A 72,089-nucleotide genomic window follows, 5' to 3' on the forward strand; every position below is an offset into this window, starting at 1 on the left:
TGTTTGTTTGTCTTTTTAAAACGTTGTAAAACCAATAAAAATTTTATAAAAAAAAAACTAAATGCAGGATGCTTTTGTTTTACCTTAGGCGGAAGGCAGACATCAGAATTTCAAAGGACAAGGGTTCCTCCGGTCTGCATCAAACGTTTCAGTTCAGCAAAATGTTCACATGTCTTTCATTTGCTATCAGCACGATAAGCATGCAGGTTTAAAAAATGTCAGCCTAGCAGATCAGCTCACTTCTGGAAGCGCATCCTGTCTCTTAAACAAGCAATATTCCCAGGTCTTCTTCCCTCATTTACAGGCTGCAAATTGCAGATGAATTCAAACATGAGACCGGATTCAATGGTACGTGTAGAAAGAAGGATGAATGCTTTGCTACAGAATGACACGCCAGCTGTTTTTGTGTGGGGAGGGTTGAAGCAGCGGTGAGGTTGGCATTGTGCAAACTTAAGAGGCATGCCAGTCTGGTCTTTCCGCCAGAGTGTATTTGCACTTTGCTGGACTTGCTGTCACTTCACCCTTATCCTCTCCCTCTTGGTAAACTGCAGTACAATGAAAATGGGAGATCAGGTAAGCCCTGCTGCTGTGGGTGGCACTGTGGTCTAAACCACCGAGCCTCTTGGGCTTGCTGATCAGAAGGTTGGCGGTTCGACTCCCCATGACGGGGTGAACTTTCCATTTCTCTGTCCCAGCTCCTGTCTACCTAGCAGATTGAAAGCACACCAGTGCAAGTAGATAAATAGGTACCGCTGCGGCGGGAAGGTAAACAGTGTTTCTGTGCACTCTGGTTTCCTTCACAGTGTCCCATTGTACCAGAAGTGGTTTAGTCATGCTGGCCACATGACCCAGAAAACTGTCTGTGGTAAAAGGCGAAAGATTTATACGATCTGAAGACTCAAGATCTACCTACTCTGGAAGAATGGCGAATGAAGGTGATAGATTATATGGGACTGGCCCGAAATGACTGGCAGAATCCGTGATCAGGGGAAAGAGACGGCGGAAGAAGATTGGAAGAAATTCAAAATTTATCTTAAGAAACATTGTAAAATGAATGAAAGTTAAAATGTCGAGGTTCTAGGGGGAAAAAAGGGGTTGACAGCTGTAAAGATTAAGTAAAAGAAAAGAATAAGGGATAAATCTGATAAAATTAAGCATTAGGATTTGCTGAAATAATTTTGAGAATTGGGATGTAGAAAGGGGAGGTTTGGGGGAGTCGACGAAGTAAGGTTTATGGAAAAAAAGGATATGAAATTATACATGTTTGTTTGTTTCTTTATTTGTTTGTATTGTCTATAAATTTTTTTTGTAAAACCAATAAAAAAATTTAAAAAAAAAACAACAGAAAACTGTCTGTGGACAAAGTGCCAGTTCTCTCGGCCTGAAAGCAAGATGAGCGCCACAACCCCATAGTCACCTTTGACTGGACGTAGCCTTCCAGAGGTCCTTTACCTTTCTTTCTTTTTACCACCTGCTACTGCTGAGATACCTCTCGTTGTTTCCTGTGTTTGATGGTCTCCTAGCCTCTCTTTTGAATTAAAATACTGAAAATTTATTGTTGTAGATAAGTGACCTAAAACAAAAGAATTTTGAAGAAAACCAGTAGCTGGAGATGCAAGCAGTTGCTAATTTGAGACCATCAAATGATGGTGATGCACAGCAAAAATTCAGATCAGCATCATACTGATCTGTATGTGCTTTTGAATGATAAAGATGATGGACAATTAAGCTAACTGCAAGTAGAGTAAAAATAAAAAAAATCCTTCCAGTAGCACCTTAAAGACCAACTAAGTTAGTTCTTGGTATGAGCTTTCGTGTGCATGCACACTTCTTCAGATACACTGAAACAGAAGTTGCCAGATCCTTCTATATAACAGAGAAGGTGGGGAGGGGTATTACTCAGAAGGGTGGTGGGAATGGGAGATTGGCAGATAGCTGAGATGAGCCTGTTGACGACTCTTAACGACTGTAATAGGTCTTACAGGAAAAGGCAAGGGGTGAGAAGGTGAGAAATGGCTTAGTCATGTATAATGAGATAAGAATCCAATGTCTTTGTTGAGACCAGGTCTCTCCATGGTTTTAAGTTTGGTAATGAGTTGCAATTCAGCAGCTTCTCTTTCCAGTCTATTTCTGTAATTCCTTTGTAGTAAAACAGCTACTTTGAGATCTTGTATAGAATGTCCTGGGAGATTGAAGTGTTCTCCTACTGGTTTCTCTGTTTTGTGATTCTTGATGTCAGATTTATGTCCGTTTATTCTTTGGCGTAAGGTTTGGCCTGTTTGTCCAATATAGAGAGCTGAAGGACACTGTTGGCATTTGATGGCATACACAATGTTAGACGATGAGCAATTAAATAGTCCCGAGATGGTATGTGTGATGTTGTTGGGGCCAGTAATGGTGTTGTCCGGGTGTATGTGGCAGCAAAGTTGGCATCTGGGTTTATTGCAGGCTCTGGTGCCAGTGTCCGTGTTAAGTCTGGTTGTAGTATTATTGTGGGTTAGGAGTTGTTTAAGATTGGGTGGCTGTCTGTAGGCAATGAAAGGTTACAAATGCACCATTGTTGAAATATCTGCCCAATTGAAACAAAAGATTCAGCACATTTCTACGGTCAGCTGCATAGTGGACTCTCAAAATTCTCTGGCTAAGGAGAAGTTTTTGAAAATGCCGTTAAATAGGCTGAGAATCCAATGGCAATCAGACAGTCTAAAGCAATACAAATGTGCAATTGAAACAAAAGTGGTTTCAATCCGTCGAGCACTTTTGCTGACACATCAAGCAACCCTTTGCTGCCCTAGTGTTGCTGAACCTTGCCAGATGAATCCCAACGAGGATGGAGCTAAGTGTTTGCAGTCAATTGTGAGTTACACTGGGAGTGTACTAAATTTAGATTACCTTTTCTCAAAACCCACTGGCAAAGCGTGTTCTCCTTCATGGAGAGCACGGGTTGCTGTGGGGGCCGGCAAGACAACCCACTGTTGCTAGACAAATGGTTTGGCCAACCTTTAAGCAGGGGCGGGCTGTTACTGGGGAAATTTAGATATTGCCATTTATTGATTGACAGCCCTATTTGTTAAATACAATGCACACAGCGACAGACTTCCTCTTTTCGCTGCGTGCTTCGGATCACCCGCCCTCCTCTTCCCTAATGTTAGGCTGTTTGCTTGACCTTGCTATGCCTGTCATGGGGTCGTCTGCTTTGGGGCAGGGGCCTGGTAGGAATTTTGTCCATTTGGCTGATTAGTGTGTGCCATTTGGTTTTTGCCTACTGCGTAGCAAATCGTCACAACTTGTAAGGTTTGTGGTTAGGCATTGGTCTGGGAATTGGTTGCTGGAGGGTTATGGATTTGGCTGTGCCTGCCCCTCCAAAATGCTGCTGCTGCAAGGGTTTTCCATTAAAGGAACCCAGGGGTTCCCCATGCTTTTGTCCAAAACCCCCTGGCAAGGAGCTAGGGCCACGCAAGCCCCTGGGAGCATTCTGGGGAGAGGTGAGACATGGTTCCCAGTCCCGTCTCTCTCCCCAGGTGACTTACCCTTTCTGACTTCACGGGGGTTGCGAATGTCAGAGCTGTCCCCGTGCGGGGTCAGTTAGTGCTACCAATGCCTAAGCAACCACTCAGATTGCTGTAATCTGAATAAAGTTGTGGCCAAAATTATGCCAAAAACCTTAAACAAAAATTAAGTGTCAATTGTGTTTTTCTTTGGGGGGTGTCTGGGGGACCTCAACGCGCAAACATCAGCTCGTATAAACTTAGTTAATCAGATGTTTGCATGGTAAATCATAGCCAACAAAGAACTCAACTGGTGGTATGTTCTCTTGCCCATTTCAAGATAATGAGCACAATTCGTGAGCCAAAAAATACAGAGAGTAGAAAACAGAATATGCATCAGGATACTTGGGAGTTGTGTCCAGTTGGCAGAGCAAGTCTGTCCTTTATTCATCTTATTCCAGTGCTGGATTGCATAATCACGATTTAAGCAAACTTGAATGACTGTTCCTGCCCCCTAAAACTGACACATACCTTTTTATAAACTGCAAATGCAAATTCAAGTGATTCATTTTGGGTCAACCTTGTGTGCTTCTCCAAAGTTAGAGAAAGCAGAGTTTGGAAGGAATTACATCATGATTGTAGGATTTTACCGGAAAGACTTTTACAACTTGCTTAGTATGGGAGTTTGGGTGCTGTATATGAAAAACCTTAAAGTTACACATTAAAATTTAAAATCTAATAACAAGATCTGATGATGTTAAGGATTAACTTACATGAAATGATTAAAGGGAAGCTTTTAAAGGGATTCCCATTCATCAAAATGAATGCACCACAAATTTATCCTTTTCTAAAAGAATGAAAGGGTCATTAGGTGTTATTGTAAGTGACAGAAAATGTCCAAAAGATGCAATGTCCTATCTGTGATAATAATGAAAAAATAGGGAATGCAGGAGGGGGAGAAAGGATCTAGAATACTGAAGAGGCAAATATGGTAGTATAAAAACTGTGAGTCTCAAATTTGTTTCCAAGTAGTGGTCACTCATTTTGCATTATAATTAGGACTAGATGAATAGCCATTATGGACATGAAAATGTTTCCAAACTTTCCCCTTTGTATCTGTTGCTTGTTATTTACGATTCTTTTGGTTTCGTTTTCCATTATTCATTATGTTGCTTTCTTAGGTGCTGCGGATGAGTTAGGAACTGAATCCATTTTGACATTCCATTTTTTAATTCATTGCACTCATTTTGGTCCCAGTTTTGATTTGTTTTTTAAAGGTTCCTATAGCTCCCTTCTTCTCCCCACCCCCAGCAAACAAATAGGCAGCAATTAATGATTTGAGGGGGGCGGGGATATAATCACTGGTTGCTGGAATGTAGTCAATGTTATTCTGCACTGAACATGAAGCAACTATCCAAACGTTTCAAAAGAATATAAAAGGAAAATCTGAAATTTAGATATGGGCCTTCACCCAGAATTTGCAGTTTCCCTACAGAGGATCCAGGCTATGGGTCAAAATGCATCACTTGGCTTCCTTGATATTGAGAAATCATGTGTCTGATGTAGAGAATGATTCTCTTCCCCACAAATTACCTTTAATTTATATAAACTTTTCTATAAGCTCTCCAATCCTGAAAGTTTTTCCTGAAAGACGATCCCCTGCTGCAGTGGGAGGGGGGGACAGAACCATTTAGAATGAACAAATATCTTCCAGCATTTTCCTGTTTCTGCCCTCAAAGACTTTAGTCATGACAAGAAAGGACCTGTTCAGTGATGGCTTTGGGATGTTCTCCCTTGCAGAGTGCTTTCATGTATTTCTGCTATCAGGTGGAGACTTTTAAAGCCATGGGTAGGCAAATTAATGGCTTAAAGCTATGGTTTTCCCAGTAGTGATGTATGGAAATGAGAGCTGGACCATAAAGAAAGCTGATCGCCGAAGAATTGATGCTTTTGAATTATGGTGCTGGAGAAGACTCTTGAGAGTCCCATGGACTGCAAGAAGATCAAACCTATCTATTCTTAAGGAAATCAGCCCTGAGTGCTCACTGGAAGGATTCATTCCCGAAGCTGAGGCTCCAATACTTTGGCTGCCTCATGAGAAGAGAAGACTCCTTGGGAAAGACCCTGATGTTGGGAAAGATTGAGGGCACAAGGAGAAGGGGACGACAGAGGACGAGATGATTGGACAGTGTTCTCGAAGCTACTAACATGAGTTTGACCAAACTGCAGGAGGCAGTGGAAGACAGAAGTGCCTGGCGTGCTCTGGTCCATGGGGTCACAAAGAGTCAGACACGACTAAATGACTAAACAACAACAAGGCAAACTAAGGCCCGGGGGCCGGATCCAACCCAATCGCCTTCTAAATCTGGCCTGCGTATGGTCTGGGAATCAGCATGTTTTTACATGAGTAGAATGTGTCCTTTTATTTAAAATTCATCTCTGGGTTATTTGTGGGGCCTGCCTGGTGTTTTTACACAAGTAGAATGTGTGCTTTTATTTAAAGTGTATCTCTGGGTTATTTGTGGAGGATAGGAATTCATTCATTCCCCCCCCCCCAAAAAAAAAAATATATAGGCCAGTCCCCCACAAGGTCTGAGGGACAGTGGACCGGCCAGCTGCTGAAAAAGTTTGCTGACCCCTGTTTTAAGCATCCAATCCCTTGTTATATTCTGGCATGCATGCCATTTTAATGCTGTTAGTCTAGATCCAACTCCCCCCACCCCCCAAAAATCTGTATGTTCTGTTCATTAATTGGATACTTTACTTATATGGCAATAATAACACTAAAATATTATTTAGAGTTGACTGACATCATAGATTGATGGGTGAATGGAGGGACAGATAGGGATAATCAATTTGGCAGGGAGATCAGACCACCATGTATGGGGATGAAAGAGGAAAATCCACAGAGCACTTAAAAATATACAATACTGTGAAAAAGAGTAAAATGTTTATTCTATATAGGCAGCTAAGGTTTGCTGTCAAAATATTGCAATTTATTGCAATTTAAATGCATATCAGCATTTGGAAAAGATGTTGTATAATGCCACTAATGGCAGCTAGTTAATGGAGAGCAGTGGAGTGTAAAATATGTTCATTATTGAAAAGGTTGTCTTTGGCCTTCAAAATCTCAAAATGAGTTACCCAAAGTGGTTGATTGCATTGGGGTAGTGGAAGAATAAGCGTCTGAAAGCATTTCTCACAAAACGCGTCCTTTCGTTTCAGCAGTTGACAGCATATTGGCTTCTAAAATATTTGCGTTCTTTTATGAAGGTGCTTAATTATTTCCACAAAGAAGCAGTGTGTAAACTTTGTGAAATGCCTACAAAATGTTTCTTCGTCATTAACTGCCAACTTATGGTGGATATTTATTTATTTTTTTGCGCTTTTAAATGTAAAGTGATTTGAATAACATCGTTGGATTAAATTGCTGCTCTGTAAATGAAAGCTGAAAGATAGACACCACAGGTAGAACTGAATTGCATACTGTAGTATAGCATTGATTACATTTGGGGGTGGGGTGGGGGAGACAGTCAATGCTGCAATAAATGATCACAACTACAAACTTTCCAACCTGTCATGTACATCAATCTATGACCAAGGTGAGAGACACAATTCCCTTGAGGATAATTTATTGGGGCACATGCTGGAAGTAGGCAGAACTCGAATCAAAAATGGGTGGAGCCATAGCCAAAGGTAAGTGGGGTCATCCCTTCCTTCCTTCCTTCCTTCCTTCCTTCCTTCCTTCCTTCCTTCCATCCTTCCTTCCCTTCATTCTTTCACAACATTCGAACTCATGTAAAGGAAAAAAGGTAAAGGACCCCTGGACAGTTAAGTCTAGTCAAAGGCATAGCTGTCAACAGTTCCCTTTTCTTGCAAGGAATCCTATTCAGAATAAGGGTATTTCTCTTTAAAAAAGGGAAACGTTGACAGCTATGGTCAAAGGCAACTATGGGCTTGCGGCGCTCATCTTGCTTTCAGGCCGAGGGAGCCGGCGTTTGTCCACAGACAGCTTTCTGGGTCATATGGACAGCATGACTAAACCACTTCTGGTGCAACAGAACACCATGTCAGAAACCAGAGCACACAGAAACACCTTTTATCTAACCACCACAGTGGTACCTATTTATCTACCGATAATAATTGGGCTTGCCGATCAGAAGGTTGGTGGTTCGAATCTCCATGACGGGGTGAGCTCCCGTTGCTCTGTCCCAACTCCTGCCAATTTAGCAGTTTGAAAGCACACCAGTGCAAGTAGATAAATAGGTACCACTGCGGCAGGAAGGTAAATGGTGTTTCCGTGCACTCTGGCTTCTGTCACAGTGTCGTGTTGCACCAGTAGCAATTTAATCATGCTAGCCACATGACCCAGAAAGCTGCCTGTGAACAAACACTGGCTCCCTCGGCCTGAAAGAAAGATGAGCACTGCACACCCCATAGTCACATTTGACTGGGCTTAACCGTCCAGGGGTCCTTTACCTTTACTTTTACCTTTTTACCTTGTAGTTTCTCACAGTGTTTAGCCACTATGAAAAGAGGACTTTGGACTCATAAGTCATTGGCATGAGCCAGGATGCTATTCTTAATTTCCTTCATTCCTTTCTTTTTTCTTGCTACTGCACTACTTCACTCCTTATAATCTACATGAATTGAGAGCAAGGACTGCCTGAAACTTTGTTAGTTTGCTTGCTTGCTTGCTTGTTTTCTAACATTTATTTCCTGCTCTTCTTCCATCCTGGATCCCAAGGCTGAGTTCATGGCTCTAGAACCACAAGTTGCCCACCCCTGGTCCAGGAAGCCTCTTCCAAGAAATTTCTGTAAAGAGAATGTTGATGGCCGCAGCATTGTACAAAGATGATCACCCAGCCAACTATTCCCACAACTCAGGAGAACCAAATGGGTTGTTTTCACTAATATTCCACTAACCACATTCTTCAGAACTGCCAACAGCTATGTCTTCAACCATGTATTTGTCACTTTAAAAAAAAAAAAAAGTAACTTCATCTACTCTGCTGTAAAGAATGCTAAGCTTGCTTGCTTAGGTGCTGCAGATGAGTTAGGAACTGAATCCATTTTGACACCCCATTTTTTAATTCATTGGACTTATTTTGGCTCCAGTTTTGATTTGTTTTTTGAAGGTTCCTAGAGCTCCCTTCCTCTCCCCACCCCAACAAACAAATAGGCAACAATTAATGAGTGTAAATAAACAACAACAGCAACAACACATTTAATTACTGCTGCTGGAATGTAGACACTGTTATTCTACATTGAACATGAATCAGCCTTCCAAACATTTCAAAATAATATAAAAGGCAAATCTGAAATTTAGAAATGGGCTTTCACAGAAATTGCAGTTCCCCACAGGGGATCCATGCTATGAGTCAAAATGCATCACTTGCTTATTTTATGTTGAGAAATCATGTGTTTGGTGAAGTGATTGAACTTCATGTACCTTGTTATAAAGAACACTAGATAATTATTTTTGCCCATGTAATTGAATACTTATACTCTTATACAATTAAGGTAGCTTTGATTATTCTTTTTCATAGGATAATTCTTCAAATTTTTCTTTCTTTCTTTCAATAGAACAAAGCATGAAAAGGTCACATTTCTTCCCCTGACCTCTTTGCTCATTGGATAACCCTCTCTGGTACTTTTTGGACTGATTTGACCTTTCTCAGGGAACTTTTAAGCATTATTTTCCCTTTTAACCTGTCGCTACCAGCTTGCAGGATGATATTTCTAAAGTTTGTCCAACTTTCAATTGTCCACTTTTGTGCACAGATTAGTCTTGAACTCAGCCTCAATCTCTTTAAAATTGAACATACTGTCCTCCCCACTCACAGGCTGGCTTCCACATGATAGGAGAATGGAGAGGAGGGGAGAAGAGATTGCAAATATGTCCCCCTATTACCAGGTAAAAGAAAAATAGAGTCTAAATTCTGTCTCATTCCATCAAGTGCTTCAGTATAGCAGGACATTAAAGAAAGAAAGAAAAGCATTTGCGAAAGCCCTGAATAAGCACTTGGACGTTTTTGTCTGTGAGATTCAGCTATGAGTAATAGGAAAGGAATTGAAATATATTTTCTTACTAAAGCAGAGAACCTTGAACTAAAATGTCAGATCCTGAACTGGAACACACTGACATGGCAAGGAAAAATAATATCAGTTTGAATATATTTCTTTCATTTAGTAGGCTTATAATTTAATTATTATTTCTTTTCTTCATTGCATTCCACTTTCAGAAAATTGCTTTGCAGAAGGCAGAATTCAATACTTTTTGTGGTCCATGAAGTTTTAATGGGGAATAATAATAATAATTATTATTATTATTATTGTTGTTGTTGTTGTTGTTGTTATTATTGTTATTATTATTATTATTGTTATTATTATTATTTATTTATACCCCACCTATCTGGCTGGGTTTCCCCAGCCACTCTGGGTGGCTTCCAACAAAAGATTAAGAATACTGTACATTAAAACATCAGTCATTAAAAACTACCCTAAACAGGGCTGCCTTCAGATGTCTTCTAAATGTCAGACAGTTGCTTATTTCCTTGACATCTGATGGGACGGCGTTACACAGGGCAGGCGCCACTACCAAAAAGACCCTCTGCCTGGTTCCCTGTAACTTTGCTTCTCACAGTGAGGGAACAGCCAGAAGGCCCTCTGCACTGGACCTCAGTGTTCAGGTTGAACGATTGGGGTGGAGACACTCCTTCAGGTATAAGATGCAGATGCAAACACTAAGTGGCTGCACACCTTCACTGGAAAAAATGGAGAATGCGTACAAACTGTCAACATGCATAGAGGATTTTGCCTGGTCAACCTCTGTGCTTCCAACAGATTTTGAAAGATATCCCCAAGAAGGAAATGCTAATTAGGCACGAGTGATCATGCTCTTCTGAAGTTTACTATACAGCGGAAAGGAGCAGCCAAGCATACTAGGACTCAATTTCTTGACTTTAAGAAAGCCGACTTCATAAAACTTAGGGAAGTGCTGGGTGAGATCCCATGGACAGTAATACTAAAAGGAAAGGGAGTTCATGATGGCTGGGAGTTTGTTAAGAGGGAGATAGTAAAAGCACAACTTCAGGCAATACCAATGAGACGGAAACATGGAAGGTACCTAAAGAAGCCAGGGTGGCTATCTAAAGAACTTTTAACTGAGTTAAGATTAAAAAAGGATGTGTACAAAAAATTGAAAAGGGGGGAAACCACCAAAGAAGAATTCAAACAAATAGCCAGCACGTGCAGACACAAAGTCAGAAAAGCTAAAGCACAGAATGAACTCAGGCTTGCTAGAGAGGTTAAAAGCAACAAAAAAGGCTTTTATGGGTATGTTCGTAGCAAAAGGAAGAACAAAAAACAGTGGGGTCACTCAGAGGAGAAGATGGTGAAATGCAAACAGGGGACACAGAAAGGGCTGAACTCCTCAATGCCTTCTTTGCTTCAGTCTTCTCCGATAAAGAAAACAATGCCCGACCTGAAGAATTTGGAGCAAATGATTCAGCAGAGGAAACACAGCCCAGAATAACTAAGGAGATAGTACAAGAATACTTGGCTAGTTTAGATGTATTCAAGTCTCCAGGGCCAGATGAACTGCATCCAAGAGTATTAAAAGAACTGGCAGATGTGATCTCAGAACCACTGGCAGTCATCTTTGAGAATTCCTGGAGAACAGGCCAAGTCCCGGCAGACTGGAGGAGGGCTATTTTCAAAAAGGGGAAAAGAGAGGACCCAAATAATTACCACCCAGTCAGTCTGACATCAATAACAGGGAAGATTCTGGAGCAGATCATTAAGCAAACAGTCTGTGAGCACCTAGAAAGGAATGATGTGATCACCAATAGTCAGCATGGATTTCTGAAAAATAAGTCATGTCAGACTAACCTGATCTCGTTTTTTGACAGAATTACAAGCCTGGTAGATGAAGGGAACGCAGTGGATGTAGCCTACCTTGATTTCAGCAAGGCATTTGACAAGGTGTCCCATGATATTCTTGTAAAGAAGCTGGTAAAATGCGGTCTTGACTATGCTACCACTCAGTGGATTTGTAACTGGCTGACTGACTGAACCCAAAGGGTGCTCATCAATGGTTCCTCTTCATCCTGGAAAAGAGTGAGTAGTGGGGTGCCACAGGGTTCTGTCTTGGGCCCGGTCTCATTCAACATCTTTATCAACGACTTGGATGATGGACTCAAGGGCATCCTGATCAAATTTGCAGATGACACCAAACTGGGAGGGGTGGCTAACACCCCAGAGGACAGGATCACAGTTCAAAACAACCTTGACAGATTAGAGAACTGGGCCAAAACTAACAAGATGAATTTTAACAGGGAGAAATGTAAAGTATTGCACTTGGGCAAAAAAAAATGAGAGGCACAAATACAAGATGGGTGACACCTGGCTTGAGAGCAGTACATGTGAAAAGGATCTAGGAGTCTTGGTTGACCACAAACTTGACATGAGCCAACAGTGTGACGCGACAGCTAAAAAAGCCAATGCAATTCTGGGCTGCATCAATAGGAGTATAGCATCCAGATCAAGGGAAGTAATAGTGCCACTGTATTCTGCTCTGGTCAGACCTCATCTGGTGTACTGTGTCTAGTTCTGGGCACCACAGTTCAAGAAGGACACTGACAAACTGGAACGTGTCCAGAGGAGGGCAACCAAAATGGTCAAAGGCCTGGAAACGATGCCTTATGAGGAATGGCTAAGGGAGCTGGGCATGTTTAGCCTGGAGAAGAGGAGGTTAAGGGGTGATATGATAGCCATGTTCAAATATATAAAAGGATGTCATATAGAGGAGGGAGAAAGGTTGTTTTCTGCTGCTCCAGAGAAGCGGACACGGAGCAATGGATCCAAACTACAAGAAAGAAGATTCCACCTAAACATTAGGAAGAACTTCCTGACAGTAAGAGCTGTTTGACAGTGGAATTTGCTGCCAAGGAGTGTGGTGGAGTCTCCTTCTTTGGAGGTCTTTAAGCAGAGGCTTGACAACCATATGTCAGGAGTGCTCTGATGGTGTTTCCTGCTTGGCAGGGGGTTGGACTCGATGGCCCTTGTGGTCTCTTCCAACTCTATGATTCTATAATTCTATAATTCTATAATCATGTAGGGTACATGCTGGCCAGCCTAGGAACGAATCCTCCAGTAATCTGTGCATATTGCCTAGACAGTGTACAAAACCACAAGAAGGCTGATATCCTCTTATATTCACCAGTGGTGATCCATGTTCACAATGCATGTAATCCTTTATCAAAGTTGTCAATGTGTGTGCTATATCATCACCTTCAGTGAATGTGCACAACTGTCAGCATTTATGCACATTCACTAGTCAATTCACATCTATGATTTACGCCAAATATATTTTGGCTTGAGGCTTTGAAAGAGATACACGTAAGGAGATCATAAGGAGGCTGTTATACTGAAGCATTGCTCCTCAGCGTTTCACTGCATACAGATGTTGCTGTATGTCTGGGGAGCCATACTCTGCTTCTCAGAAACTAAGGCACAACAATATGCCGAAAGTGTTTTCTATCAATGGGGAGATAATCATTGTGAATCAGCAGAGCATACAAGCCGAGTCATTGCTGTAACTGTGCCTGTGAACAACTGCAATTGTATTAAGTCATTGGATTGGATCCAGGGTTCCTTTGTATCTTCCTACTGTTGGAATAGTGTTAAGGAAACACTGGCGAGCAGCACCTAGTGACAGAAGGCCTGTTCAGATTTTCAGGGCAGATAAGCTCTGGAAGAACATGTCTGAAATAGCTCTCCAGACAAAGGAGCAATGTGGCCAGAAAGTGTTTTTGATTATGGAATTAGTAGGCAGAAAGTCAACTGCAGTTATTGCTGGATGATAGCTTTTCTTGTTGATTTAGGGGTAGGGAACATTTGGTCCTATTGGTCTTGTTGGAGCCCCAGCCCCTATCAGCCCCAGCCACTGTGGCTAATGGTCAGGGATGATGCAATAACCACAGGTATCCAAACCACTGCTGTATTTAGAAGATAGTCTGTGCTTCTATGCGGAAGAAAGGACAGGATATAAATAAGAATCAGTGTCCCCTTTGCACTATGATTTAGGCGTGGGGAACCTTTGGCCCTCCAGATGTTGCAGAACTACAACTTCCATCATCCCTGTTGGGAGTTGTTTGGCAGCATCTGGAGTGCCAAAGGTTCCTCACAGCACACCTGATTTAGGACAGATGCCATGACAAATATAACAATGAACTTCTGAATATGTTAACTCAGAAGTATGTCCAGTGGATGGCTTGTGCAGATGCCTGATTATCGTCTTCCAAAGCAACTACTCTATTCCAAACTTAAAAATGGAAAGTGCCATGTTGGTGGTCAACAAAAGTGGTTTAAAGACTCTTTCAAGGCAAATCTTTTAAAATGTAGTGTAAACACTGACAACTGGGAAACACTGGCCTGCAAGCGCTCCTATTGGAGAACAGCCTTTACCAAAGATGCCATGGGCTTTGAAGATGCTCAAACTCAGGACATAAGGGAGAAATGTGCTGAGAGGAAGGCACACTTGGCAAACCCTCTCTGTGATCAATTCTCGACCTGGAAACCTATGTCCCCACTGTGGAAGGACGTGTGGATCCAGAATTGGCCTCCACAGTCACTTTCGGACTCACTGTTAAGACCGTGTTCATGGAAGACAATCTTACTCATAAGATGCCCAGTGGAGTTAGAAGTGAAATTTTTGAAGGGTGGATGTTCATCAGTATGTGTACGTATTAGGTAGTTTCTCAATGAAATGCAAACAAAAGCAGACTTCATCCCTAGCTCTTCTCCTGTCATTGTCCTTTTCACTCACAAACCCATGGAAGCAGGAAGCCTCTACCACTCATGAAAGCTACCTAAACAATCTAGAACCTTGCAAAATAAGGGCTCTGTGTCTCCATGAGCAAAGAAAACTCTCAATTTCACACATTTTCCCTTCCCAAGTGACAATGATGGTGACTCAGGGGTCAGAGCTTAGTGCTCTCACCCTTGCTTACACGTCAAATTTATATGTAAACAACCCAATACAGTTTTATTAACTCATGTGGAAGGTGTTTTAACATCTTCAACATCTTGCCCTAATCCCAGTATCTTCTGTGATATTAGCACATTTAACAGGCAGTGGTTTTTTTTACACCCTTTTGAAAGGGATCCTTGCAACCAGTTGGAACATTTCGGAACACATTTTCCATTCACTCACAGTACCTGCAGAAAACTGAACAGATTAATCCATCTTCTTTGGTTGCTTTCGATTTTCTTTCATGTGGCCTTTGCATATGTGTCTATTAAACACACCTTTCTTATGTGCCATCTCTTAACCATATTCATGTCTCTTTCACCATATAGGCTTGCACAGTTGGAACACAAGGGAACATCCGGTCAAAAAGTTAAGCACATTTAAGTCCCGTCAATTTCAAAGGGCAGAGTTAACTATGTGGTCAGCTACCCAACTCTGACTCTTTTTGCTACTTCCTCCCTATTCTTTAGTGTGGAGTGATAGATTGTAAATACCCATTCCAGTTTTAATCATGTTTAATTGTTTAAAATGCAATCTATCTGGGAAATTTAGGAAGGATAGAAGAGATTTTTTATTAAACTGTTAATCAGCATGATTTTATGCATGTTTACTCAGAAGTGCATTCCACTGTGTCGAGTTGTACTTACCATTTAGTCAGTATTCTTTTTTAAAAATTAAAAAGTTAATCAGCACAATTGGATTCCGGTTTACTCCAAAGTTCATTGTGTAAGGATGAGATGGTTGGACAGTGTTCTCGAAGCTACCAGCATGAGTTTGACCAAACTGCAGGAGGCAGTGGAAGACAGGAGTGCCTGGCGTGCTCTGGTCCATGGGGTCACGAAGAGTCGGACACGACTAAACAACTAAACAACAACAACAATAACAACAAGCACAGCATATTCTGATCATATGGCTGATGGCAATCAATCCACTTTTATCTAGGAGTAGGTCCCATTGAATGGGATTATGCTTGGTTTCTTTCAAATCAAAGATAAAACACTTTTGCAGAAATGTGTGTGTGTGCATGTTTGTGTTGGGATGGTGTTTCCCTGTATATTATGGGCTTCATGCAGTCTGCAACATATTGTCCCAAATACATGCAGCCTTTTTTCAAGTGCAAATTATGGGAAGCTGCCAGTGTTTTAACAGCAGCAGGAAAAACCCATGTGCTGAATATTGTGCACGAGAGATATGTGAGGGGTGTGGCTGGACTTTGCCCTAAGTATTTTAGGCTGTATAGCTTGAAGCATTTTTAAAGTTAAAAATTGTTTACAAATATAGAATGTGTGATTTTAATATGTGTAGCTTTTGCTAGATTGGACGTTTTATTTTTAATGATTGGCAGAGAAACAGAACCACGTTAGAGATTTTCATCACTCGCCACCACCATTATCCTCTGTTCTCATTACCATTGCCCTAATTTTAGTCTAATAAGGTAGGGAAGTGTGGCAAGGTTGCTAATTACCAAATGATGGAGCTGCATCAGCAAAGATACATTGGAGCCAACACCATATTACAGAAGGACAAGATAAGTGCAAAATGTTCCCTTCACTAGATTGTGTGTCGGAAATGAAAAGAGCTCATTCTTCCAATCCTGGTGCAAAATAATTGGAACGCGGGACAAATAGCAACCCCTACTCTGATTACAATTTGAAGCAATAAAAAAGCCATTTTACGTTTTGACCTTTCAATGGGGCAAGGTGATTATAAGCATTAGCAGCAGAATGATGACGCTCTGAGACAAACATCTTGAATATAATGGCTTATTCTTAATCCTATTTTTAATAGGGGTGTTAGGGGCTTTTAGGGGACGGATAACACCTCTGACAGGGGACACGCCAGGGCAGTTTGTCCACCTTTGGTCTCCACCCTCTCACCTGTGGCTCCTAGAAGCAAGACTTTGGTGTCTCGGTCAATACTGTTAACATATTTTAAGTTCATACCATGGTTGGTTTCATCGCAGTGCCATTTCCATAAAACACAGTGAAATGAATAGAAAGCAAAAAACGAGCTCCATGCTTTTGCTGGTTCACCAAGGCCAAAACAGATTTTGCCCACACAGTTCTTGAGAACAATAGCTGTGGTCTGTGGGAACGCATGACTCAACATTTTAACTCAGAAATTGTGGATAGATACTGGCTAGAACACATGCAGTGATTATGAGGTAGGGTACTTGTGAGTCACTTCACTACTTGACATCTACAAAGGCCCATTTCAAGAGTCTGAAAGACCCATTTTACTTAAATGCTCACTGTTGTCCCAGACATTTCTCAGCATGTCACCTGTTCACTACCTGTGAACAGGGCAAGGGAATGGCAAAGGAAGATTTAAAATATTTTTTTTTTGGGGGGAACCATCAATACTACTACTAACAAGCAGTAATTAAAAGTGCCGGATTCTCCTCTCCTAGCCCAGGAAGAGGAGTGTAAATATAAATACAGCCCATGTGAGCGAGATGAATAAACACCCAGCAATAAAAGATAATGGGAGAGGATTTACCCCAGCAAATTATTTGTCAAAATTACAAATACCGAAATACAGATGGTCATTTACCTTCGCTAGATTCAACATGCTTCCATCTGCCTTATTGCAGGGCAGATTCGAGGGTGAACCATATACGGAATGAGTCTGCCTCTGCGGCTTGATGGAGGTAGAAACTGTCTCTCATGCCTTGTTACGCTGCCATTTCTATGGGGATATATGCATGGTATTTATTACCCCTGCTATGCAAAAATCTCCAAATGAATATGAACTTCAATGTCTAAAATCCCTGGTAGAGGACAAGGATCCTGAGATCACATTAAGGGTAGCCAGATTATGTGCGATTGCCATAAAACCTAGGGAACAAGCTGTGCTATCATAATGATTAAGGCCTTAAATGATAATTTTACTGTAGGTTATATGTTAGTGACTAAGTTTTAATTTATATATATTTTTAACCGTTGCTATATCTGTATTGTTCCTGTTATAAAGGTAAAGGTAAAGGGACCCCTGACCATTAGGTCCAGTCGTGACCGACTCTGGGGTTGCGATGTTCATCTCGCTTTACTGGCCGAGGGAGCCGGCGTACAGCTTCCGGGTCATGTGCCTAGCATGACTAAGCCGCTTCTGGTGAACCAGAGCAGCGCACGGAAATGCCATTTACCTTCCTGCCAGAGCGGTACCTATTTATCTACTTGCACTTTGATGTGCTTTCGAACTGCTAGGTTGGCAGGAGCAAGGACTGAGCAACGGGAGCTCACCCCGTCATGGGGATTCGAACCGCCGACCATCTGATCAGCAAGTCCTAGGCTCTGTGGTTTAACCCACAGCGCCACCTGCATCCCATATTGTTCCTGTTATACTTAATTGCAAATTCAAATGTATCCCTATCGTGTTTTATGACTTCCTTGATATTGTATATGGGCTGGAACTGGTCTGTGACGGAAATAATAAAATTTATTCATTCAAATGCAGCCCTGAATGTGTCTTCTCAGAAGTAAGCCCATTGACCTCAGTGTGACTTATCCCCCGGTGTATCTCATGAACAGGAGAGGAACTACTAGTCTTGAAAACACCATCAATACTAACAAACAGAAGTTTAAATAGTGGCACAGCAATAAAACTTCTACCACATTTGCAAAGGCAAGCAGGATCCGATATGGTTTCATATTAGATGGAGGACTGTGTGTTGAGATTCCTGCATAAATAACCCTCAAGGTCCTTTCCAACTCTACCGTTCTATGATTCCCCTCTTCTAGCCCCTCTAGGGGTGGGGGATGAATATCATTGCAACCCTATATGTGTCTCCTCAGAAGTAAAAGAGTTTCAAATGCTAATGTACCTGCACCACACATTTAAAGTACATTTATTCATTGCACACAGAATTGTTTTCCTTCTGCTGCAATTTGTCTTTCACCAGAAACTACATTATTCACATTGCTTTCCACTGTGGCAAAATTATGTAATTTACATAATGTATGTTTAATTAATTAATTACATGGGTTACTTTGTCATTAAGTTATTCCACCTCATTCATTTTAATGCAAATGAAACACAAGACACGTGGCCGGGGAACCATAATAACTGTAAACTGTTTATTATTGTTATTATTGTTACTGTTGGTTATTATTTGTTTCTATTGATTTATTGGTTGGTTTGTTGCTCATATAAGATTTTTAAAAATGTTTGATGCTTTCTTGTGTTTTTTTATGTTGTATATATTATTATTTTTTATTTTGCTTAGGTAACTCTAATCCCATTATTCTCAAAAGAAAAGTCTCTGGTTTCTTAATAAAAGTCAACTTTTTAAAAAAAATCAATTCATTATATATCATTTCCCAGTAGACTTTTGCCTCATTATGGAAAAAGGTACCTTCTTTCTCTTTACATTTCCAACATGTACTCAATTCAGATTTGTACATCTTTGCTAGCCTATTAGGTGTTAAGTGCCATCTATATATCATTTTCATATAATTTCCCCTCAAATTATAACAAGCTGTAAACTTTATATCATTATTCCACAATCGCTCCCATGGGGCTATGGCAAATGCAAAGTATTTTTAAAGCCATTTTTAAAAAAAGCATTTTCACAACATTTTTTTATATGTGCATATATTCCGCTACGGTTTGTGGACTGAAAACAACACTTGTATTCATTGGATCGAATTCGTTTTCTGTAAATGGCACTAATATGAAACACCACCAATTTCTACTCTTGTTTCTGCTTTCATCTGAATTCTCCAAAATTCCTACTCCCAAGGAAGTTTGTTCCACTATCATTAGGAAGTTTCTCCGTGTTTAGCTAAAATCAGTTTTCCTGCAGTTTCTACCCACTGGTTCCAATTCTGGAACACCAAAACAACAAGTTGCCTGGATCTCTTGTGTGACAGCCCTTCATATATTTGAAGACCAATGTCATTCCTCCACTTGAATCTTACCTTCTCCAGGCCAAACATACCCACCTCTTTCAACCTTTCTCCATAGAACTTGGTGTCCAGACCTCTCACCATCCTGGTCATCCTCTTCTGGTAAACAAGAGGAGCAAACAAGAGGAGCCCAAGTAAATGAAGCCATCTTCAGTCTTATTCTACTGGTCCAGCTACTGTTATCTGCTTTGGCTGGCAGTGGTTCTTAAGTGAAGATCTGTCTTCTTTCCCAGCCTATGGTACTAGGGATTTATTTTCCCTGGAGATTGAATTTGGGGTGCTACATAGGCAAAGCTTATGCTCCACTACCAAGCTACCCTTGCTGCTAACCACAGAGTAAAAATGTGCAAGTCTTTTTTTTATTATACAAATGGAACATCCATAACATTTGTCAAAAACGTGAGAAAGTATGTTCTCCTTCATGGAGAGCACGTGTTGCGGTGGGGGCCGCCAGGACACTCCAAAGTTGGGGGTGGGCTAATTGATCGTTGGCCACTGATGCGATTGGGCTTCCCTTGTTGTTGGGAAGAAGTTAATGTTGCCATTTGTTGATTGACAGCCAGAAATGCTAAAACTCCTAGCACGAGGCTAGGACTTCCTCTTTTCGCCCATGCATCGGATTGCCCGTTCCTCCCTCCCTAGAATAGGGTTGTTCGCTTTGACCTTGCAATGCCTGTCATGGGATCATCTGCTTTGGAGCGGGGGCCTGGTAGGAATTTTGTCCATCTGGCTGATTGGCTGGGGCCATTTGGTTTTTGCCTACTGCGTAGCAAATCGTCACAACTTGTAAGGTTCGCGGTTAGGCATTGGTTTATGGTTTGGTTGGTTGAGGGGCATGGATTGGCTGTGCCTGCCACTATAATGCTGCTGCTGCAAGGGATTCCGTTAAAGGAATTGGGGGCTAACTATTGCTTGTCCACTCTGACAAGGGGGCTCGGGCCATAGCAATGAGCTCCTGGTTGCATTTGGGGTGAGGGCAGGTTCCCTGCTCCGTCGCTACCCCAAAGTGTATTCCCCTATTCTGACTTTTGCATCGTGTGGAATGTCAGTCTGTCCCCCATGGTGGGAGCAGATAGTCGCTACCAATGCCTAAGCAACCACTCACAAATTTGTATTTTAATAAAGTTGTGGCCAAAATTATGCCAAAAATCTTAAACAAAAATTCCGTGTGATGTGTGAGTTATTGGGGTAGCCCTGGGGACCTCGACACGCAAGTGAAACTTCCCACAAAGTGAATGCTCACTGTTGTGTGGTACAGGAGACTAAAAACAATAGAAATATCATGTTAGGAAGCCTAACATGAAGACTGGAAAATGTTTACTGCATATATGGGTGAAATTTGTGCACATTTTAAAACACTGGTAGCATGATGATAAATTCAACAGTGTAAATACGTTTTGATGGATTTAACAATGAAATACTGAATGGTTTAATTCATGTAAAATTTGCAGGGATGTATGGTATGAGAATTGAACCACAGAAAGAGAAGAAGGAAAGTCATTGATTTAAGGTTGTTTAAATGAATATTTTGAAATGTAAATTAGAAAATAAATAAAAAAGTGTGTGTGTGTGTGTGTGTGTGTGTGTGTGTGTGTGTGTGTGTGTGGAAGCCAAATAAGACTATTTGATTATCCACAAGCCAAATTAGTTTTCTCTTACTCTCTAGATCTTTTGTAGCGGGGAAGAAAGATATTGTATTTTTCACTCTATAAGATGCACCAGACCACAAGACGCACCTAGTTTTTGGAGGAGGAAAGCAAGAAAAAAAACATTCTGAATCTCAGAAGCCAGAACAGCTCTGAGGGATCGCTGCGCAGTGAAAGCAGCAATCCCTCTTGCTGTTCTGGCTTCTGGGATAGCTGCGCAGCCTGCATTTGCTCCATAAGACGCACACACATTTCCCCTTACTTTTTAGGAGGGAAAAAGTGAGTCTTATAGAGCAAAAAATATGGTAAGTAATTTGTTCAAAGGGGGCATGCACAAGTACACCATTTATATATTTAATTCAGATTGAGATTGAATCCTGACAAGACAGAAGTACTGTTTCTGGGGGACAGGAGGCGGGCAGGTGTGCGGATTCCCTGGTCCTGAATGGGGTAACCGTGCCCCTGAAGGACGAGGTGCGCAGCCTGGGAGTCATTTTGGACTCACAGCTGTCCATGGAGGCACAGGTTAAATCCGTGTCCAGGGCAGCTGTGTACCAGCTCCATCTGGTACGTAGGCTGAGACCCTATCTGCCCGCGGACTGCCTCGCCAGAGTGGTGCATGCTCTGGTTATCTCCCGCTTGGACTACTGCAATGCGCTCTACGTGGGGCTACCTTTGAAGGTGACCCAGAAACTACAACTAATCCAGAATGCAGCAGCCAGACTGGTGACTGGGAACAGCCGCCGAGACCATATAACACCGGTCTTGAAAGACCTACATTGGCTCCCAGTACGTTTCCGAGCACAATTCAAAGTGTTGGTGCTGACCTTTAAAGCCCTAAACGGCCTCGGTCCAGTATACCTGAAGGAGCGTCTCCACCTCCATCGTTCTACCCGGACACTGAGGTCCAGCACCGAGGGCCTTCTGGCGGTTCCCTCACTGCGAGAAGCCAAGTTACAGGGAACCAGGCAGAGGGCCTTCTCGGTAGTGGCGCCCTCCCTGTGGAACGCCCTCCCACCAGATGTCAAAGAGAACAACAACTACCAGACTTTTAGAAGACATCTGAAGGCAGCCCTGTTTAGGGAAGCTTTTAATGTTTGATGTATCATAGTATTTTAATATTCTTTTGGAAGCCGCCCAGAGTGGCTGGGGAGGCCCAGCCAGATGGGCGGGGTATAAATAATAAATTATTATTATTATTATTATTATTATTATTATTATTATTATTAACCGCTTTCCATAAAATGTCTCTAAGCCATTTCACGTGCAATTATAACCAATCAAAAGGTAATTAAAAACAGTTTCCTATTGAAAAAATAATGTCATATCCATTAGATGTATGAAAGGAAGGTCTTCAGAGGAAAGAAAATTGAAGCAGCACCTGTCTAACATGTATTGGGAGGGACATAAGTTGATGTGAGGGTTACCTCATTTGCTCCTAAGCCCTTTATACTTCCAGATAGGAGTTAACTATTGAGGAAATATTGCGGCACAGTGTCATGCTTCTTAAACATTTTAATTTGCCCTGTAAGTTGCTCTGCCTTATGCTGTCCACCTTGTTTGTTGATCTCAGGAGATACGCCATCTGCCTTAGCTACTTTGCCTAGAAACATCAAATAAACGTTTCTTCTTTTCTTTTTCTTTTTGGTCGCCTCCTCCAAAGATGGTACTATATTCCTCCTCCAAGAATGGTGCTATATTAAGTTAGAAACTACGTGCTACATAATAGCACTGATTGCATCTCTAACCATGGATGAATGAGTTTTTCGTAATGTAATGAGAATGTTTCAACATTAGTTTTATTTAGATTATCTTGAAAGGATTAGAAAGGTGTTCGACCTTGTAGTTCAGATGCCCTCTGGGTATAATTCTTCACCCATATTGGCTTCTCCTAGCACAGTCATATGTATGCTCAGTCACTCGTATATTATTAATGCATAGGCTTGATATACCACCAGAGTCCTAGAATACTCTAGCATACACTGTGGTGTTCTGGTGAATCCTTTGTTCCTCCAGTGAGAGCCAGTGTAGTATAGTAGTTAAGAGTAGTAGACTCGTAATCTGGTGAACCAGGTTCGCTTCTCCGCTCCTCCACATGCAGCTGCTGGGTGACCTTGGACTAGTCACACTTCTTTGAAGTTTCTCAGTCCCACTCACCTAACAGAGTGTTTGTTGTGGGGGAGGAAGGGAAAGGAGAATGTTAGCCGCTTTGAGACTCCTTCGGGTAGTGATAAAGCGGGATATCAAATCCAAACTCTTCTTCTTCTTCCAGGAGAAAGCCCAAGAGTCTTCTGAGCATAGGATTTTCAGCAAAACCATGACCCTGCAGGTTAGGGCACCGAGGGCTTATTTTGTGGGGTACCATGAAACATGTAATTTTCACTGACAAGGGCTTTGTGGTGAAACGGTGGCATTGCAGGATAGTGTGCTGAGGGCTCATTTTTTGGGGTGCCATGAAATGTGTGGTTTTCACCTCCAAGCATTGCAGAGGGGAGTTGCAAGGAATTGGCACCACTTTAGAGTGCATCAGACAATGGTGGATTTTCGGCGAAATGGTGACCCTGTGGGTTAGGGCGCCGAAGGCTCATTTTGCGGGGTGCCACAAAACATGGGGTTTTCAGTGCCAGACATTGCAGGGGGTCTTTTATTAGAGTTTGGGGCTGTTTTGGTTTCAATCTGACAATGTATTTTCAGTGAAACTGGGACCCTTGACTTAGGGCATCAAGGGCTCATTTTCTGAACCTCTGTGAAACATGGGGTTTTCAATGTCAAATGTTGAAGGGGGCCTTATTCCAGCATTTGGCACCACTTGGGAGTGAATCGGATGACATCGGATGTTTGGCGAAAAGGTTAGAGCAGTGATGGCTAATTTTGTGGGATGCTGGGGAATGTGGGGTTTTCATGGCCAATCATGGCAGGTAGCCCTTGGTGGGCCTTTGGCTCTCCTTTGGAGTAATTCTGATGCCATCAGATTTTTGGCACAACTGTAACCTTGCATGTTAGGGTGCCTAGGGCTCATTTTGTGGATTGCTGTGAAACATAGGGTTTTCAGAGCCAAACATTCCAGGGGGCCTTTTATCAGCATTTGGCGGCACTTGGGAGTGAATCACATGTCGGGTTTTCAGTAAAACAGAAACCCAGCGGGTTAGGGCACCAAGGGCTCATTTTATGCCCTTCCGTGAAATGTGAGGTTTCCACCACCAAATGTTGCAGGGGGCAATTTGCAGGAGTTTCACACCAGTTTTGAGTGAATTGGATGTAGCTAGGTTTTTGGCAAAAATGTGAGCCCTGGGTTAGAGCACCAGGGGCTCATTTTATGGCCTACTGTGAAGCATGGGGCCTGTGTCCTGGCCAGGTCTCTCCTCACACTGCTTCTCTCATGTGCCTCTATCACTTAAAGCAGCTTACAAGAAATAGGTTACAATTTCACAATCAACAACAGTATCGTCAAGTACAATATTGTGCAGCAGACTGCAGAAGCATACAAGACATATAAAACTCCAGATAAGATATCAAATTGGCAAGGGCAAAGCCTGACACACACACACACTCATTTGTGTATGTGTGTATGTATGTATGTATGTATGTATGTATGTATGTATGCCATCCAGGAGAGGATAACAAGAGAGGGGACAACTTGTGTTTTACGATGCAAGGGTATTGAAAGGGTCGTGGGGGATGTGTGTTCAGAACCCTGGGCTCTCACTTGTGGGGTGCCTCAGGGCTCTGTCCTCTCCCCCATACTTTTTAACATCTACATGCAGCCGCTGGGAGAGATCATCAGGGGGTTTGGGTTGGGTGTTCATCAATATGCAGATGATACCCAGCTCTACCTCTCTTTTAAATCAGAACCAGTGAATGCAGTGAAGGTCCTGTGTGAGTGTCTGGAGGCAGTTGGAGGATGGATGTCAGCTAACAGATTGAGGTTGAATCCTGACAAGACAGAAGTACTGTTCTTGGAGGACAGGGGGTGGGCTGGTGTGGAGGACTCCCTAATCCTGAATAGGGTAACTGTGCGCAGCCAGGTGCGCAGCCTGGGAGTCATTTTGGATTCACAGCTGTCCATGGAGGCACAGGTCAATTCTGTGTCCAGGGCAGGTGCTTACCAGCTCCATCTGGTACACAGGCTGAGACCCTACCTGCCTACAGACTGTCTTGCCAGAGTGGTGCATGCTCTAGTTATCTCCCGCTTTGACTACTGCAATGTGCTCTACATCGGGCTACCTTTGAAGGTGACTCAGAAACTGCAATTAATCCACCATGCAGCAGCTAGACTGGTGTCCGGGAGTGGCCACCGAGACCATATAACACCAATCCTGAAAGATCTTAATTGGCTCCCAGTACAATTCCGAGCACAATTCAAAGTGTTGGTGCTGACCTTTAAAGCCCTAAACAGCCTCGGTCCTGCATACCTGAAGTAGCGTCTCCACCTCCATCATCCAGCCCGGACACTGAGATCCAGCGCCGAGGGCCTTCTGGCAGTTCCCTCATTGCGAAAAGTGAGGTTACAGGGAACCAGACAGAGGGCCTTCTCGGTAATGGTGCCTGCCCTGTGGAACGCCCTCCCAGCAGATGTCAAGGCAATAAACAACTATTTTACTTTTAAAAGACAACTGAAGGTGGCCCTGTTTAGGGAAGTTTTTAATGTCTGATGCTGTATCGTTTTTACTATTCGGTTGGAAGATGCCCAGAGTGGTTAGGGAAACCCAGCCAGATGGATATTATTATTATTATTATTATTATTATTATTATTATTATTATTATTATTATTATTAAAAAAATGCCTTTATTTTGGGACACTCCCCCAGAACTTAGACAGTGGGCAATCTGGTATGGGAGAATGTGATCCATTAGATATTCCTGAACCAAATGTGGCAGATGCTGTATGGTCCAAATGACTGTTTATCTAGTATTTAGTCATTTAAAAACTTTGGCCATTTGTCTTATCCTGCTAAGTGGCAAGGTCAATTTTATTATACCCCAGCTACAGTTCTGGTCTTGTGAGAGAGGCCACAAGCTTCTTCCCTTTTTCTCCACTGTCTTGAGCAATTTATGAAAATAGCCATTAATTGTGCAGAACTCATACAACAACTTAAATGAATTCTTCCATTAATTGATTAATTGAATTATGCTATCATTCATTCATTCGTTTGTTTTTGCATTCTTTCTCGTGCATTTGTTCACTGTTCCACAATTGCTCCAAACCCTGCAGTAAACATTTAAGTCTGAAACAATAACCAGAAACTTCCAATTCCTAACTGAAATAAATATGATAACACTGCAATTATGTGAAGCTTATGCTCATGATAGTCCCTCATTTCAGAATGTATTACAAATTCAATGCTATAAAGAGAAAGGTGCATTTTTACACATTATTAAATATTCTTATCTTAAGCTATTATATCAGCACATAAACATGTATTATGAAACATTACAATGCCTTAAAAATGTTCATTACCTCCACTCTTCTCTATCAGCTGGAGGTTAATGCAAGTCAGATTTTTCTGTTCAACTTTAAACCCACTCGAGAATGAAAGGAGAAGTTGATCCTCATTGTTATTTCATCCACAAGACAATTTAGAGACAATTTGTCGTGCAAGACCATAGGCTTTTTATCCCTTTTTTATACTCTTAATCGATCTTGGTGCACAGACAATAATTTGGGAATACAAAAACTGCAATCAAGGTTGAGGAGGCATCGTTTAGATTGTCTGCGAGATGTACGTTATCTCAAGAGAGTAATGATCTCTAATGAGAATCAAAACTCATAAAAGAGATGGCAACAATGCTAATTCATGCCTGGAAAGATGTGCTTTCTTGAATTAGAAATTTGGTTTGGGCGTGCCTTTCCCCCTTCTTGAGAAGAATAGGAAACAAAGAAATGTTGTGGACCATTATGCATATGTTACTTGTTCTTTAATATACTAGTCACAGTCTGTGAACAAGGCTAAATGAATGTTTGCCCACAATCCACAGAATACATTGCCATATGTTATGGGTAGGGAACACTCAGCTTCTCTGTTTGGCTCTAAGGACTCTCCAAGCTCCCTCTAGGCCATGTCCACTAGACATCCCCATGCCCTTTTTTAATGCTTTTTGCCTTGCTTAACTTTTTGTCGTCTGGATGGAGAATGAAGAGGTGTGTGAATGTTTAAAGCAGCTGGTTTTGTGAAAGAGAATTACAGTGGTACCTCGGGTTAAGAACTTAATTCGTTCTGGAGGTCCGTTATTAACCTGAAACTGTTCTTAACCTGAGGCACCACTTTAGATAATGGGGCCTCCCACTGCCGCCGCACAATTTCTGTTCTCATCTTGAAGCAAAGTTCTTAACCTGTGGTACTATTTCTGGGTTAGTGGAGTCTGCAACCTGAAGCATCTGCAACCTGAAGCATCTGTAACCCGAGGTACCACTGTACAGTGGTACCTCTGGTTATGAACCTAATTTTCTCTGGAGGTCCTTTCTTAACCTGAGACCATTCTTAATCTGAGGTGCCACTTTAGCTAATGGGGCCTCCTGCTGCCACTGCCCCACAATTTCTGTGCTCATCCTGGGGCAAAGTTTGCAACCCAAGGTACTACTTCCTTGTTAGCAGAGTCTATAATCCGAAGTGTTTGTAACCCGAGGTGTTTGAAACCTGAGGTACCACTGTACATGAAAATGATGTACCGGTGGTATTCGACTCCTACTAAGTTGGCAAAAATGTATAGGACGAGTACAAATACATACTGGAAGTGTAAAGAAAAAGAAGGTACCTTTTATCATATGTGGTGGACCAGTAAGGAGGCAAAAGCTTTCTGGGAGATGATATACAATGAAATGAAAACAAATGTTTAAAATAACTTTGGTTTAAAAAACCAGAAGCGTTTTTATTAGGAATTACAAGTACTGACATTCCAAAGAACCAGAAAAGACTTTTTATGTATGGAACAACAGCCAATCGAATGCTGTTAGCCCAGAGATGGAAAGAAGAAAAAGTCCCAACAGGAGAAGAATGGCAAACCAAGCTAATGGACTATGCCAAAATGGCAAAGTTGACTGGAAAACTCAAGAACCAAGAGGACAAAAACTTTACAATAGAATGGGAAAATTTTATAACTTATCCAAGAGACCTCTGTAAGCAAATGGAAACAATGGCAGGATTTTGATTTCACTTGTAGTGTAACAATTACCATGGAAAATATGGATTGATATAATAGTTAGAGTGCAGAAGAATATGCAGTTTTTAATATTTAAAATGGGACACCAGGGAAGGGGTGGGAGGAAGTCCTGAGATTTGGAGCAAACTCTGTATATGGTTATGTACTTGATTTTTAAAAAAATAATTTTGTATTGTAAAATCAAATAAAAATGATTTGTTAAAAAAACACAAAACACCTGGCTTTGTGTGCTTGGAATGCACAATGGCAAGAGTAACATCCATCATCTCCAACTCTTGCCTCTAGACCTATCTATACAGTAATTGGCATATTGCCTCTGAAAATTTCCCAAACATGAAATGAGACTCTCAGGCTGCATATTCACAGGCTGAATTTATTTATTAGTTTATCATATTTACTGAGGTGAAGCCTCATGAGTTTTGCTGTTGAAAGCCTTGCCTCTCGGTTTCAATGCAGAATGAGTCAGGAAACAATCAACCTTTTTCTTTAATCACAATACCCAAAATGGTCACCACTTTGCATCCTGCCATGATGATGCTCTGACGGTCAATAGAGAGGAAGACAAACATTAGAATTCCTGTTACAGATAGGTAGCCGTGTTGGTCTGCCATAGTCAAAATAAAAAATTCCTTCCAGTAGCACCTTAAAGACCAACTAAGTTAGTTCTTGGTATGACCTTTCGTGTGCATGCACACTTCTTCAGATATCTGTATCTGTGTATCTGAAGAAATGTGCATGCACACGAAAGCTCATACCAAGAACTAACTTAGTTGGTCTTTAAGGTGCTACTGGAAGGAATTTTTTTATTAGAATTCCTGCATTGCACCAATATTATCTTCCTTTTTCTTTTCTTTTTTACCCATGACCTCTGGGGAAAAGTTTTCCCCACCAGAAAACAAATGCAACGAAGACCATTATTTTCTTAGCGCTTAACTTTTTCTTCAGTTCAGAGTTGAGGTCTCTTTTCAGGGGAAATTGTATTTCTGTTTGCTTTCCCTCTTCTCACTTGCTCATTCCAGGAGCCATCGGTTAGTTGAAAAATGTGATGTCAGATCTCACTCTAGATTTGGATTCTTTTCATTCACAGTTGGAGGTGGCTGAACGAAAGCATCGTTATGAGAGAATTCAATCACGGCTCAACGCAATTTCACAGATCCTTATTGTTCCATTTAGGAAGAAATGGCTCAGAGTTAATGTAAACGGTTGTGGGAATTTGAGCAACAACCAAAAAGCCCCTACCCATTATCCATATTGTTGATATTCGACACACATAGGTTACCACAATAAATCTTGCGCTAATCAGGGCATCTTTATGCAACAGAGAGCCAAAGATAAAGTATGGGAAATTATAATAAGAGGAGACTCGACATGATCAGACTTGTAGAAAGATAACTACCTGGGAAAAGCTGAATTTACTTTTCTGTGTTCACAATGAGGCAAAACAAAGCACGGAGGGAATTTCAGGGAGACATTAGATTTGATTAAAAAGTTTAAACACAGCCAATGTCATGCATCTCTCAGGATAAGCACAAAATGAATTCACTGAGTGCCCCCAAAAGTTGTATGTTACCAACACAATTGAAAGTCAAGTGGCATAGACCAAACAGAACATGGCTTTAGCCAATATGAATGCTTTGGCCCATTTCACGTGAAATACAAATCAGCATTTGCCTCAGATATTGATTTAAATTAGAGTTACTCAGGGGTCTCCTGTCTATAATTTTGTATGCCAAACTGTTTGAGCTGGAAATAAACAAACAGTAGAGGGGCCATCGAAAGCCAGATGTTGAGTGTTTGTCAGCTCTGGTACAATTTACCTTCGGCCTTTTATTTTACATTTTTAGTAAACACCTCTCAGAGGGGTGGCACGTACAGTAGGACCTTAACTCAAGGACCTTGATTCCTATTATGGCTGAAACCCAAATCTTCTGGTGCATCTGTAAGCTTGTGTTTTAAATGGAATTAGTGTTGAATGGTTTCTTTAAATGTAAAGCTTCATCATTGTTCCACTCCATGTGTATGTCTTTAAGGGGCCAGAGCAAGGGCCAGAGCAAGATAACGAGACCCAGCTTTACAGCTGTGAAACATAGCAGGTGCTGCTGAGTTGTATTTGATTAAGGTGTGTCAGCATCTGGGTGTAGTATATAAGGAGCAGCACCTAGCTCTCCCATTACCCTGGGGGATGGGTTGGGTCTGGTTTGTTGATGTATTTAGTGTAAATGGAGTTTTAGTTTTTCTTATTAAAACCTTCATTAAGTTATTTTTGAGTCCCTTTTTAATGCATGGTCTCCCCAGCAAGCTCTCTGCAGCGCTACCATACTGCAAAAAGCCAACATCATTGGTTATGGGCCCAGCTGCTGGGTGGATGACTGCATATTTTTGGACTCTGAGAAAGGTTTGAAAACTCCTTCTCCTGTTAGCATAGTTTCTGTGGGTCTGGAAGAGTTCCAGAATGGTTGACCGGGTTCCTGAAGCTGAGAAGGCTCTGGTCTTTCCACAGCTAACAGATGAGAACTATAGTTTATGGTCTTTTCGGGTGGAGGCGCTTTTGACCTCTAGAGAAGTATGGACCTATGTAACTGATGACCCTCCTGACCCTGTAACTAATGCTTGGTCGAAAGGAGATGCAAAAGCCAGGGCGATAATTAATTTGGCAGTCAGCGACCAGCAAGTAGTCTATATAAGAAATAAGAAAACTGCCAAAGAAATGTGGGACAGTCTTGCAGCAGTGCATGTTAGAAAAGAGTCAGCGTCTGCATTGACGTTTTTCAAGCAGTTGTACCAGACGAAGTTGCAGCCTGGTGGTGATTTGGCAGCACACTCGAGACGTCTGGAGGCAATACACTGCGAATTAATTCGAAGGGACATAGAGATACCTGACATTCCGTATGTTTTTATCATCCTTTGTTCCCTTAATGAGGACCTTGATGGTATAGCTAGCCAGATATCTGCTGTTCCACCAGCACAATTAACTGTGGAAGGGGTAACGGCAAGATTAATGGGCGAGTTGGATAGAAGGGAGGCTTGTGCCATAAGCACTCCTATTTCCAGAAAGAATGAGGAACACCATATGCAAGCCTGTGGTGATACAACTGCATTTAAAGCTGCAAAGTGTTGTTGGTTCTGCAATAAGCAAGGACATTTTGCAAGGGACTGCAGATCCAAAAGAAAGAAAAGTTCTCCCAAGCCTGTTTCTGTTCGTCAATCACGGTCGTCAGCCCAACAGCCGACATCGTACCGTAAAGACAGAAACGAGCCGCGAGGTTTTCACGCTCGGACAACAGATCGTAAAAGAATTAAAGATGCCAAGTGGAAGTCTTTTGTTGTGGACTCAGGAGCATCTCAGCACATTTGCAATGATCGAAGCTTGTTTATTTCTTTCGAAGAGGAAATTGGTAATGTACATTTAGCCAATTCACAAGTCCTGCAGTCGCTTGGCAGGGGTACTGTTAAACTTGACTCTTTAAACATTACAATAGCGAACTGCATTTACTGCCCGTCAATGGACAATTTATTATCAGTAAGGTGCTTTGCTCATCAAGGCATAACTGTGCGTTTCTTAAAGTCTATGTGTGAGTTTTTTGAGGGGAACAAATGTCTATTGTATGCCCGGGAATCTGATGGTTTATATAGACTGTATCTTCGCACCTACTCACAATCGTCTATAAATTGCAGAGCAGCACAGTCAAGCCAGGGGTTGAGGAATGTAAGGCCACATTCTGGGTGTGTCCACAAGGCGCACAGAATTCTGGGACACCTGAATTTTTCTGATGTAATTAAGACAAAGAATATTGTCAATGGCCTCAATTTAAAACCATGTAAATTCTTTATGCAGTGTCTATCCTGTTGCAAGAATAAGATTAAGGTTGCACACAAGGGTAGGTGCTCAGATAGGAAAGTAACTGAGCCATTTGAGCGTGTACATTGTGATTTAGTTGGGCCACTCCCACCATCATTAGGAGGTTCTAAGTACTGGCTTACCCTGATAGACCAGTATAGCAGATATTGTTGGACTTATGCAATAGCTGAGAAATCCCAAGCATTTGAGAAGTACAAAGTTTTTTGCAACTGGGTAAAAACGCACTTTAACAAACCTATTAAGAATCTGTTTTCTGACTGGGGTGGGGAATTTGTTTCTGAGGATTTTGAGAAATTCCTGGAAGCGCAGGGGACTACTTATGAGTTATCTTGCCCCCGAAGTCCCTGGCAAAATGGGCTTATTGAAGTTCTGCAGCGTGACTTGCAGGCAGGGGTTAAAACTTATCTGCACGATGCTAATCTGCCCAAAGATTTTTGGGCTAAAGCGCTTAATGCGTTTTGTTATGTCAGAAATCGCAGTTATCATTCTGGTTTAGATGTCACCCCCTATGAGAAGCTGTTTAAAAAACGCCCTAATCTGAAATACCTACGCATTTGGAGTTCAGATGTAATTATGCATTATCCCGCTAAACAGAAATTGGGTGAGCGTAGTGTTCAGGGAAAATTAATGGGCTACCAGCAGGGGGCGTACAGAATTTACGTACCAGCAACTGGCAAATTTCATATTACCAGAAGCATGATACAAACTGTAAATTGGAATGGAGTTGCTGTCTTCCAAGATACTAATGGTATAGATAATAATGAGGAAGAAGAGGAAGAGGAAGCAGCAGCAGGAAATGGTGCTTCTGAATTAATGGAAAGAGACGAAAAGCCTGTTGAATCTGATAATTTGCTTGATGATTTAAAGTCACAGGCACCCGAGGGGAGGTTAGATTCTCTTGAGTTTTCTGACCGTGGGCTTAGCCCACAGGCATCTCTTCAGCCTGACGATGATGATTTACAACCTGAAACTAGTAATTTACTTAGTCCCATTAAGTCTGAGAAGTCTGACTCTCCTTCCGAGCTGAGACGTTCAGATAGGCGGTTTTTGAGCCAAAAAGCTACAATTATGTTCAGAATTTACCTAAGCACCAAGCTGTAAATTGGTATAAAGCTATGAACTCTGAGATAGCTTCTTTAAAAGAGCATAACACTTGGTCTCTTGTACCACAAACCCCAGATATGAGACTTATTGATTCAAAATGGGTTTATAGAGTTAAAATGAATGACAAAAATGAAGTTGTAAGGTACAAGGCAAGATTAGTTGCTAGGGGTTTTCAACAAATTCCAGGTGAAGGTTATGATTTGTGTTATTCACCAAGTGTAAAATATGAAACAGTTAAGCTTTTGTTAGAAGATGCTTCACAGTGTGGAAAAGCCCACTATACAATGTTTCTCTGCTCTTAAGAGAGTAGTGATGTACCTTAAACATACCAAACATTATAGGTTACAGTTTACAACAAGTATTGACAAAGGTTTTGAAATGTTCTGCGATGCATCTCATGCAGTGGAACAAAATAATTGCAGGGGTGTGTCTGGTATGGTGTTTTGTTATAACGGTTGTCCATTTGAATGGAAGTCCCAGACACAAACCATTATTTGTCTCTTTACAACAGAGAGTGAATTATGTGCATGCGTTCAGGCCACTCGTGATGTAGAATGGTATCTGCAAGTATTCACAGACCTACAGATGCAAGTAACACTACCAGTAAAAGTTTACCTTGATTCCCAGAGCGGACTTGCTATCCTGTGTTCAGAGACCAATACGCAGCGCACTAGAGTCTTAAGGTTACGTTTAGAATTTGTAAAGAAACTAATTGCTGATGAAATGGTTATATTTAAATATGTTCCAGGTGACAATCAAATTGCAGACATTTTTACTAAAGCACTTCCAAAGGTTACACATGAAAAACATGTACAAAGTATGCTTTATGTTTTTGTTCCACAATGATGAACCTCAGGGGAAATGTTGAATGGTTTCTTTAAATGTAAAGGTTCATCATTGTTCCACTCCATGTGTATGTCTTTAAGGGGCCAGAGCAAGGGCCAGAGCAAGATAACGAGACCCAGCTTTACAGCTGTGAAACATAGCAGGTGCTGCTGAGTTGTATTTGATTAAGGTGTGTCAGCATCTGGGTGTAGTATATAAGGAGCAGCACCTAGCTCTCCCATTACCCTGGGGGATGGGTTGGTGGTTGGGTCTCGTTTGTTGATGTATTTAGTGTAAATGGAGTTTTTGTTTTTCTTACTAAAACCTTCTTTAAGTTATTTTTGAGTCCCTTTTTAATGCATGGTCTCCCCAGCAAGCTCTCTGCAGTGCTACCATACTGCAAAAAGCCAACAATTAGAACCAGAGGAAAAATTACAGGCGCTAGAAGATTGAGCCTGATGAAATTATTCTCTTTGCTATGACTGAGGGCTCCTTGAGACTGGTGCTTTACTATTCCTTCTTTGAGAAAAAGTTGAGACTTTCACAATAAAATATTAAATATATATATATCCTATTTTGAGGGCTGATGTGAAGGAATTTTTTTGGGTGGGAAGGAGGAAACTGTAAATAAACTTTATGTAAATCTACTCCAGTCCTTCAAAGAACTGAGCAAAAAAGAAGGAAGGAACTAGATATTATATAGTTCAGTTTGGTTGCATATACAACTGTAGCAATGATGTATTGAATTTTGCAAATGCCAGATTAGGATTTACTGTTTAGTTTAAGGAACACAGACTTTTCTGAAAAATCACCCCCCCCCTTTCTTTAATTCTTCATTTAATTTCGTCACCAATCTTTGCTCCCTTCCATGTTCATAATTTTGTCTGCTCTTAGGAGGTGTTCTGGTCACAGAGCAATTACTTCCAACTCTCTGATTTCACACTATAGATTTCCACTTATGGTTGAAGGCTTTTCCATTCTTACAAGATTACACTGACAGCAAAGGCTATTTTGTCTTCCATCAAAAGTTAACAATAGCGCAAGGGCCACGTATGTGTATTTGATGAACACAGATTTTGTCCTTTGGTTTCTCCAGATCAAACTTCAGGCTGTCAAAATGTTTGGGGAATTCAAGTTTTCAGATCCCCACTCTAGAGGAAATGAAGCCCTCCTTAGACATTCTACTCGTGAGTAAAACTAATGCACACAGTGTGGAAATAAGTGTGCTAACCTGCCCCACATATCAGTCTCAAACTTCTGAAGTGCACACCTCCATTTGTGGAGAGTCATTGTACAGCTTAGAACCCTGAAAGATTAGGGTTCTAGATGCTCCATGCAAGTGAAGGTTGGTGGAGCTGGAACTTGTATTTAACTGAAACTGACTAGGGATGCAATCCACACACACTCTCTCAAGCTGTGGGAAGTTTGAATTGACTGAAGGCATCACACTTCTGGCAGTGCGGCTGTACTTTTGCCAAATGTGCAGGTGGACAACAGTCCTCCCTAGTGTTAAGCTCCAAAATCAGCTGTTCCAAGGACAAGGAAGGGGCAGGAGTGGGTTCAGAGTTTCTCTCATAGCTGGCACCACTTGCCATGGGACCAATCTGCCCGCCTTCCCATTTCCCCCCCCCCCCACTGCCACTGTGAGTGGCCAGCTTGCAGATACTGGGAGCACCAGCATCCACCACACCAAAGAGCCAGTGGGCAGTTAGAATTGCTCTGTAAGTGACTAGATTTACCCACTGATTCTCAACAGGATATAAAGTCAACTAAGTGTGCAATACTATGCATATCTACTGAGAAGCAAGCCCCACTGGGTTCAATGGATCTTACTCCCAGACAAATACATCCATTGCTTTTTTTCCTAAAAGAAAAAATGTTTAGGGGTACTCACATTTTCACTCAAGAAAATCACCATTTTATAGTTCAAATCGGGGGAAATAAATACAGTAAATGGACAAAAGTACAAAGAACATGCATTACACCAGGAAAGGAAAGGAAGCCACCATTGGAGGTGGTAACAACAAAACTAACCAATCACCATGCTAGATTCCAACTTCTACTTCACACATTAAACACTTGCTTCTGTCTGATAGTATTTATTTATTTATTTATTTATACATACATACATACATACATACATACATACATACATACCCTGCCCATCTGGCTGCGTTTCCCTAGCCACTCTGGGCAGCTTCCAAAAAAATATTAAAAATACATTAAAACATCAGTCATTTAAAACTTCCCTAAACAGGGCTGCCTTCAGATGTCTTCTAAAAGTCAGATAGTATTTTATTTTCTTGACATCTGTTTGGAGGGCATTCCACAGGGCGGGCGCCACAACCAAGAAGGCCCTCTGCCTGGTTCCCTGTAACTTCACTTCTCATAGTGAGGGAACCGCCAGAAGGCCCTTAGCTGGACCCCAGTGTCTGAGCTGAATGATGGGGGTGGAGACGCTCCTTCAAGTATACTGGGCTGAGGCTGTTTAGGGATTTAAAGGTCAGCACCAACACTTTGAATTGTGCTCGGAAATGTACTGGGAGTCAATATAGGTTTTTCAGGACCGGTGTTATGTGGTCTCGGCGGCCACTCCCAGTCACCAGTCTAGCTACTGCATCCTGGATTAGTTGCAGTTTCCACGCGTCCTTCAAAGGTAGACTCAAGTGGAGCGCATTGCAGTAGTCCAAGCGGGAGATAACCAGAGCATGCACCACTCTTGTAAAACAGTCTGCAGGCAGGTAGGATCTCAGCCTGCGTACCAGATGGAGCTGGTAGACAGCTGCCCTGGACACCAAATTGACCTGCGCCTCCATAGACAGCCGTGAGTCCAAAATGGCTCCCATGCTGTGCACCTGGTCCTTCAGGAGCACAGTTACGCCATTCAGGACCAGGGAGTCCTCCACACCCACCCGCCCCCTGTCCCCCAAAGCAGTACTTCTGGTACTTCTGTCTTGTCAGGATTCAACCTCAGTCTGTTAGCCACCACCCATCCTCCAACTGTCTCAGACTCAGGAAACACCTTGACAATATATATATACACACACACACACACACACACCCCTGCATACCCCCAGAAAAAAGCACTGAATATACACTCACTTCTGTGTTGGATTACAGACAACATATTCTATTGCGGGGGGGGGGGGGGGGCGTCAAAGCTAACCTGAACAAGAAAACAATGTTAATGCAGAGATTACATTAGACAAATGTTATGACATTTAGCCTTTTGGGATCCGGTCTTTGCTCCTTACACTTGTTGCCTTGCAGACCTCATCCAAGTCATGAAGCATACAATGACAGCATGTCAAATTGATGTTCATCATTGGATAATGTTTTAGAGCATCCTGAAGACACACATTCCCCTTACAATTCAATGAACATCACATTTAAGCTCAATGTAGCAAAACATATTTTTCTAACATGGCTTATTCCCCCTTCCCCCTTCAATAATACTTTCTGTCGGCCTCTAATAAAGGGTCTGTAGTAATAGATTATATTCTTAAATGCATGCATTGTCAAAGGACATCTTTTCTTGAAGGATAAACTGGTATTTTTTTAAAGTATAACTTGTCTGAAGGACACATTTTGACCGTCCTTGTTCGTTGCACACAAGAAGTAGAGCAGTGGTTCCCAAACATTTAGCCCCACGGACCAGTTGAAATTGTTGTGGGTCCTGCTGGACCACTTAATGAGCTTTCTGCCTGTTGTAGCAATTGCAATGGGTAATTATAGATGTTGCATGGCTTTTAATTGCTTCCTTTATTTCTTATGTATTGTGTTTTATTATATTGCAATTTGAATTTCATAAAATGCAATACAATATAATTGTAATACAGTACAGTGGACGCTCAGGTTGTGAACGTTCACAATCTACAGTGCCTGCAACCCGCAGTGGCACATCTGTGAATGCGCGTGTTGCGATTTAGCGCTTCTGCACATGCGCAACTGCCGAAACCCGGAAGTAACCTGTTCCAGTACTTCCAGGTTTTGGCGGTCTGTAACCTGAAAAAACACAACCTGAAGCATCTGTAAACCGAGGTATGACTGTATAAGAAATTAATTAAGAAATGCAAGTCAATTCATATCAGTATGAATATTCCATGCAATGGATGGGTTGTCTTCCATCTTCAGCCACAAATCTACAGACCATCTGAACGAAACTCAGAGACCACGGGTGTCTGTGGATCACAGTTTAGGAACCACTGAAGTAGACAAATAGAGGGCATCCAGTGTCAGACAAACTGATGTTTCTGCTTCTGTTGAAATCTCTTGCCCAGAACCAAAATCTGCCTTGGAGGTTGCAGAGATCCCCCACTGAATATTTCAGAGGCATGCAGGGGCTACAGTGGGAGAAGACAAAGGAGAGGTCCTCATTGCATAGTCTCAAAAGCTGTGAACACTTCTGGATGCTGCAATCCTGCTACTTTCATGTGTGTGTGTCTGTGACACAGAGCCCGCCCGCCCATGAGGCAGGGTGAACCAGCTGCCTCAGGTGGCAGAAGTGCAAGAGATGGCACCCTACTTGCCTCACCACTTTGATGAATGGGGGAATGTGTTGCGTGTTGAGTCCCACAGTGCCACCCACCAAAAAATTCACACTTCACACGTGATTTTTTGTTTAAGGTTTTTGGCATAAATTTTGGCCACAACTTTATTCAAATACAAAAAATGTGAGTGGTTGCTTAGGCATTGGTTCCGACTATCTGTCCTTGCCCTCTAGGACAGAGCTGGCCCTTCCGGACACCAGCGGAAGCCAGCATGGGAAACAAGTATTGGGTGAGAAAATGAAGCTGGGTAACAGTTCCTCTCTTCTCAAGTGCATGTCGGATCTCGTCTTCAGTTTTCCTTTTCTGTGAACCGTCCCTTGGAGCTCTCCGGGCCACATCCTGTTATTTGGCTCTGCCCAATGACCCACCCTTGCATCGCAGTGTTCACCTTCTGTTGTCAGATATTTCGGTTTTTAAGCCTTTGTGCTTTTTTATGTTTGTACATATTTTATGGGCTAATAGCCGTAAATAAATAAATGTAAATGTCCTCTCTTCTCACCCTCATGTTCCGGTGGGGCTTGCACGGCCCAGGTCCGACTCCGGGGACAAGGACGAAAAGAATGGCAAGCCCCTGGATTCCTTTAACGGAATTCCCTTCGCATCATTTGGAGGGATAGGCACTTACCCCTCCAAGCACCAATTTAACCAATGCCTAACCGCCAACCTTACAAGTTGTGACGATTTGCTACGCAGTAGGCAAAAACCAAATGGCACCAGCCAATCAGCCAGATGGCAAAATTCCTACCAGGCCCCCACACCAAGGCGGACGACCCCATGACAGGCATAGCAAGGTCAATTGAGCAAAACAAAAAACCACCCTATAAAAGGGAGGGAGGGCGGGTGATCCTGTGCAAAACGGCCAAGAGAACGTCCAGCATCTGGCCCCTGTATTTAAAGACTCTGACCCCTCCTCAGAATTGGCAACAATCAAAACTCCCCAGTAACCCAATTTAACCACTTAAATGCTTGGGTTCCTCCAAATTTGCCTAGTCACTACAGAGTGGCCTGTTCTTCCCAACCGCAACACGTGCTCTCTGTTATGGAGAACACGCTTTCCCACTCCATTAGTGTCCTGGCACTTGGCTTTACCACTCATCTTCCCCGCCCTGAGGTGGAGACAGTGGTGTAGTATGGGGAGGCACAGGGGCAGTTGCCTCGGGCACAACATTGTTAGGGGCGCAAAATGTCAACACCCAGGGCTGCCTCATTCACCTGTGTGCTTTTGTTGCTGGGCTCCATTAAAAACAGCTTCTCCATGTGAACCCAGACAACGGAACAACTCTTTTATTATCTCTGCAGCTGCAATATTCTGGGTGATGCTGGTGTTATTAGGCAGTAAAATGTGCATTCGTACTGTCTGTTTCCCTCTCTCCCTCCCCCCCTCCCCATGGCCCCGGGGGCTGGCAACCCAAGCTACACCACTGGGTGGAGAACATGAGTGTCATACCTTTTGAAACACTCCCTTCTCACCGAGTTCAGCGAGAGAGAGAGGGCATTGTGATGAACCACTTTGCCCCTCATCTTGCCCACCCCTAGGGCTGAGCAGATAAGCAGCAAAGCATTGTGGAATTCTTTCTCTCTCTCATAAAGTTCAATGAGGAGAGGGGCGTTCTAGAACGCAGCAGAAGTGGGGGTTACACAGCAATGGCAGGGGCAGGGAACAACACATTCCCATTCGACAGGCCTCCCCTCTGTGGAAGCACAACATGGAGCGGCCTGTAATAAAGGTCACAGAAGTCCCTCTTCTTCCATGCTACTACAACGCTGGGTGAGCACTTGATATTTATGGCAAATTCCAATGCATCCAGGTAATTCATGGTAAGCAGAGGTCTGCTTGCACTTCACCTATAAAAGAATTAGTTTCTGGATGCATAAGCAGAGTCCCTGGCCAATTCCCTGGCTACATTGGAGCATACCTGGCATGGGAAAGGCCAACCACCATAATGGCAACGTGGAGGAGAGTTCTGCTTGACTCCTAAGAAGATCCACTTCTTAGCTTATTCTCCAGTTGCCCATGCAGAAGGCACAGGATTGCAGTCAAAGCATCTACAATGCACATTAACTTCAGGTGAGCCTATCCTGATGTGTGCAGCAATTTCAGTTTTACTGATAATATGTGAGGATCACTGAAGAGTAGATTCTCAGGAAGGAAAGGTGAGCAACCAATGTGTTTGAATTCATTTTTGTTGTGACATATGAGTAAAGGAATCCTAAGTGATGGATACTCCCTCCCCCCTTGAAGCAAGATCAATTTCACTCCTTGGCAGTTTCTAAATTGTATTTGCCAATTGCTAGTGAAATTATGGAGACAGACGACCACTAACCCTGACCTTTCATTATTTCAAGGCCACCAAGTGACGGAGGAGGATGCAGTTTCTAAGCTCTCTTGCTTTGTTTCAATTTACAAGATCTCAGCTTTCATTTTTCAAAGAACCAAATGAGGAAAGATCAGAAATCCTCCTGGAAAACTAGTGATGATAAGTTAGAGATCATGGGCTTGTCCTCTCTGTTTTCACATTTTGCTTATTGTTATGTACATTTCAGGACCAACAATGACATATATGAAAATCGGTTTCAGAGGAGAATCCTGCTGTTTATCACAACACATAAGTATTTGTGAAATTACATATGGAATTTGACATAATAATCTGATCTTCATAATGTAGTTTTATTTTTCAGGTTGCTCAGAAGTGAGGTTCAGAGCATCCCAGAGCCCCAGAGAGTCCTAGCATAGTCTCACATTCCCAGATCCTTCTATTTGTTTCCATAACTTTACAGTTGTTGCTTAGTATGTGGGTGTAGAGACAATAAAGTTGTATTGTAAAAAAATATGAACCAAGGGTCTGAATCACCCAGCCAAGACAATCAGGGATTCTCATGCTAGCTGAATCTCATGGCTAAACATAAATGGTTTCCCTTTTGTCTCTCTCAGCTTCAAATGGTGGAGATTGGGGGACCCATTTATGAAAATACACATACAAATAAACACGCTTTCTTTTGAGTTCCTGAAAGGTCACTGTGCATACAGCATGGTCTCGTTTTGCTTAATTCCCAGTAATTCCAACAGAATACTCCAACGCAACATTAATCAGGTTAATCATCAGATGACACAGCATCTCAGCTACAAAGTAATCTGAAAAGAGATTATCATTGCTTTTAGATGATGACAAATGTTCTTCATTGGAAGCATGGGAAGTAGGTATTACAAATTTACATATACCTTCCATTCATGGTGTTCAGAGATTTACAGCTATTAATAGGAATAGAGAAACAAATCAAGTAAGAAATTGTTCCCTCAAACTGACAAATCTTGACGGGATTATGATTGGGTTGAAATCATGCTATATCAGGCACTCCCAGAAGTCAAGTAGAATATATGCATATGTGTAAAGGTCGTAAGGATGATGGAGAAATTTGGTCCACATTTCATGTAGGCCTTCCTAATTGTATCCGGAAACAATATTTAAAACAAAATGCAGATATCCTTCAAAGTCCACACTTTTCTGATTTTTTTATCAGACTCCACACACACACACACACACACACACACACACACACACCAATATAAATGCTGGGGTTAATTGTGCATAAATATTTGTGAAAGTGACACTCAGAATGTTTTACATTAGGGAAAATTGCTTTCAAAAATGTGTATAGTAGCGAAAATGCATACTAAAATCCTGATAGTTTTTCATGAGGACTTAAAGAAATCACAATATTCTTGTGAACTGGATTTAAGAGCGGGGGGGTGGGAGAGAAACTAAGAGAAACTGAAATGGGCAGATTTATCAATCACTAATACAGACGTGATAATGTACTGCTATTGACAAGTAGTTGTAGAATGGACTAGGAAAAACTACTGCAGAGTAAGTAAGAAATGCATCTCAACTTTCCAGTACTCTTTTCAGAGTGATATCTCTCTCTCTCTCTCTCTCTATATATATATATAAATGGAAGAATGCCAATGCTCAGCCTCCATTGGTGGATTTGTAGTGCCTCATCACAATTCTGGGTTTGCATGAACTCAGGGTAGGATAGGAGAGCAAAGGTAAAGGCAGGTTGCACAATAGAAGTAGCTAAGACATGGGAACAAAAATGGAGAGACACTGAGAACCTCCAGTGGTGGTTAAAACACTGATGACAGGAGTTAGCCAGCAGTAAATCACACAAAGTAAATGATGTTAACTCTTTATTAGCAAAACCAGGATATGCACAACCTAATGAGCACAGCAACTCTTCTTCAGTAGAGCTTGTCCCATGAAGCAGTTGTTGAGGCTGAAGATCCCCACCTCCCTACAACTGCCTAAAGTCCCCTCCTCTACAGGTCTTTCCCCAAGCAATCTGAGACTGTGCCTGTGTGCATGTCTTTGCTCTCCTGTTTCATTCCTATTTTGGTTCTGGGAGAGGGGAGCTTGTTGCAGCAGGAAGGGGAGACACCTGTGTCTCTTCACCAGCCTGACTCATCTCTGTCTGTTACCCCCCCCTCCTCTCCTGCTTCAGCTTTTGCACCTGATTCTGAATTCTCTCTGTCACAGACTCCCCCTGCTCACTAAGCCCTGCTACGTCTTCAGCTTCTGACACTTCCAGTGGTGGCGTGTTCTTCTGACACAATTTCTGACACTTCATCCTCCCAGGCCCCTCCCTCTGAGCACTCATTGTTGCCTCGCCGCCACTCCTGGACTCTGAGACTTCTTCCCTTGGGGTTCTCCAGCTGGTTCCCCCAACCATTCATCTGCATCCAACCAGTTCCTAACCAATGATAGAAATCTGAGTTAAGCTGTGATGTAGGAATGGGGAGGAAGATGGCACTTTTAAACAAGAAGGCACAGTACTGTGGACTATTTGATCCTTTGTCTTTTTCACGTGAGGCAGCTGAGAAGTGGAAGAGGGAGAGGTTTAAGTACAGCTAAAAGGGAGAGACATTGAAAAATGGGAAAAGTGGCTGTACCTACTGTTGTTGTTGTTGTTTAGTCATTTAGTCGTGTCCGACTCTTCGTGACCCCATGGACCAGAGCACGCCAGGCACTCCTGTCTTCCACTGCCTCCCGCAGTTTAGTCAAACTCATGCTGGTAGCTTCAAGAACACTGTCCAACCATCTCGTCCTCTGTCATCCCCTTCTCCTTGTGCCCTCCATCTTTCCCAACATCAGGGTCTTTTCCAGGGAGTCTTCTCTTCTCATGAGGTGGCCAAAGTATTGGAGCCTCAGCTTCACGATCTGTCCTTCCAGTGAGCACTCCAGGCTGATTTCCTTCAGAATGGATAGGTTTGATCTTCTTGCAGTCCATGGGACTCTCAAGAGTCTCCTCCAGCACCATAATTCAAAAGCATCAATTCTTCGGCGATCAGCCTTCTTTATGGTCCAGCTCTCACTTCCATACATCACTACTGGGAAAACCATAGCTTTAACTATACCTACTGTACCTAGTGGCAACTAGGTACTCCATAAACTTTCTTTTCTTCTGCTTTCCTATCACTGTTATATTAAGAGGACAGTCAGACATGGAAGCAGGCCATAATTTTCTGGTTGGCCTGCTACATAGGGTTGATGGGTCACAACTTGATGGGTCACAAGTTGTGTAGGAAAATATTAACATCTGGAAATCCTCTGAAGTGATAAAAAAGTGAAAAGTGATGCTACTGAATGATAAGTAAATGAAAAGAGAACGACATAGTGGTAGTGAATTGAGTCCGGTTCTTATTGTCGAAAGAAATAGCAGAATAAATGTGCTATTCTGCCAGGAGCACAGGGATCTAGCAAGTGGTATGCACTTTCTTTATCATTTATAGCTCCATGAGTTACACATTTTGAATGATTTTAAAGTCAAATTAGAAAGATCTTTCACCGAGTAGCTGATACCATCCATTAACAGAGATTGCCGTCACAGTAAAATGATGAAACAACCATTGCTCGGCTGTTGAATAAATGTCAACTGCTATCATGCAGAAGCAGTACATATTGAAGAAGATGCTGAGAGCTTTATCAGTCAACCATTAAATTTACAGCACATGGGTGCATAGAGGAAATAAACAAACGTGTCCCCATTGCACATGTCATTGACATGTATTTGGAAGCCATGACCATACAAACTTCAGGTACTCTTGTGTGGCTAACAACAACTGTGGTTCAACATGTCATTAACCAAAAGGCAAGATCTTGTCCCTGACCTTGTGCCCTTTAAAGTAAAATAAAACAATTAAAATCAGAAAATTAGGTCAAATATACATAAATTAGCAGCAAACAGGAGCACCACACTCCTGTAAACTTGCCCTCCAAGCACTCAAAGCTTGAACAGAAAAGAGAGTCCTTAATGTACTTTGAGAGCTTTTTAATATGAGTGCTGAACAAAAATATAATGCAAGATATTTGGCATGAAGGTTTCAGTGGTAGAAGCCGTGGGCACCATCTACATTTAGATTGTGGGTGCCATTTTGAATCAAGATGGTGGACTGAATTGTGACTTTAGCCTGGATTCACTCTATTTGGTGTGATGATATCTTGAGTGGTGTCTGAACCCTTAGAGAATAGATAGATAATCCCTTTCCCAAGATACAGAGAAGAAGAGAGAGAGAAGCTAGCTGCTAATACAGATCTTCATTTTATTGTTTTTGTACTTTTGCATGCCGTATCTGCATGATTAGCTTTGTTTACAACGATGAAAAATAATTTCCTCAGTCAATTAGTAAATCAGAGCTTGTGTTTCCCCTTATTTTGAATATTACTTCAGCTGCTCATTTTTAAGGGAAACCATGTCATGCTGGAATATTATACAAACTACAACAGGTTAAGAGAAACTTCAATTAGAGCAGAGCTGTGACCCTCTGACTCAGTCAGTCAAGCACAATATAAAAAATAAAATAAATTGTGAACTCTCTTGCAATAAAATGCCTATGTTAGTTCTGCAGAAACCTTGGAGAGTAAATCCCATTCAACTCATTGGGCTTACTTCTGAGCAAATATGTAGAGTATTGTGTCACAAATTATGGTCTATGAACAGACGAGGGAAGTTTTGACACCAATTTTTTTTTTTTGCAGTGACCGTTTTGAAAGCTTATACTCAGAGGTGCCCAATTCTGAGTTGATGTGTGTGTGGTTTGTTACCTAAAAGGTAGCGTAATGCACTAAATGAGACATTGATTACCTGTCAAAATCAAGATTACTGATTTAACAGTGTGTGCTATTAGTATGCATTCCAATGCTATACCCTCATCATTGCTCTCTGTGTGCAGATTGGGTTTGCAGTTCCATCATGATTTGAAATTTTAAAAGGTTTTAATGTATTGAAATGTGGATGGTTCAGATTCTCCACAAAAGTCAGGGTTCCTCTTCCTGGTACAAAGGCTATTTTCCAGCAAATCAGTCTTTGGCTTGAGCAGATATAGGCCTTAGGCAAGTTTATGCATTCAATGGAATCAAGTGATAAAGTACACGCTTCATTTCCCAGGGCTGTACTGGGTGGTGCTGTGGTCTAAATCACTGAGCCTATTGGGCTTGCCGATCAAAAGGTCGGCGGTTCGAATCCCCACGACAGGGTGAGCTCCCGTTGCTCTGTCACAGCTTCTGCCAACCTAGCAGTTCAAAAGCATGCCAGTGCAAGTAGATAAATAGGTACCACTGTGGCGGGAAGGTAAATGGCATTTGCGTGTGCTTTGGTTTCTGTCACGGTGTTCTGTTGTGCCAGAAGCAATTTAGTCTTGCTGGCCACATGACCTGGAAAACTGTCTGTGGACAGATGCCAGCTCCCTTGACCGGAAAGCAAGATGAGTGCCGCAACCCCATAGTCACCTTTGACTGGACTTAACCGCCCAGGGGTCCTTTACTTTTATCTTTTACCTTACTACTGTAGGCAAAGAGTTGCATGCTGAAGTGCTCCTCTCAATGCACAAAGATTTTCCAGTATAGAAGGGAAAAACATCGTATAGGGAAGAATACCATACCTCTACCACCTTTTCTGCTTTAATGGAGTTTTGGATTTGGATTGGATTTAATATCCCGCTTTATCACTACCCGAAGGAGTCTCAAAGCGGCTAACATTCTCCTTTCCCTTCCTCCCCCACAACAAACACTCTGTGAGGTGAGTGGGGCTGAGAGACTTCAGAGAAGTGTGACTAGCCCAAGGTCACCCAGCAGCTGCATGTGGAGGAGCGGAGATGCGAACCCGGTTCCCCAGATTACTAGACTACTGCTCCTAACACCACACTGGCTCTCTCTAAATATGTGACCCAGTATCAGCCGATATCACTTTCTGCCCTATCATCCCTTTATCTTTCATCTCCTGAAAATTACCCAGGTATCAGGCTGGCAAAGTCTCCCTCCCTCCACTAAGATGTGACAGGCCTCAGGTGACCTGTGAGAGATGGCCCAGTTGGCACCTCATATTTAACAATTTAACAGAGAACTGAAGCCTCCCAAAGCATCCAGAGGAAAGCCATTTTGCAACCCCATGAGCAGCAAAGCAAGCTGTGTGAATTGCGCTCTAATTCCAAGGATGTATTTTGAGAGACCATGTTGTCTTGGAGCCTCCGTTGAAACATGACCAACTGTCCTGGCCATGTTCCTGACAAACTATAGCTACCAAGTAACAGAGGTGGATTTATGGCAGCATGAACAGTTCGTCCACAATAATCAATGAGCCGAGAGGCTACCACAGGGGGAACCACGTTTTCCATCCTTCTCTAAATGTATGTTCTTCTTGTTCTCTTATTCTATATGTTAAGTCTGCAAACTGCACATATTATGTCAATTTAAGTTGCCATTCTTCTTTGGTTGGGACCTTGCTCATTTTGGCCTAGGACCCTCGTACTTATGGGACCGGCTCTCCTGGTATGTCCTGCAGAGGACCCTAAGGTCCATGAATAATAATAGCTTAAAGGTCCCAGGTCCTAAAGAAGCCAGACTATCCTCCACCAGGGCCAGGGCTTTTTCAGTGATGGCTCTGACGTGGTGGAATGCTCTGTCCCACGAGACTAGGGCCCTGCAGGACTAGTTCATTATGTATCATTTCCCATTACTCTTTAACCCTTTTACAAGTCCACCACATATGAAAGAATGTTCCCTCAACCTCTTTGCATCTTGGGAGATGCAAGGAGGTGCAGCTGAAATTTTAAAGAAGGTATTAAAGCTATGTGTCTGGGGGGTAAGGAAAAGCAGAGATACATGTCTGCCTGCCTGCTTTAATTCTTGGTTTTTTGAGGGTGGGTTGGGGCAGGCACCATTTGCAATTCTTTCTGAGGCTGCAAAGTGCTTTGGGCTGGCCCTGCAAATCAGTTCCACCAACTGCCCCTCAGACTGTCTAAGCTGAATGTGCTTTGAATTCTCCCCATTATTGAGAATTCTGCTTTAAACGGCTCAGGACTGCAATATCTCAAGGACAGCTTCTTTCCATATGAACCTACTTCGGACCCTGAGATCATCTTCTGAGGCCCTTCTTCATGTGCCCCCTCCACAAGAGCTGCTGCATTTTGGGGAAGCTTTGCACCCTTTCTCTTGCATTCTAGAAAGTCTTGCTTGTAGGTTTTTCCCTGCCTTTCCCTGCCTTTTGCACACACTGTGCGAACCTGCTCTTCACGCCTAGCTGACTACAGAACCTGATTACATTGTTACATGCTATAATCAATCATTAAGTAACAGACATCCCAAGCTCATGGAAAACAAACTGTACTTGCTCTCCATGCCTAGCTGACCATCTCTATAGAACTTGATTGTTATATTGTTTGTGCCAATTAATCCCTAGTTACAATTCAGTTAGGAGGCTTCATGCCTGTTAGTTCTGGCTCCGATTCTCAGCCTTCTCTCCATCAATGATAAATGATCACATGTAATCCCCACCTTTCAGATGTAATTCCCGCCTTAGTACTTATGTTAACCAATTACAAGTTTCTGTGTGTATGTATCAACCAATCAACCACAGGCCCACCTGGGGCAATGCTTGCAATATTCAATAAAATAGGCTCTCAGGGCCCGCCCTGACAGACGCCTAGCTACACCTGCCTCTCTCGTCTCCCATGATTTTTCATTTCTACATCTGGTGACCCACGACGTGCCAGATCCCTTGCGCAGCCGAGCAGTCAGCCAGCCTCATACTTCACTCGACTGGAGAAGTCTTAGCCGGCTACACCGTGAGTATGGGGGGGGAGCTTACAAAGTCCCAGAAAGTGCATGCTACTGAACTGCTTCATTTAGTCAGACAGAGAGGTGCAGGTGCTCATGTTTCTTTAAAGGAAATTGAACGTTTGCTATGTGAGATTGCATTCCAATGTCCCTGGTACCCTGAGGCGGGCTCCTTGGGGGTAGAGACTTGGCAAAAGATTGGAAAGACTCTTTTTGCAAAGCCCAGGGCTCCTATTCATTGTCTGCTAACTTGGCAGAAATGCGCAGTTGCCGTGGCAAACTTAGGGCCCCTGGCCTCTCAGGCGTCTCCCTCGGCCCCTGCATCTCTGTCTGTTGGAGACAACCCCCCTCCTTATCCTAAGCTTTTGCCTCCTGCACAATCCTGCCAATCCCTCCCTCCTTTGCCTGCTTCCAACCCATCCACCCCCCTTCCCCCCCTCCTGCATCTGCTCATACAGGAGCTGTCCCTCAGCCCACAACCACCACCCCCATCCCCCCTTCCCTCCCTCCTGTGTTTCCTTTGCATGCACCTGCTTCTTCAGAAGCTGTGTCTCAGCCCACATCCACTTCCCCCCCTCTTCCTTCCCCCTCTCTTTCTTCCCTCCCTCCTTCCACCCCTCCCTTGCCTGCCTCAGCTCCTGCCTGTTTCACAGGAGCTGTTCGTGTTGCACTTTCTCAAGCCAGGCAAAAAGGTCTCCTTTCCTTAGAGGAAGAATCTGAGTGGGCTGGTGAAATGCCATCAGCTTTCCCTGTCTCCAGCTCAACCCCATCAGCTTTCCCTGTCTCCAGCTCAACCCCATCTGCTTTCCCTATTTCTTATGCAAACCCAGGCACAGCACAACAACAGGTGCTATATGAAACCCTTCCTTATTCTGTAATGCGAGAATTAAGAAGGGCCATTGTGGATTCCAGTTTAAAATCCACTTATTTGACTTATTTGACAGGAATGCTGGAGGGAATAGCAACTGCTTCAACTGCAATCGCCCAGGTCATTTTGCTAAACAATGCAGAGCCCCTGGCGGGGGTCCAAACAGGAATGGTGATGCCAATAAGGCTAAACCTTCCAAGAGATGCCCAAAGTGCGGTAAAGGCTATCATTGGGCAAATCAGTGCAGGAGTTCGGGAAACTCCTTAGGGGCCCCACTCCCGGGCCAGGACAAATAGGGAGCCCCCCCCCCACCGTTAGTCTCCACTATTAAAACCATCTCAAAGGATACACGCTCTGATTTTACCATCGACTTAATTAATCAAAAAACCAAAGACACTGTTTTACCTGGTGAAATTGTGCTTATGACCACCCAATTACCTCCTAAAGTCGCAGGCTTAATTTTACCCAAATTTTCTGCGGCCAAAGAAGGAATCCAGGTTATTCCTGGTGTTCTGGATCCTTTATCCCACTCTTGATATCGCCGCTCTGTGAAATTGACTAACGATTGTGATGCTTTTGTCTCCCTTTTCAGTAGGTCTGAATATATCTCTTTAGTTGTTTTTCTCTTAGGAGTCCCTGGATTGGCTGTACAGAATCGTATGAACATTAATTCTTTAGCTTGTTCTGCAGAAAAAGCCCTGAATTTTACTTCACAAGCTTCTCACCTTTTGAATAAATAACAGAGTGAATTTCACTATGGAAGAAAAAGCCCTGAATTTTACTTCACAAGCTTCTCACCTTTTGAATAAAGAACAGAGTGAATTTCACTATGGACTTTTACAAAATCGTTCTGCTATCACTATTTGCTGATGCTTCATCATTATGGATGTGAATCATTATGGATTGCAAAATCTTACACACCACATTACACAAGACGTTAGATTTTCTGGCCTCTGGGGTTCTTTCACCCAGTGGCTTACTGCTTGGCTACCAAATCTTACTTGGCTTCGTAATCTCTTTCAATATGCCCTTGTCATTATATGCATCTTAAGTTTGTTATGTTGCTTCCTTCAATGCGTTCCTGGCCTCATAAGCCTTTTCTCTCGGCTTCTCTCTCCCCCTCAACCACCTAATAAACTTCTCGCCGCCTACCTTGCGAAATGGCAACACCAACAGTAAACCTAAGGTGAGATGTGGACGGGCTTATTTTGGGCATGCGTTGGCAAACCACGTATCCTGAAGTATTCTTGTCCCATCGATCCTGGACGGGCTTATTTTGGGCATGCGTTGGCAAACCACGTATCCCGAAGTATTCTTGTCCCATCGACCCTGGCGAACTTATTTTGGGCATTTGTTGGCACACCACTAATCCTGAAATATTTTTGCCTTATCTACCCAGAATGCCTCGCAAACAAGAAAAGAAAGGGGGAGATAAAGGGAAGTCCTCTTTCTGCATATAACTGCTAGTTCTCCTTCTGCACAAAACTGCACAAAACTGCTGCATTTTGGGGAAGCTTTGCACCCTTTCTCTTGCATTCTAGAAAGTCTTGCTTGTAGGTTTTTCCCTGCCTTTTGCACACACTGTGCGAACCTGCTCTTCACGCCTAGCTGACTACAGAACCTGATTACATTGTTACATGCTATAATCAATCATTAAGTAACAGACATCCCAAGCTCATGGAAAACAAACTGTACTTGCTCTCCATGCCTAGCTGACCATCTCTATAGAACTTGATTGTTATATTGTTTGTGCCAATTAATCCCTAGTTACAATTCAGTTAGGAGGCTTCATGCCTGTTAGTTCTGGCTCCGATTCTCAGCCTTCTCTCCATCAATGATAAATGATCACATGTAATCCCCACCTTTCAGATGTAATTCCCGCCTTAGTACTTATGTTAACCAATTACAAGTTTCTGTGTGTATGTATCAACCAATCAACCACAGGCCCACCTGGGGCAATGCTTGCAATATTCAATAAAATAGGCTCTCAGGGCCCGCCCTGACAGACGCCTAGCTACACCTGCCTCTCTCGTCTCCCATGATTTTTCATTTCTACACCAGAGGGTGGCAACAGCAGAACAGGCCTTTTCTGCAGTGGCTCTCCACTTGTGGAATGCCCTCCCCAGTGAGGTTTGCCTGGCACTTTTATTATACACCTTTAAGTGCCAGGCAAAAATGTACCTCTTTAACCAGGCCTTTGGCTGACTGACATCCAATGCCCTTATAAAATGTGTTGGGGAGGGGGGTTCTTGGGTTGTTTTTTCTTTTTATTATGTGTTGTGTGCTTTCATGTTGTGATTTTATGTTGAAACTCCCTTGAGGTATTGAATGCTTCTTCATCATCATCATCATCAATTCCTGATTATACAGAGCAGGGCTGGGGGAAGGTGTGGCTTTCCAGATATTCTGGACTTTGGTTTCCATAACCATCATGCTGGCTGAGGCTGTTGGCAGTCAAACAAGATCTTTGAGGTTCCCCCATCCCTGGTACCATCCATCCACACAAATTTTGAATTTCCTCTCAGTGCAGAAAGATCTGGGTTGAAACATTGAGGGCACCCTACTTCCGCACTTTTTCACCACACATATTTTCAAGCAAATGTCCCCCCAAGGAGAGACGGTTACTGTTTGCATCTACCCCTTCAAACCCCTTCAGTCTGTTGGTGCTTTAATCAACCTTTCATCCCATCCTCCTTTCTGTCATAACAGCACTTGACTTTGACTAAAATGAAGTGCTCACATTTGCCATTTTATTGAAAGGCATTTCTAAATTAATTCAGGCCCATATGTTAATACAGAAGCGGTAAGAGGCTTTTGTGATATTTTCCCAACGCATGATTTCAGCTGTCATAGAAATGTACAGTGCGGCTCAATATGACAAAAGCAACCTGTTGATGTACTGAGGTCACAGCTTTCGAACGGGGCTATTAATGTGCAGCGGAACAAGACGGAGATGGGGGGAGGAGGAATCACCCCATTTCTGCTTCTGCAAATAAATGTTGCACACTGAGAGTTACAAATCTGTCACTGCCAGACATAACTTTGCTGCGTAGCAAACAGAGGACGTCTTTACTGACTGTTTATATGACTGGAGCTGAAAGCTAAAGCAGGGGCATAATGGCTTCTGTTACTTAACATTATTGAACACATAGATATGTTATGTCTGTGCAGCATCAAATTTGTGTTTGCTGTGGAGCTACGGAGACACACTCCATCTTTTCCCCCCTCCTGCGATCATCAAATAAAAATGTCATTGGATCTGCATAGCCTGACCTTCAGGGGACTCAATGTATTGCCCGCATTAACTTTTATGTTCTGCTGCTACAGGAACGAAATGATTTCAGCCCAATAGTGCTTGAAGAATAATGCTTTTGCATAGGGATATAAAAGTGTTTACTTACTTCTTCAGCCCCCGTATTCCCTTGGTTTCCTCTAATGATTCCTTCTTCCCATGGTGTAGAAATGTTCAAACTGATGGGACGGTCCATACATAATGATGAACATGCCATCATGCCAATGGAACCAGCATTGTAAGAGAAATGATATCCCCACAGTCGTCCTTTTCTGAGAGCAAATAAATAAATGAATGGACACAGAAGCCATAGATGTTGTATTTGCTGCTTCTAGGTTGTACCTTTTCATACTGAATGATCCCCACATACAAGAAAACAAACAGTTTACACACAGACACATCCAGAAAGACACGTATACTTCCTTAGAATGCTTTTCCTGATACGCAACTTTGGATTTGGAGAAAGATGTCTGGGCCTTTTATTTTAAGCACGTGGAACTATACACACATTTGATCTTTCTCCAATGGTGGACCTGACCAACAAGATACCGTATTTTTCACCCTATAGGGTGCACTGGCCCATAGGGCGCACCTAGTTTTTTGGGGGGAAATATAGAAAATATTTTTTATTTTTCCCCCAGGCGCGGGGCTGGGGCGGGGGAAGCCCGAGCTTCCCCTGACCCCAGCCCCCAGAACAGGCTGCTTTCCGCAAGCCTTGGGAGCCCGGCGGGAACTCCTGTCGGGCTCCCAAGGCTTACAGACATCTGCCCGAAGCCCGGGGTGTGCAGCGGAGTGCTCCCCAGGTTTCGAGCTGCAGGCTGCTGTCCACAAGCCTTGGGAGCCCGGCGGGAACTCCTGCCGGGCTCCCCAGGCTTGCGGAGAGCTGCCTGGAGAGCGAGAGGGGTTGGTGCGCACCGACCCCTCTCGCTCTCCAGGCTTCAGTGAAAGCCTGCATTCGCCCCATAGGACGCACACACATTTCCCCTTCATTTTTGGAGGGGGAAAAGTGCGTCCTATAGGGCGAAAAATACGGTACATCATGTGGGAATCCTACTACATATGTCATTTAGCTCTCTTTCCTAACAATCCACAGTTCTATACAATTGAAAAGGACAGTCTGCCATGTTAAGAGCAGATTTGCCCCTCGGTCCTCCATTTGGCCATTGCTGACCTATTCCTAGCAATCTGGAGCTATGTGAATGTGATTACCCGAAGGATCTGAAGCACAAATATGGCATATTACCATATTCCATTTTCTGTGCTATAGCTTGCTACACACACACACACAGAGAGAGAGAGAGAGAGAGAGAGAGAGAGAGAGACAGACAGACAGACAGACAGACAGACAGACAGACAGACAAAATAATGTGAAAAGGATCATTTCTGGTAATGCTTTTAAAAATATAATGTCACATTGCCACATTAAGCTAGTTTTGGGGCTATTTTTTAGAGTTAGAGTATGCATCTCATGTGTTTCATTGACAATGGTCCCCTCACTATTCCACCTGAGTGCACATGATGGAAGATATCACGTAAATAGCTAAGTATCATGCCATGTATCCATAAATTCAAACTCCACACCCCTTTTAAAGGTTATTTCCTTACTCCTTACTGGGGTCGATCTTGTTCGGGGCTACAGTGGAGATGGGTAAGAAAACATTTATTCTGCATTCACTTGTTCTGCAGACACCATCAGATAAATCCATAACACATTTTGCCCGAGCTTCCCTCCATAGCTAAATTGGGTCCAGTCAGAACAGGAATGCCATGAAACTTGACAAGTGAATTCCGACCCTAGCTGATCATTTGTTGAAAACTGTCTCTGAAAGCCTGCAGAGCTTTCACCGCATTAACTTTATTGGAAACAGACGGGAAAATTTACTCTACATAATTTTTGGCATGTCAGAGAGGATTCTCCAGACCGTTCTTTAGAGACACCTGAGGACTGAATTGCAAAAGAATGAACATCACTCAATATCTTATTGGCTACTTATCATCACCCAGTGCCTCTCAGGGCATATCAACATCACAAATGTAAAGAGCAATCCTAGGTGCAAGGAAATGGTCTGAAGCAAGATGGTGCAAATTAAGCTGGAGTAAACTGACCCAAGTCCAAATCCTTTTCAGAAGCAGAGCTGCTGCTGCAATGCCTAAGCCTGGCAGAGAGAAAACTTCTTGTTGTTGTTTAGTCGTTTAGTCGTGTCCGACTCTTCATGACCCCATGGACCAGAGCACGCCAGGCACCTCTGTCTTCCACTGCCTCCCTCAGTTTGGTCAAACTCATGCTGGTAGCTTCAAAGACACTATCTAACCATCTCGTCCTCTGTCGTCCCCTTCTCCTTGTGCCCTCCATCTTTCCCAACATCAGGGTCTTTTCCAGGGAGTCTTCTCTTCTCATGAGGTGGCCAAAGTATTGGAGCCTCAGCTTCACGATCTGTCCTTCCAGTGAGCACTCAGGGCTGATTTCCCTAAGAATGGATTGAGAGAGAAAACTAGTCTTTAAAATACAGTGGTACCTCTGGTTATGAAGGACCTCATTCTGGAGGTCCATTCTTAACCTGAAAGCATTCTTAACCTGAGGTACCACTTTAGATAATGGGGCCTCCCGCTGCCACCGTGCCACCATGGCACGATTTCTGTTCTCATCCTGGGGCAAAGTCCTTAACCTGAGGTACAACTTCCAGGTTAGCAGAGTCTGTAACCCGAAGTGTTTGTAACCCGAGGTGCTTGTAACCCCAGGTACCACTGTTCAATTGCCAGGACATGTGACTAAGTGTTCTATTGCCAGGACATGTCACTAAGCTGAACAGACTTAGAATCCAGCCTAAGTCCACCCTACTCTGGTTCCACCCTTGCCACAGACCCCAAATTCCCCTTTTTATGGGACTAACAAGTCCCTTTGAACTCTATGATCTTATGATTCTATGAGCCCCAAATGAACTGGGATGAACAAGTCACACCAACATATATTTGGCTGAGCCGTGGTTTGGGACTTAATCCTAGCTGAAGCTGACTGAAGTTGAGCTCTTTAAGTATAGATAAAAGATTATTGTTCTTGATTCAATGTCTATATGAAAATACTGTGCTGAAAGTGTGTTGTTCTACAAATGGACAGCTCACAGGATCCCTTCCAGCCACAAAGGGAGTTAAGCAAGGTTGTATCCTAGCTCCTGCATTGCTTAATTTATATATATATGATATTGTCCAGAGTTTAACATCTCCAGAGTATCATGCCCCTAAATTGGCCGCAGAAGCCATCTCTATATTATTATATGATGGAATACTTCTAACTCAGGGACGCAGGTGGCGCTGTGGGTAAAACCTCAGTGCCTAGGACTTGCCGATCGTATGGTCGGCGGTTCAAATCCCCACGGCGGGGTGAGCTCCCGTCTTTTGGTCCCAGCTCCTGCCCACCTAGCAGTTCGAAAGCACCCCTAAGTGCAAGCAGAAAAATAGGTACCGCTTTATAGCGGGAAGGTAAACAGCGTTTCTGTGTGCGGTGCTGGTGCTGGCTCGCCAGATGCAGCTTCGTCACGCTGGCCATGTGACCCGGAAGTGTCTTTGGACAGCGCTGGCTCCCGGCCTCTTGAGCGAGATGAGCGCGCAACCCTAGAGTCAGTCACGACTGGCCCTGTCAGGCAGGGGTACCTTTACCTTTTACTTCTAACTCAAACAAAAGTAGGCCTAAAAAGATTGATGAGGGCATTCTCAGGCTACTACCAAAGAGGACAGCTGGGTGTGAATTACAAGAAAACTAAAGTCATGGTGTTCTCAAGAAACTATGGGGCCCATAGATGGTATGTGGATAATCAGTTAAACAGGTTAAAGTTTTTTAAATACCTTGGCCTTATTTTCCAGTCAACAGGGTCATGGGGAGCACGTCAGAAATGCTCAAAGGAAAAAGCACCCCAAAGTGTCAAAGTGCTGACTGCACTAAGAAGCAGCCAGCATAGTGGGAGATCCACTGAATCTCAAGCTGCTCATTCTCGTGGATCTTGCCATAGGGCTGCCCCCTTAAACAGATTCAAGAGTTATCCCATCTCTCCCAGGAATTCAGGAACTGCTATTAAGGGATGGTGAACTCTTAATACTCTCAAACAAACCACAATTTCCAGTGAAGGCATGATGATCAGAAAGGTATAAAGCAGATAATATATATATTTTTAGTTTATATTATATCCCCTTCTCTGAATAGGTCAAACAATTCGGATGAAAGCAACCATGTTTGGAGTGATGTCAAGTGACTTGTTTTAAACTCTTTTTAAGCTATAGTATTTAAAATTGCTGTTTCTTGCACTGGGACTCTGGGATGAAGAATGGGTACTAAATCAAAACAACAACTATTCAAATCACCAATGACTACTGAATTTTGTCAGTAGGATATCTAAGACCCATTTAGAGGAATCAAGTGCAGATGACAAATTTGGAAGATATCAGAGGAAGGACCACAAGATTATTAGTGGCATTTTACCAGAAAGAAGAGGATGCTATATATTGCAAAAATTGCTACTATCCCCCGCCCCCCCCCCAAAATCAGAACATACAGAGTTCTGCTCAGACTAAATATCTGTAGGCTAGCCTAATGTCAGTGAGATTAGGAGATTTTCTGAGGTAAAGGGAGGCTTACATATCTCTTTCTTTTTAACCCAGGCTAGCCATCATACTTTTTGGCATAGTGTACTGGTTAGAGTGTTAGATTCGTATCAAGAAGACACAAGTTTGAATCCCCATGAAGTCATGAAACTCACTGGGTGACCTAGGGCCTTTCACTCAGCCTAATCTTCACAGTAGAGTTATCCTGTCTTAAACTTTTGGAAGAAAGAGAAAATGTAAATGCCTGCCTGGTGCACTCTCTTACTCATATCTAGTAAATTCAAGTTTAGAGAGGGTGGGTAAAAAAAGTCTGTGGATGGGCTAGGGATAGGGAAATAATTCAATTCATTTCACATTGAAAGGTGAACCTACACCATTCACACTTTCGTAAACAGTAAGTGAACTTAAACACAGCTTTCCTTCAAAAGCCACACTTCTCAGAATATTGTAATGAAGTTCTGCAGCCCTTATAATGTGTTAGTAAGTAAAAGTCTCTCTCTCTTTCTCTTTCCCTTTCTCTTTCTCTTTCTCTTTCTCTTTCTCTTTTTCTCTCTCTGTCTCTCTCTGTGTGTCACACACATACATGGACACTTGCAAATTATAGGGGGGATGTGTATATTAAAATAGTTTCATGCTAAAATGCTGACGAATTTCCATAAGGATTTATTTTGTTTTTTAGGCAAACTGATGTGGAAATGTGGGAAACAGAATTGATAATCGGGAAAATGGGAAACTGATAGAAAACTGACATGGACAGATTTGTTGATCCTTCTCCCCCCAGGCCAGCAATTTCCAAGCCAGACTCTTTAAGCCATGGTTCAAAATTTGTTGGAACTTTGTGACGGCTCTTTATTTGACAGCCTCAAATGCTCCTGTTGTTTGCTTGTCGTTGCTGACTAACCGTAAATCCTACAAAATGTTCATGGGCTTCAATAAATGACAACAGGACAAACAAGGCAAACAATATGTTGTGCTATTCTTTCCTACCTCTTAACAACATTGATTTCAGAAGCCACATCTCGAGACGCCTGAACAATGGAAAGTCAACACAAAAGAGTAGGTTATAGAAGGGAGGGAGGGAGTCTGAGAGTTTATTAACGACACTTAATTTAAGGTGCTTCCTATCAACAAATCAGCCTATAACGAAGTCCACCATTATATGATTCCGGTGTGTGTGTATGTGTGTGTGTGCATGCATATCTAATTGATTATTTGAAGAGGAAATACATTTTGTGTGTATTAGCATGCATTTATTCTTAATTTTTTTTAACTCCAGGCTCATCAATAGTCTTACGCACAGATTATTCCATGGTTTTCAGGAATCATCCAACATGTGTCATGCTTGTCTACATATGTGTATAATGTAGGGATTTTTTTCAACCAGAACTCAGTTCCAGCACCTCTCAGCTGGGTCCAGCACCTCTCAGGTAGACACCATTGTCATTCTAAGAGAAAGAGGGAGGTGTTCATGGTGAGTTTCGGCACCTCTTTTTTCTAGAAAAAATAGCACTGGTATAATGTAAGGTATGAATTATGTATGTGGAAACTCACTAGAAGCTGAGTTAACAGATATAAATTTTTATTTCTGATTAGGCCTGGGAGCCACCACAGTTGAGTAACAAACTTCTCTAAGCAGGCCACAACTCTAAACAAGCTGACGTGGGTCAACTTTCTAGGAGCTGGTTTCCTGGGTTATAGCTTTTTTCTCTTGAAGGGGCCATGTGCCAGATACTTACCTGAAGATGCATCCATTGCAGAATGTTTGCATTCGCTTGCTGCCTTCCCATATAACAAGCTATTGCCCCCAGACTAATCCAGTTAAATTCAAAACCATGTTGTCACATGAAAGGACTATTTGTGCTCTATATGAATGCACATCCCCATCTGCCCATTTAGTTTGGAACATTGCTAAACCTGTGTCATTCTGCCCTTCGGCAACATCTGGTGCCCCGAGCAGCTGCCCTGCTCCTCAGACAGCCATGAATAAGCTTCCACTTGTCCTCTCCTAGGTGTTGAACCCCTCTGACCTCAGCTGTTCTGATGGACAAGCGAGCTTCTAACTGGACTATCCCCTGAAGGACCACAGCACTGCTCATTTCAAACCTTAAGTGTTTCAGAAACGGCAGGAAGAAGAATGAGAATTGTAGAGCTGCATGCAGAAAATAGGGTATCCTAAAAGCTGGCTAGCCCTTCTCCATTCCTCATTGCATAACTAGCAATACTTCAAGCCAAATACAGAGAATCAAAGTAACGTATATTAATATTAAGCTGAAGGGATGTGGAACACAGCATTTAGTACTTCTAGAGGGTGTTTTTATAAAGTAACTTCCTGGCAAATTCACTCATAAAAGAATTGATTCTTTGCCAGTCACCAGTATCTGCTGAGCCCTGAAGTCTCCAGACAAAAGAGAGAGACAGAGAGACAATCTTCCCCATCTTTATTTCTAACAAGTCCTAGAAGATGTCCTTCTCCTTTCTCTGTAAAATGTCACTGCAAATCTAGATGCATCATTACACACAAAAGGCTTATATCCTAAGATTTTACTCCATTCACTAGGACCAGTTGAGCAAAAAAGGAAAGCCAGAGGCTTTGGGTCTGCTTTGGATCACGAAGTGTTTTCAGGGTATGTGGGTGTGGGTGTGGGGGGGGGCTGGTCCTTGTTGAGGAATATAATTTAATCTAGGGATTTGGGATTACCTCTTTTGCAAATCAAGTTTGCTAGTTGGTAGCTATGCCACAGAGAGTCCTAAAGGCCTGCAGAGTGATTGATAGAAACAGTGATGCCTGTATCTGTATCTGTATACAGTCACACACACTCTTAAAGATGAATAAAACAGATATCTACTGCTTTTGATAGGGAGCTACCTTGAACAGCTCACTGGCTGGCACTGGGGCAATTGCACTTCCTGAGCTTAACCTACCTCGCAGGAAATAACCCCCACGGAGAATGAGATACAAAAGTGAGAAATAGTGGCTGATTTTAAAAGAAATAAATGATCCATTATATTCTGAATGGAACACGTGACCAGAAAAGAAAGCATTATTATTACAATTATTGAAATTTGTATACTGCCCTTCTCCCGTAAATCTCAGGGTGGGAAAACATGACAATACAAAACATAATAAAATAGTAACTTTACTGACATCTAGTGTGGTAGATCTGTGTCTGATTTTCATTCCATAACCTCCAATAGATGGATATGCCCCCCTTCCTTTTTAATAACTGCCTCTATAATTACTACAATTGGATTCTGCCTTACTCCTTCAGCCCACATAAGAAGTAGGTGTAAAACGCCGAGCGCTGGCCTCATTCTGTATTCTGTGGAAGTTGTTTCTAATTAAGCCAACCTTGGTGGCGTGGGAAGTGTCAGTAATATGTAAAGTTCCCAAAAAGCTGTGCTAATTTTTCAAGAGTAGCTGTGTCAAGCAGAGGAATTATTGAACAAGTGATAGGTTGCCCACATAGGGTGATGGAGAGTAACAATCTCAAATGCCAAGTCCTGACCTTGGTTGTACTCAAGCAGGAGAAAGGGTAGCCAGAGCTTCTTATCACAGTGAAAAATGATTTAATACAGCTGCTATTTCAAGAAAAAGTGAGACCTTCTCTTCCCACCAACTCATAAGAATTTGAGCAAATGTGTGCGTGCAGCCAAGCACTTTGAGTCTGGCTCTTTGCATTGGTGCTATTGTCTACAAGCAATAAAAAGATTTTATACAAAAAATTAATGACAAGATGCAGGCTTTGTAGCTGTGACTAAGGTCAACCTTTAAACCAGTCACCAAATGTTCTTAAGCCTCCGGGTGACCGTAACAGCTGTTGCTGAAACCACAAGTTATAGCCACCTGTGCAAAACTTCCTTGTTGCTTTCTTGGTGTGGTGGGTACTTTCTGCATGGCTTCTTCCAACAGCAGAGTACAATAAGGAAGTCAGTGGGGCTTTTCTTCATTTTGATTTTCCTGTCTTCTGCTATTAGCAGAAGACAGGTGCGGTTGGTAGGTGACTGAGGGAGAACTGGTGTGCAGTGGCATCAATAAGGTTGGAGAGGGCTGTCTAAGAGTGCCTGTAGCTACTGGCTTTGACAGCTGTGCTACAGTCACCTGGGGGTTTCCGAAACATATGGTGGCTAGTTCATAAGCTGCTGTGTGAACTGGATTTAAGCTTGATATTCTAGAGTGTGGAGGGTAGTTTATCCATAATTATATGCCTAGCTCCATCTGTCACCTCCTGAAGAATACTGTAAATTCTTTAAACTCCCGAGATCATTACAATATTTTATTGCACTGAATTTAGTGACTATCCTGGAAATTATAATCCATTGTCATGGTTTTCAAGATTAGAGGAAGATTTAGCCTCCAGTGGCTGAGCTATCACCTTCTTAGGAGCGAAATAAATAGGCACAGAGACAGAGCCCATATATTACCTTAGAAGTGTGGAGTTCTTTTAATTTGCTGAATGTTCAGCGGCTGTAGGGCAGAAATGCCTATATTTAGTTTACACCATTCAGTTTCCTGTTTGGGACTTGATTTCACATCTGTGGGCCATCCTGCCCCATTGGAAGCCTTATATATAAAATGGATTTGGAAAACAGTTTGTGATGTGCATATGGACGTTCCCTTCATTAGATGTATCTAAAGTAGCTGTTTGGTTACTTTTTACAAAGCTGTTTTCAGGATAAAGCAGATCTTTGGATCCCAATATATAGCTATGGGGGAGAGAGAGAGAGAGAATATCTGAAAAATATGGTAGGACTTGTTTTTCTTATATGGTTGTGGCCCTATGACCACTCTTAAAACAAAAATGAAGTGCTAAGGACGTGTGAGTACAAAGAAGCTGGCTGTTTCTTAGGGAAACAAAGCAAGAGAAAATGAAAAGTTATTCCATTTTTTAAAGAAAAGAATAAAAAAACCCCTCACACATTATTTCCTAAAATTCCCTTAACCAGTCTAGGGTATGAGAATGAGAAAAGGTACAAGTATTCTGAAAAGTGATTAGCAGTGCTACTGACTCTCAAAATGGCATCATTACTATTCTGCGAAGCCCCTGGCAAGTGAGTCATTTATACAACTGTGACAAAAAGAACTGTGGCTTGTACAACATGCTGAAATACCCTACAACTATCCTAAAGTGGTGCCCCCAATGAGTTACGATAGGAGAGACTCCACAGACACTACTTAGCAGTGAATTGTGGGGTGCAACCTTAGTCCATAGAGTTCAGGGAATGTACTCTTAAGGAGGTGTGTATAGAACTGTGAAGGCCAATAACAAGTGGTACAAGTCAAGCATCCTGGTGACCAGGGTGAGGATTCCAGGCAGGTAGGGGTGATGTCAGGAACGTGCCCCCCCCCAGGACCCAGCAGAAGGGTTAGCCTCGGGAAGTGAACAAGAGTCCAACTCTTCTGATGAGGCAGAAAGGTTAAACTTCAAAATATGTTCATATTTTGAACAGAGAACAACTGGACTTGATATGTCTACAAGAAACTCACATAACTAGAGCCCACAGGAGACTACTCATAAATAAAAGACTAGGACAAGAATTTATTTCATCAGATAAAGTTAAGAAAAGAGGAGTTGTAATATATGTGAAAGAGAAATGGGCCCCAAAAATGATATTTAAAGATGAACAAGGGAGATACCTGGCAGTGGAGATACAAGTACAAGGAGAAAAAATTTTAGTTGTTGGAATCTATGCACCAAATGAAGGTAAATCTGACTTCTTTAAGAGACTCCATGAAATCCTGATGGACTATTTGGATTACAATATGATAATCATGGGAGACATGAATGGTGTGGTCTCCACCAACATGGACAAGGCACAAAGACTAACAGTTAGCAAGGAAGGGAGACTTCCTAAGACTTTTTTTGAAATGACGGAAAACATGGACTTGATAGATATATGGAGAACAAGGAACCCTCTGGAGAGAGAGGGAACCTTTTTCTCTCAAGCAATGATGACCTGGACCAGAATTGACCAAATTTGGATTACTAGTGGTATGGCTCCAAAGATTAAGAAGGTGGAAATCTGCCCAAAAACTTGCTCCGACCATAATGCCGTGAGGATGGAGATGAAACTTACAACAACTGGTCAATTTAGATGGAGAATGAATGACACCCTCTTTCGAGATAAGGAGATCCTTATGAAGGCCCAAAAAACCTTAAAAGACTATTTTGAAATAAACTTGAGGGCCGATGTGGAAAAAAGAGTGATCTGGGACGCAAGCAAAGCGGTGATGAGGGGCTTTTTGATTCAACAAAACTCAATAAAGAGGAAAAAACAAAATGAGAAAAAAGAAAAGATCCTGGAAAAGATAAAGGAAGGAGAGAAAAAATTAAGAACAAAACCAAAATCCCAGGAGATCTTAAGAGAGATTAAGTTATATCAAACACAATACATGGAATTGATGAACCAAGAGATTGAATGGAAGATAAAGCAAATGAAACAAAAGACATTTGAATCAGCAAATAAATGCGGCAAACTTCTGGCATGGCAATTGAAGAAAAGGCAGAAATTAAATACGGTTACAGGCCTAGAAGTGGATGGAAAGAATATATCTAAACCTAATGAAATTAGAAATTGCTTTTTGAGTTATTTTAAAAAGCTTTATACTCAAGGCCCGCAAAATGAAGAAGATATAGACAAATTCCTTGATAAATATGGATTACAAAAAATCTCTTATCAAAGTAAGATGGATCTGAACCAGAGAATAACCGAACAAGAGATAGAGGCTGCCATTCAGAATATGCAACTGGGCAAATCTCCAGGACCAGATGGACTGACTTCTAGATACTACAAATCGTTGAAGGAATGGTTGATTCAACCACTAAAAGAAGTTTGTAACGAGATCCTTGAGGGAAAAAGGGCACCTGAATCGTGGAAAGAGGCATATATTTCACTCATACCAAAGACAGAGACTGAAAAGACTCAACTGAAGAACTACCGCCCAATTTCATTACTTAATGTGGATTACAAAATTTTTGCAGACATTTTGGCAAAAAGATTTAAAAGAGTGCTGATGGAAAAGATTCATAAGAACCAAGCAGGCTTTCTCCCCAAAAGACACCTAGCAGACAATGTAAGGAATATAATAGACATTTTGGAAAAGTTAGAGGTGAATATAAACACTAAAGCAGTACTGATTTTTGTGGACGCGGAGAAAGCCTTTGACAATATTTCTTGGAGCTTTATGACAAAGAATCTTCATGGGATGGGGGTAGGCCAAGGTTTTGAGAACGGTATGGCTGCAATATATTCTGAACAAAAAGCTAAATTGATTGTAAATAATGTAGTAACTGAGGAACTTAAGATAGAAAAAGGAACACGACAGGGGTGCCCAATTTCCCCATTACTCTTCATTTCAGTTCTGGAGGTGTTGCTGAATATGATTAGGAATGACCAGCAGGTTAAAGGAGTGCAGGTCGGAGCTAAACATTACAAGTTAAGAGCCTTTGCAGATGACCTAGTATTGACTTTGCAAGAGCCAAACACTAGTACGAAAAAGGTTTTAGAAATAATACAACAGTTTGGCCAGGTAGCTGGATTTAAGTTGAATAAACAAAAAACCAAAGTCTTAGGAAAAAATTTAACAGATATGGAAAAGGAGAAATTCCAAGAGGAGACAGGGTTGACAGTAGTCAAGAAGGTGAAATACCTAGGGGTCTACTTGACATCTAAAAATGTGAATTTGTATAAGGACAACTATGAAAAATGTTGGTCAGAAATTAAAAAAGATCTAGAAATATGGTCAAATTTGAAATTGTCAATGTTAGGCCGAATTGCGGTGATCAAAATGAATGTATTGCCTAGAATGTTATTCTTGTTTCAGACCTTGCAGATTCTTGACAAGATGGAATGTTTCAAGAGGTGGCAGAAAGATATTTCGAAATTTGTCTGGCAGGGCAAAAAGCCCAGAATTAAGTTTAAAATATTGACAGACGCTAAAGAAAGAGGGGGTTTTGCCCTGCCGGACTTAAAATTGTATTATGAGGCAGCAGCTTTTTGCTGGCTGAAAGAATGGATGCTCCTCGAGAACACGGACATTTTGGATCTGGAAGGTTTTAATAACGCTTTTGGTTGGCATGCATATCTATGGTATGACAAAGTCAATAGTGCCTTCAAAAATCACATTGTTAGAAAAGCATTATTTAATGTTTGGATAAGATATAAAGATCTGTTGGAAAACAAAACCCCTAGATGGGTGTCACCAGTGGAGGCTAAAGCAGTGAAGAAACTCAATATGGAGGTCGGATGGCCGAAGTATTGGGAAATTTTGGAACAGGGTGGAGATAAGTTCAAATTACAAAGTCATGAGAAATTGAAACATAAAGTACAAAATTGGTTCCAATATCGTCAAATAATGGAGTTTTTTAAACAGGATAGGAAAATTGGCTTCCAGGTGGAAAAATCAAAACTAGAAACTGAATTGTTAGAACCCAATACTAAGAATCTATCTAGAATGTATAACTTGTTGCTGAAATGGAATACACAGGACGAAACAGTCAAATCGGCTATGATTAAGTGGGCACAGGATGTTGGGCATAACATTATGTCAGCTGACTGGGAATGGTTATGGAACACTGGTATCAAATTTACGGCATGTAATGCTTTAAAGGAAAACATTATGAAAATGGTTTACAGGTGGTACATGACCCCAGTCAAGCTGGCAAAAATTTATCATTTGCCCGATAATAAATGTTGGAAATGCAGAGAGACTGAAGGTACCTTCTACCACCTTTGGTGGACGTGCCCGAAGATTAAGGCTTTCTGGGAAATGATCTATAATGAAATGAAAAAGGTACTTAAATGTACTTTTCCTAAAAAGCCAGAGGCCTTTCTCTTGGGCATTGTCGGCCAATTGGTGTTAAAAAGGGATAGAACTTTCTTTATGTATGCCACAACAGCAGCAAGAATACTCATCGCAAAGTATTGGAAGACACAAGATCTACCCACTCTGGAAGAATGGCAGATGAAAGTGATGGACTATATGACATTGGCCGAGATGACAGGCAGAATCCGTGACCAACAAAAAGAGACGGTGGAAGAAGAATGGAGAAAATTTAAAAGCTATCTTAAGGACCATTATAAACTTAATGAATGTTAAAGTGTTGTGGTTCTTAGAAACAAAGGGATACAGTGATATAAGGTCAGAATAAAGAGAGGACTAAGATGACAGAGGTTGGAAAGTAACAATTGGGAGTTGCTACAAAATCATGGACATTGGGATGCAGAAAGGGGGGGTATGGGGAAGTCACAGAAAAGAGGTTTATGAAAATATGCTATGAAATTATACGTGTATGTTTGTCTTTTAAGTGTTTGTTTGTTCTTTAAAAAATTTTGTAAAACCAATAAAAATTTTATAAAAAAAAAAGAAAGGTTAAACTTCAGAGTTAACAGTCCACAGGCTGACTGTTCTGATGAGGGAGAAGAGCTAGATTCCAAAGCTGACAGCCCACAGTCCTTTCTTCACAAGGTAGACTAGGCATAGTCAAACTCGGTCCTCGAGATGTTTTGGGACTACAACTCCCATCATCCCTAGTTAACAGGACCAGTGGTCAGGGATGATGGGAGTTGTAGTCCCAAAACATCTCAAGGACCGAGTTTGCCTATGTTTTAGGTAGACTCTCCTAGTTCAGATGCAGAGGGAGAATTGGAAGAGGCCAATGTGAGGCCAGGCTGCAAACAGATAAGAGAGGCTTGGAAACTCTATCCACTGACAGTGGGTAAGGGCCAGTCCAATTTCCCAGTCCTAGGTCTCAACAATGGGAATGCTGCAAAGAGGAGCAGAGAGGGAGGGGTGCAGATACGAGGTTCTGGCATCATTCCTGTTGGAGGCGGTGTTGGCTTTTTGCAGTATGGTAACGCTGCAGAGAGCTTGCTGGGGAGATCATGCATTAAAAAGAAGGGACTCAAAATAACTTAAAGAAGGTTTTAATAAGAAAAACAAAAACTCCATTAACACTAAATATATCAACAAACATGACCCAACCACCAACCCATCCCCCAGGGTAATGGGAGAGCTAGGTGCTGCTCCTTATATACTCTACCCAAATGCTGACACGCCTTAATCAAATACAACTCAGCAGCACCTGCTATGTTTCACAGCTGTAAAGCTGGGTCTCGTTATCTTGCTCTGGCCCTTGCTCCGGCCCCTTAAAGACATACACATGGAGTGGAACAATGATGAACCTATACATTTAAAGAAACCATTCAACATTTCCCCTGCGGTTCATCATTGTGAAACAAAAACATAAAGCATACATTGTACATGTCTTTCATGTGTAACCTTTGTCAATACTTGATGTAAACTGCAACCTATAATGTTTGGTATGTTTAAGGTACATTACCACTCTCTTAAGAGCAGAGAAACATTGCATAGTGGGCTTTTCCACACTGTGAAGCATCTTTTAACAAAAGCTTAACTGTTTCATATTTTACACTTGGTGAATAGCACAATACATAATCTTCGCCTGGAATTTGTTGAAAACCCCGAGCAACTAGTCTTGCCTTGTACCTTACAACCTCATTTTTGTCATTCATTTTAACTCTATAAACCCATTTTGAATCAATAAGTCTCATATCTGGGGTTTGTGGTACAAGAGACCAAGTGTTATGCTCTTTTAAAGAAGCTATCTCAGAGTTCATAGCTTTATACCAATTTACAGCTTGGTGCTTAGGTAAACTCTGAACGTCACTGTAGCTTTTTGGTTCAAAAACCGCCTTATTGGCATACACAGTATTAAAATGTTCATCTGCGAAACGTTGTGGCTTCTGCCTCTTTCTATCTGAACGTCTCAGTCCGGAAGGAGAGTCAGACTCCTCAGACTTAATGGGACTAAGTGAACTACTAGTTTCAGGTTGTAAAGCATCATCATTGTCAGACTGAAGAGGTGCCTGTAGGCTAAGCTCACGGTCAGAAAACTCAAGAGAATCTAACCTCCCCTCAGGTGCCTGTGACTTTAAATCCTCAAACAAGTTATCAGATCCAACAGGCTTTTTGTCTTTTTCCATTAATTCAGAAGCACCATTTCCTCCTGCTGCTGCTGCTGCTTCTTCCTCTTCTTCCTTAGTATCATTTATACCATTAGTATCTTGGAAAACAGCAACCCCATTCCAATTTACAGTTTGTATCATGCTTCTGGTAATATGAAATTTGCCAGTTGCTGGTATGTAAATTCTGTACGCCCCCTGCTGGTAGCCCATTAATTTTCCCTGAACACTACGTTCACCCAATTTCTGCTTAGCAGGATAATGCATAATTACATCTGAACCCCAAATACGTAGGTATTTCAGATTAGGGCGTTTTTTAAACAACTTCTCATAGGGGGTGACATCTAAACCAGAATAACTGCGATTTCTAACATAACAAAAGGCATTGAGTGCTTCAGCCCAAAACGCTTTGGGCAGATTAGCATCGTGCAGATAAGTTTTAACCCCTGCCTGCAAGTCACGCTGCACAACTTCAACAAGCCCATTTTGCCAGGGACTTCGGGAGCAAGATAACTCATGAGTAGTCCCCTGCCCTTCCAGAAATTTCTCAAAATCCTCAGAAACAAATTCCCCGCCCCGGTCAGAAAACAGGTTCTTAATTGGTTTGTTAAAGTGCGTTTTTACCCAGTTGCAAAAAACCTTGTACTTCTCAAATGCTTGGGACTTCTCAGCTATTGCATAAGTCCAACAATATCTACTATACTGGTCTATCAGAGTAAGCCAGTACTTTGAACCTCCTAATGAGGGTGGGAGTGGCCCAACTAAATCACAATGTACACGCTCAAATGCCTCAGTTACTTTTCTATCTGAGCACCTACCCTTGCGTGCAACTTTAATCTTATTCTTGCAACAGGATAGACATTGCATAAAGAATTTGCATGGTTTTAAGTTGAGGCCGTCAACAATATTCTTTGTCTTAATTACATCAGCAAAATTCAGGTGTCCCAGAATTCTGTGCGCCTCATGGACACACCCGGAATGTGGCCTTACATTCCTCAACCCCTGGCTTGACTGTGCTGCTCTGCAATTTATAGACGATTGGGAGTAGGTGCGAAAATACAGTCTATATAAACCATCAGATTCCCGGGCATACAATAGACGTTTGTTCCCCTCGAAAAACTCACACATAGACTTTAAGAAACGCACAGTTATGCCTTGACGGGCAAAGCACCTTACTGACAATAAATTGTCCACTGACGGGCAGTAAATGCAGTTCGCTATTGTAATGTTTAAAGAGTCAAGTTTAACGGTACCCCTGCCAAGCGACTGCAAGACTTGTGAATTGGCTAAATGTACATTACCAATTTCCTCTTCGAAAGAAATAAACAAGCTTCGATCATTGCAGATATTTTGAGATGCTCCTGAGTCGACAACAAAAGACTTCCACTTGGCACCTTTAAGTCTTTTACGATCTTTAGTCCGAGCGTGAAAAGCTCGCGGCTCATTTCTGTCCTTACGGTACGATGCCGGCTGCTGGGCTGACGACCGTGATTGACGAACAGAAACAGGCTTGGGAGTACTTTGCTTTCTTTTGGATCTGCAGTCCCTTGCAAAATGTCCTTGCTTATTGCAGAACCAACAACGCTTTGCAGCTTTAAATGCAGTTGTATCACCACAGGTTTGCATATGGCGTTCCTCATTCTTTCTGGAAACAGGAGTGCTTATGGCACAAGCCTCCCTTCTATCCAACTCGCCCATTAATCTTGCCGTTACCCCTTCCACAGTTAATTGTGCTGGTGGAACGGCAGATATCTGGCTAGCTATACCATCAAAGTCCTCATTAAGGGAACAAAGGATGATAAAAACATACTGAATATCAGGTATCTCCATGTCCCTTCGAATTAATTTGCCGCGTATTGCCTCCAGACGTCTCAAGTGTGCTGCCAAATCACCACCAGGCTGCAACTTCGTCTGGTACAACTGCTTGAAAAACGTCAATGCAGACGCTGACTCTTTTCTAACATGCACTGCTGCAAGACTGTCCCACATTTCTTTGGCAGTTTTCTTATTTCTTATATAGACTACTTGCTGGTCGCTGACTGCCAAATTAATTATCGCCCTGGCTTTTGAATCTCCTTTCGACCAAGCATTAGTCACAGGGTCAGGAGGGTCATCAGTTACATAGGTCCATGCTTCTCTAGAGGTCAAAAGCGCCTCCACCCGAAAAGACCATAAACTATAGTTCTCATCTGTTAGCTGTGGGAAGACCAGAGCCTTCTCAGCTTCAGGAACCTGGTCAACCATTCTGGAAGTCTTCCAGACCCACAAAAACTACGCTAACAGGAGAAGGAGTTTTCAAACCTTTCTCAGAGTCCAAAAATATGCAGTCATCCACTCAGCAGCTGGGCCCATAACCAAAGATGTTGGCTTTTTGCAGTATGGTAACGCTGCAGAGAGCTTGCTGGGGAGATCATGCATTAAAAAGAAGGGACTCAAAATAACTTAAAGAAGGTTTTAATAAGAAAAACAAAAACTCCATTAACACTAAATATATCAACAAACATGACCCAACCACCAACCCATCCCCCAGGGTAATGGGAGAGCTAGGTGCTGCTCCTTATATACTCTACCCAAATGCTGACACGCCTTAATCAAATACAACTCAGCAGCACCTGCTATGTTTCACAGCTGTAAAGCTGGGTCTCGTTATCTTGCTCTGGCCCTTGCTCCGGCCCCTTAAAGACATACACATGGAGTGGAACAATGATGAACCTATACATTTAAAGAAACCATTCAACATTCGGAACTCTGATTCAGAACAGAACATCTATTGCCACTGAGAGGGAGTGCGAAGCTTCGCTCTGTATGTTTGCTTCTGTAAATAAAGCTATCTTGAACTGACGGGAGTCTGCTTACTGCTGGTTAGCCGGTTCGTTACCAGGGATCGTTATAGGTGCCAAACCAACCTTAGGGCACACCATCCTAAATTTAGGGGATTCTCCCCTCAGTCCCTTTATCAACAATGTTGATTCTGCCCAATGCCAGTGCACCTACAATTGTAACAGAATATTACCAAACACCTAGCAGAAATAAGCTATTTTTCACTGAGGGAAAGGCAAAGACGATTAAAAAAAAGAAAGAAACCCAACCAAAGGTCAATTAAGATTGGTAGGAAAACATTCATTTCCGGTCCGTTTAAGCAGGGACCCAAGTAGATCAGTGAGACTCCATGTCGAGGGTGGGTGGGAATCTCATGGGGCAAACAGTGCCTTCTCACAAGATCCCATGGAATGATCCCATCCCATGAGATGTGATGAGAACATGATGGGGAGGTGGAACTAATGCCTTCCCCACAGCTCTCCAGGCCACATGGCCCTGGCCAAATTTCCCCCTCCGTGTGCCCAGAACTAGACTTGCAGCAAGAACTAGAAACTGTCAGTTGCCTTATGTTGGTGTATTATAAAGGTAAAGGTACCCCTGCCCGACAGGGCCAGTCGTGACTGACTCTAGGGTTGCGCGATCATCTCACACAAGAGGCCGGGAGCCAGCGCTGTCCGAAGACACTTCCGGGTCACATGGCCAGCGTGACGAAGCTGCTCTGGCGAGCCAGCACCAGAGCCACACACGGAAACGCCGTTTACCTTCCCACTATAAAGCGGTCCCTATTTATCTACTTGCACTTAGGGGTGCTTTCGAACTGCTAGGTTGGCAGGCGCTGGGACCGAACGACGG

General features: G+C 42.4%; 1 long non-coding RNA gene across 1 annotated transcript; it reads right to left on the minus strand.

The window, feature by feature from the left end:
- Positions 1-28,587: 28,587 nt before the first annotated feature.
- LOC310706069 lies at positions 28,588-35,331 on the minus strand. Its single transcript, XR_014525634.1, has 3 exons — positions 35,258-35,331; positions 29,169-29,331; positions 28,588-28,773 (listed from the first exon to the last, which is right to left on the minus strand). It is a non-coding gene; the product is annotated as an uncharacterized lncRNA (long non-coding RNA).
- Between the last annotated feature and the right edge of the window lie 36,758 nt (positions 35,332-72,089).

This window comes from Podarcis liolepis (assembly GCF_965112155.1).
Source record: "Podarcis liolepis genome assembly, chromosome: 4".
NCBI lineage: Eukaryota > Metazoa > Chordata > Lepidosauria > Squamata > Lacertidae > Podarcis > Podarcis liolepis.